The sequence below is a fragment of the Medicago sativa genome, chromosome 6 (assembly GCF_051527215.1).
Source record: "Medicago sativa cultivar Bolivia chromosome 6, Bolivia_mono, whole genome shotgun sequence".
Classification (NCBI taxonomy): domain Eukaryota; kingdom Viridiplantae; phylum Streptophyta; class Magnoliopsida; order Fabales; family Fabaceae; genus Medicago; species Medicago sativa.
Window position 1 is genome coordinate 15,689,561 of NC_140754.1, and position 54,464 is coordinate 15,744,024.

Sequence of the window (54,464 nt, forward strand, 5' to 3'; positions counted from 1 at the left end):
CTTTCTTTTTGAACATTTTTATCACATGATCCATAATAATTCTTTCTTTGACAAAAAAAATACTTATGAGTTATTGCTTCTAATAAAGTATTTTTTTGGTGTGAGTGAATTTTTTTGGTTCTTTATAATTGAGTTATTGCTTAAACTAATAAAGTATTCAATCAGAACAATGAATTTTCGATCAAAGCTTATAACAAAGCAAATCAAGATTCGAACTTCAACTGAAAAAAAAAATACTTATGTATAATACCCAACACGCATAAAATATAATTACCTCCAATAGAGGGAATCCATAAATAAATAAATAAATAACTTATATATAGGACAAATTTTTCTGAACTTTGAATCTATCGTCTACTGCTCATGCTATCACAAACCAACCAAAAAAATAATCTCATTTAAACTTTACAACTTATAACAATTTTACTTCTCCATCTTTTAAAAATAATCTCATTTTCTTGAACGAAGGTTTAGACCCAAACATTAATTGCACTAACAACATTTTTTAAGAAATGTGAAAAAGGTAAAGAGAACTTATATATAGGGGGAGTACAACACAACTTTCGGTCACACATATAAATTGTCTAAAATATCAAAATAGTCATTTGTCCGCAAAAAATGGTATAAAACTAAAAATTATTTAATACCATAAAAATATATTATGTGATATTTTACCTTGTGTTGTGATGTTCTTTCCAATACTTACCGTTTAACATGCATCTTTAGGTTTTATTGGGTAAGGGCAACCATTTTATTTCAATTATTTAAAGCCAAAAATTAAAACTGAATTTAATATTATTTTTTCAACAAATTCAAAGCTAATAAATAATTTTACTACCCGTTAGAATCACTTAGTTTTTTCTAAGATATTTTGGTACAAAGCCAAAGAAAGATTTCATTAAGGTAATAGGCACTAGGGGTGCCATTAAAACGATACAATAGGTAGTTGAGTGAAGTAATGAAAAATAATAACCAAGACTACCAAACTCTAACCAAACCTAATTCAAAATCAGAACATAAACATTATATTATTTTTTTGAAGGACACATAAACATTATATATAGAGAGAGTAAAAGTAGCTTCATTATGCTTATATTTTAACCCTCTTCTTCTTTGTATACTTTGATTATTCCTCCTTTTCTCTCTTTCTCCAATTATAAATAAATAGAAGGTTGCCTTACAACTTCCTAGACTATAAAACTACATTGTATTGGTAAGTTTTCAACAAAAAAAGTATTATTTAAACTCTAACAAATTAACTTTGGTAGATGTATGTTGAACTTCTCTATTATGATTTAGTTAATTTGTTAAATTGTATTGGATGGACTAATTAAGTTTAGTTGCCTAACTTGTGTATCTGGTGACAAAACAAGATATTATTAAACATGAGGAAAAATAGAGCCAGCAAAGATTTATAAATATCTCACAAAGTTAATCCAATATTATTCCAGGCTTGATTAAATGGAGGTCATTCAACAGCTTCTCTATTATGATTTGCTCTATTGTGCATAATGTCAAACTTCGACCGTGATTTCTTTGATTAAGGTATTAACTATTATTACTTATACTATATTATTTTAGATTAATTTAATATGTTTTATAGAATATTTTCTAACTTTTATTTATAATAGTAAAATTCTGCAAATGGAATTATTGATTATAAATACTCTAAGATGATATTATGCGTGTATATTACTTTCTGTTTTACTTTATTCAATTGAATTTTTTTTAATATTATATTTGATTTTTTTATTCTGTGAATAATTTTTTTAATTATAATGCATTGTGTTTTTTTTTGTCAAAAAAAGAAATTTAACATAAAATTCCAATGACATTATTCATAATATATTTTTGGAAGATAGTGGCCCTAAGTATAACGTCTTAAAATTTTAAGCTTATATTCGAAAGTGGCTTAAAATATAAATCACTATACTTACTTTTGTAAAATATTGATATTGTTATACCGGCAAAGATGTTTCGCCAAAGGAAATCATTCATCATTTAATTGGCAACGCCATGCATAACACTCATATTTAGCACGGTTAGGATCTTCATGAGGCATATTAATGTCATAACTCTCTTTCTCTTGAAGCCTAAGATCTTAAAAATTGTTAGATAACTTATTGAAATGAGCTTTGCAGGCATATTGATTCCCAGAAGAAGGGTTTGATCAGGTACAATCCTCATCAAGAGATCAGGTACAATCCTCATCAAGATACATAGTATTTCAAGGGAAGGATGTTCGTCACCATCTTTTAGTCTAAAACTAACTGAAATGGTGGAAATGTGGGGACATCAAGCTGACAATGGGATTGATTCCGAAATGAAAAGCTGACCGGAGGAAACGATTAATTGATATCAAGTGAAGCTGGAATTCATGCCAATATTAGCAAAAATAATCAGCAAGTACGGAGATATTGCTAATAATTGTTTGACAAAATCGGTGAAAGGCCGTTCAACGTTGTTGCAAATAATTGGTGGAATTATATTCGAGTTCAAAGAGAACAATCTTAGCAATATCAAAGAATGTGTCTTAAAAGACAATATTCGTCTTGTTGGTGGAATAAAAGATATGAAAGTGGAGGTGGATTGGCTTCAGATGATTTCCAATAACTACAAACTAACAACTTCATAGAGTTAAAATTTGATTGAGAAAAATAAATATGATACAATTTGTATCAAAAGTTAAATTTTATTGGATGAAACAAAAAAAAAAAAAGCTTGGATATGTTACAGTAGAAGATACAAGATTAATCTTTTATACCGATGTTTTATAGGCTAGTCAGAATGAAGCAAATTAAAAGAATCGAAAGTTCTTTTCCATTGTATGAAATCTTCATAATTTGGCGTAACTCAAAAATTGTATTTGATGAGGATATTTGAAAGTTTATATGAATTTTTTCAAGTTCAATTTATCTTATTATAAAGGGTCTTGTTAACCAGTGCCTTCGGAGCACTAGTTAAGGAAACAAAAAAAGAAATATTTGCATTAAAAACATCATTCTTTACACTTTTTAAACTTTGACTACGCAAATTCCAAGGTACTTATATTATACTATTTGGTGTCCTTAACTAATGCCCTAGGGACACTATAGTTAACATTTTCCTATTATAAATACTACTTCAAAAAATATAAAAGATTTTTTCCATTTTTTTCCGGTATTTTCCATCCTCCGAAGGCATCCCTCAAAACTTCCAAATAAAACTTAGGCTAAAGTGCAACTTTGGCCCCCTATCTTTCAAAAAGTTGCGATTTTGGCCCCCTAAGTATGAAAACTACAATTTTGGTCCCCCATGTTTAGGGAAATATGCTCTTTTAACCCCCTAACTTAAGGGAAATATGTCTATTGACCCCTTATCTTTCCAAAATGTTGCGATTATGGCCCCTTATCTTTTCAAAATGACCCCTTTTTTGGGACACGTGTCGCCTTCTCAGCTGTTTTCAAAGTTAGGGGGCCAAAATTGTAGTTTTCAAAGTTAGGGGGCCAAAATCGCAATTTTTTGAAAGATAAGGGGCCAAAGTTGCACTTTAGCCTAAAACTTAAGTGAATGGTATTCTCATCACCCCACAATGGATGATTCATTTTATCATTTCACGCATATTGAAAAAGGTATATAAGTGAATGAGAGAGAAAAAGGGTTAAGTTCACTTATCAAGTGTTGATGCATTCACCATTATCATAAATGTAAAGTGAAAAATATTGTATTAGGAGTGATGCAATTAATATTAATAAGAGCATATAATTAAAAAAAGTGATTAATATTACAATTAAAAGTAAAATAGATCATTCATTTTGAAACATTTTTTTTTACAAATAGATCACTCGTTATGGAATGGCTAAAGCAAATAAATGGAGCACATCCTAACTACTCCTTCCGTCCTTGTATATAAACACTCTTTGTATTTTTCACATTTCTTAAGAAAAGTTGTTAGTGCAATTAATGTGTCTACTTTGTGTGTTAATATTACAAAATTATTCTTTGTTTGTATGTGTATTAAATTTGACTTTTCATATTTCAATAGTAATATTAATTAAGACATGTTTAAAAAAATAATAATAAATGCATTTAATAATTTAAAAATGGATTTACATTTAAAGACTATTTCTATATAGAGACCATGAAGTATCTTTCACCTGGTTGTGTTTTTGCTGCTTATGTGTTGTTGATTCCTCAACTTATTGATTTTTGCTTATGTTATGGTCTTACAAATTACCAACATCTTTCCAAAAAAAAAAAAAATCCATCCGGTTCTATTTATAAGAAAAAGTTGACTTTTTAGATATTGTGTAATTAATGTATCTTGTCAAGAATATAGACCAAATACATCATTTATGCAATGAATCAAAAAAGTCAAATGTTTCTTATAAATAAGACCGAAGGGAGTAGTTTATAAACCTATTAAGATGAGCATTTCAATGTATGAAAAAAAAGGCAACGTGTTAACGTCGCAAGTAAGCATATTACACGGGATATAGGGGCATCCCTAAAAATTCGGAGGCTCGGCATTGGGAATGAAAAGAGGTCAGTGATAAAATCAAAACGTATTTTTTTTAAAAAGCAATGTTCTAATTATATTTTTTAAAAGATAAATACAAGGTGCCGTATATATGCGGTACACCCAAAGGTAAAAATGACTGCCGTATACATGAGGAACCCCCACCTAACACCAAAAGCAAGAGGACCTAATTCTAATAGGCCTAAAAGACTAAAACAAGAGGACAGAAAATGGCTGGGGGTATTAAATTGGAGGGCAGCAGTACTAGTGGATATTAATTTTTTTTGAGGCCCATGGCTGGGGGAGGCCCAACTCTGTTGAGCTGTTTGCACCCCAGGGTCGGGCCTGACGTGATATATGATACATTCACATACAAGTATTTTGGTACATTTGTTATCTAAACCAAGTAAACTAACCATAATTTTTTATTATTATATCAAAGAGAAACTATTTTGAAATTAAATGAGGGTAGTAATCTTCATAGTATTGTCTATAAAGAATTTATAATCAGAGTTGAACAAGACTCGTAAAACATCAGTGTGTTTCAAAGAGGATCTTAAATTTGCAAGCGCATCAACACATTGATTTGCCTCTAGGTACGAATGAACGACCTTCACTTTACACTCTAAATCCATTAATTGATAGATATTCTTAACCAAAGCGTGTCCCATGCGTCCTTAATGTGTACACCATTTTGTATCACTCTGAAAAATTTCAGTTAACCAAAAACATGGTATGTGTGACCATATTTGATTAGTTGTGTGACCACTATTTTTTCAGAATTTATTTGGTTAACTAACTGAAAAAATAGTGGTCACGTGCATTTTAGTTGTATGACCACATTTTTCAGCTTCTAAATAGTGTCACGCAACAGAAAAAATATGGTCACAACTATATATTTAGTTAACTGAAATTTTCGAGAGGGGTACAATAGGTGTACACATTTAAGATATCTACCAATCTTTATTCTATAGTTAGTGGGAGGTCAATCATGTCTCACCATCCACATAAAGTACTATACTACTTTTATTATAATTAACTATCAATTTCATAAAAGATAATTTCATTTTTTATAAGCATTATACTAATTCTCTACCATTTTATCGTAAATCTGCATATTCAATGATAAAAAATAGTTTTAAATGATAATCACTTTTGCCGACACTTTCGGCAAATAACATTTAGCTATTAATTTAAAGAATGGATCTATCGGTACATGTCGAATGACCAACTATAATGTAGAAATTGTCATTTTGAAAAACAAGTAAAGTAAAGTTTGTTTGTGTTATGAATTCAAGGGTAATATTCTACATAAAAGGTCCAATCAAAATTGGTCGTTAATTTTAAAGTTCACGTTACATTATGGTATAACTTATGTCAATTTAGGTTGTAAATAATACACAACCTAAGAGAAGAATAAGATTCAAATTGAAATTTTGCAACTCCTTTTATATATAGCTTCAAATGGCTTTCTCCAACCATCTTAGCAATTTTAGTGAAGACTTCATTCCCATTCTAGTAAGAAAAACAAAATACAACATGTGGAGCAAGAACATGAAACATCCACCATTCAACATAACCTGATATCAAACCACTTCAAGAATGTCTCAATGCGTCAAGAAATATAAGTCAAGTCAATCTAATGACTAAAAAAAGTGTATATGTGAAGGAATTGAATTGACACCAGCAGCAGTCATCACAAATGTGAGAGAATCGTCATGAACGTTGATGGTGATCTACGATTCAGTTTCGCCCTAGTAAAACATGAAGAAAAGGAAAACAAATAGGTTAGCAGTTTGTATAAGTACAAGTTTGAATTGATGGCGAGTTTGGTAAAATCATGTTGGCAGCGTTATTTTACTTAAGTTCCAAAGTGTAGCATTTGACATGATTACGGTGCACTGTGATTCGGTCGAAGTCACCGTCAATTCAAACATGCACTAAGATGAACTAAAGTTAGGAGATAAAATTGTGGAATTCATTAGCAAAAGAAAGATGAAATCAAGACAAAGCCAACGGCATCGATCGATCGTATTTGTAAAACAAGATTAAGCTTCCATTAAGAAAAATTTGTGAAAATAAAATAAAATAAAATAGGTGTAAGTTTGAGCAATACGTGACAAACATTACAGTTGTGCACAAGAGAATTAACATGCTCCAACTGGCTTCCAACTTGATAAGATGAAAAAAACAAAGATACAAGTCAGTTACAAAATCAACTTATTTTTAATTATAATCAAATTTACAAAATAAATTAATTCAAAATCTATTTTTGTTACTTTCGAACCTAAAACACACTTGGCTTATTTTCAACTAAAAAAAGACTTAAGCAGGTTCACAATTTTTATCTTTGTAGGAATAAGGAAACATTTCAGTCTTGCAATAGAAATGTGGGTACATTTGTTGTCAAAATCCCGACTTAAATTCTAAAATCTATGATTTTGCGATTTTATTCACCTTTAACGAGTCAATTTCATAGAAGAGTCCCGAAATAGGCAAAATCCTAGTAAAATGACATAAAACTCGCACAAAATCGTGAAATCTATTCATAATGGCAGGATTTTAAAAGGGTTTGAAGGATTTTGTCCATTTTTTTAATCTTGTATTTTGTGGACTTTAAACGACTATATACAATTTATAACATATATTTAACATTATTTTTGTTTTGGTAAATCCATCGATTTTGATTGCAATTTTACAATTTCTTATATCAATTCTACAAAAGTAGTTGAGTAATATCCTTTGATTTTGATTGCGATTTTACGATTTTCGATTTTGCTCTTCCCTTTCGACCTGAATTAAAAGAAAATATATATCATGAGGAAATATATATCCCGATTTTGACAACCTTGCTACAACATACTATCAAAAGGAAATATATAGCATGATTAACATTTAATTAAAATAATTAAAATATATGTAACATGAATCATGATTAATGATTCACTGCATTATACAAAAAAAAAATGATTCACTGCATTATCCGTACAGATAGAACAATAATCTCAATTCAAGGATTTTCATTATAAGGTTCCATAGGAAGTTAATTTTGGAAACATAAACCTCTGACATAGTATCCATTGTGTAGACAACTATCCCATGCTTAAGCTGCATGAAACAAATATTCACAAATCAAGTAGCTTTTTGGAATTTTTACAACATTTAATTTTGCAATGTCACTTTTTTTTTATGGCAATGTATCTCACAACATGTTATTTATAATTTGAAATTTATTATTTTCGTTGGCATCAAAAGATCGACTTGCTCTACATATGGAGATATGCGTGGATGTGGCCTGGACGTTTTGTGACAACGGGATCTCACATAATTCTTATACCACCACCAATATTCATCTTGCTCTTTGATATTTTGTTGGTCAAATGGGTTAGTCATAACAACTCCTGTACATCCACAACATCCAAAAACATCTGTAACCGTCCATCCTCTCCTGCGTTAAATTAAATAATATCAGACAACAGTTGTAGTTTTCAATATTATAGTCACATAGAGGATTAAGAAAATTTTGAACAAGATGTAAGGGTATGTAGCCTGCCTAGTGAATAGTCAGATTCGTGCCAAAATTTATATGTATGAGGGAATACTGCTGTGTGTGGCTGAAATGATTACAAAAAACATTCAGAAATTAAGCTAACCTAGAAATAAATACAATAGTTAACTTCCGGGATTAAGCAATGCCTTGTAGGGAGAATCAACAAGCAGAGTGTTTTTAGCATTAAAACTTTTAAACTGATCCCAAACTTTATTCAAATCAATTATAAGAGTGTGTGCGCTCACCCAAATGAAAAGTAACTTCTTTCGCATATCTCCAAATAAAAAATCAACCAACTTCTCAACATTGTGCCTACAAAACAGAAATTATGGATACAAGTTTATGCAATGCAGATAAATACCAAAAGGTAAATGCAAATAAAGAATAGTGGAAAGAGCCAACCAAGAGGAAAAATGTTCGCTGAAAGAAAAATGGGGACAAACCCAACACTATAATTTAATAAAATGAAGAAACATATTATTCGAATACCTTTCTAGAAGGGGATGTCCCGATTCCCAAACCCTGAACACGACCCCGAACACAGGTCCCAACACTTTTCGTATTGCACCTATGGATTGACATAAAATGTGAGCCTAGAAGTGAAAAGTTGTGTTCGCCAAATCAAATGAAGAACAATGACATTTGTATCAATAATAGACATATCATTTTTTTTAAGAGGGTCAGAAAAAAAAATTGAATATTCGGTGGTAGACGGTGGTCGTTGCTCACTCTCTATGACTAAACTAATAATCAGTCAACAATTATAACACGAATTAAATAAAAACACACACATAGTAACATAAAATAACACTTATATAACATCGAAGCATACTAACATCCTAAGCTTCAAGCTAATAAAGATATAGAGTATCCTTATAACATATAATATACACACATAGAGGAAGAGAGGGTTATATATACCTTGGTTTATTGTTATTGTCTTTGTCAAAACATTCATAACTGCAAATTTTAAATGCAAAGATATGATCTGATTTGCTTTTTGGATCCAACTTTGTATCTGGTGATGGTTGTCCATTATCTTATGTTATAGACATCCAAGGAAGAAGAAAAGGAAGAGATGAGTTGTGCAAAAACTGTTGGATTTTTCCCTAATTAAGTTATTTATTTATTTAAATAAATAAGTGGTAATTACCCACTAAGTGCACATAGTGGTAATTACCCATTAATCAGAAAATGGTCTTTATTCTTTCCCTTAATTTTGGTAACTGCCCATTATGAGTGAGTGGAGGAGCAGTTTTTGTTTTGCACGTTCAGTAACTTCTTGATGGCAGAAGTTATATAAAGGAGTGCAGTTCATTTGTTTTGGTTCCCTAAGCCTAACATCTCTATTCAGAAGACTTACACCATCAAAGTGAGATTGTGGAAGGTTTAGAAGAGCCTCAACTTCTTCAAGCAGGAGCAATGGCTGGAGGTATGCCTTGATCCTTTAATTTACGTTTCCGCTGTTTAAGTAGTTATTTCTTTTTGTTCTTTATGAAATAACTTACATGTGGTATCAAAGCCAATTTCATCCTCTGCCTTGTGATTTTCGTTTTCTGCATTTGGGCAATTTTGTCAAAATTTTCGATTTCAAATTTGAGTGTAATTGCAGAAAATAGTTTGAAATCATAAGAGAATGTTTTGGTTCTTGATTCTGTATTAGATTCATGATTTTTGGTGTTAAATTGGTCTGAAATCGCAGTTTTAAAAATGAGTCTGTGAGTAATTTCATCCGGGTCAATGAACCCATTCAGAGGTTGAAGAAGCAAATTTGTTTTGTTTTTAATAATTATTACTTGCATAGTATGTAGCGTGTCTCATTTGTTTTGAACTGACACAACACTGTGCACGCAGACCACTTTTGTTGATTTATTCCTGTCAATTTGAAACTGCTTAGACCAATTCAATTTGCATTGTATTATTTTACTATAAAATACTCTGCTACTGTGTTTGTGGGTTAATCTGTTTGCATATGGCAATATAGCATTAATGTATGGTGATTATATAGGCATTTCATACATGGGTCTCCATAGTACAACTAAGCATTACAATTGGCATTTATTTGTATTGCATTCTGGGTACTGGAGTTTGTATGATGTTACTAGATTAACCATTCAATTGTTAAACTTATATAGGTGATTTAAATCCTGTTTCATGTTCTGGTTAATTAATGTATAAGCTAATTGCCTATAGTTTTATGCAATTGTGTATTAAGATTAATTGCCCACTGTTCGTGCAATTTTTGTTGAGATTAAATGTCATGTTGATCTATATGATTTTAATTAATTAGGGATTAGCCACAGCATCTTTAATTATGCAAAATTGTATATTAAGTTTTAAGATCATGGTTGTGACATTGATGTAATTAATTATATTGAACATAGTAAATCTTATCCCACAGGAATTTTTGTTATGTTTTGTATAATTAATTAGGATGAAATATCAATTTATATTTTCTAACTTACCCTCAGGAATTAGAAAAAGGAACATAAATTGATAGTTTTGTCATTCGGTTATATGAATCTAATTGAATAAAATTTTAGCCCACAGGTAAATTTTATGTCACTAGGTTCATAGTTTGAAACATGATTTACGTTGGTAAAACATGATATTTATTTAGTAGTCTCAATTTTAATTATAAGCATGTATGTTCAAATTTTGCAGCTATGCAGCCTATGAATTTTTCTGATTTTAAGTGTGAAATTCCCGAACTAAGGGGTGAAAACTATAAGGTGTGGAAGGAGAGAATTCTTCTTCACTTAGGGTGGATGGATATCGATTATGCTATTCGGAAAGACGAACCACCTGCAGTTACTGAAACTAGCCTTCAGGAAGACGTTGACCTTTATGAAATGTGGGAGCGGTCTAACCGTCTCAGTGTGATGTTCATAAAGACCAACATCTCTGCTAGTATTCGTGGTTGTGTCGATCAGCATGATAATGTCCAAGCATTGCTTAAAGCTATTGATGAACAATTCAAAACATCAGATAAGGCACTTGCTAGCACCCTTATAATGAAGTTTTCATCCATGAAGCTTATCACTGTGAAAGGTGTGCGTGAGCACATCATGCAAATGAGGGACTTAGCAGCACAGCTAAAGACTCTTGAGGTTGATATGTCTGATTCTTTTCTTGTGCACTACATTCTGAACACTCTTCCACCTGAATATGGACCTTTCAAGATTTCTTATAACACACATAAGGACAAATGGTCAATTAATGAACTCCTGACCATGTGTGTTCAAGAAGAAGGAAGGTTAACTATGGAAAAGAGCGAGAGTGTTTTTGTTGCAACTGAAAGAAAGAACATGAATCAAGCGAAACATAAGGGGAAAGGCAAAATACCACCTCAAGGTGGAATTAAGAAAGAATCCAAGTGTTTCTTTTGTAAAAAGAAGGGACACATGAAGAAGGATTGCCCCAAGTTTCAGAAATGGCTTGAAAACAAAGGTAAATCAATCTCACTTGTCTGTTATGAGTCTAATATGGTTAATGTTATTTATAACACATGGTGGATTGATTCTGGTTCTACAATCCATGTTTCGAATACCTTGCAGGGTATGACAAGCCTAAGGAAACCACTTCCAAGTGAGCAAGGCATCTATTCAGGAAGCAAGATGCGTTCTCATGTGGAGGCTGTTGGAACATGCAATTTAGTTTTAAGTAGTGGCTTTGTTTTAAATTTGGAAAAGACTTTCTATGTTCCTAGTTTTTCTAGAAATTTAATTTCCATTTCAAGACTTGTACCTTTGGGATACTCTTTCAATTTTTATGAAACATCTTTCAATTTGTTTTATAAATCTAATTTTGTTGGAAATGGTGTATTATCCGATGGTCTTTTCTCAATTAATTTGCAAAATAATGCCACTAATAATGTTATGCATGTTCATGCTGGAACTAAACGTTGTGTTATAAATGAGGAATCCTCTATTTTGTGGCACCGGAGATTAGGACATATCTCCATTCAGAGAATCAAAAGACTAGTGAATGATGGAGTACTTGGTACTTTAGATTTCACAGATTTTGAAACTTGTGTAAACTGCATTAAGGGAAAGCAGACTAACAAGTATAAGAAAGGTGCAAAGAGGAGTTCTGAAATATTAGAAATCATACATTCAGATATATGTTGTCCAGATATGGACATACCAGGTCCGAAATACTTCATCTCTTTCATTGATGATTACTCACGATATATGCATGTCTACTTGCTTCATAATAAGTATGAAGCATTGGATGCCTTTAAAGTTTTTAAGGCTGAAGTAGAAAAGCAATGCGAAAAGCAAATTAAGATCGTGAGAACAGATAGAGGTGGAGAATATTATGGTAGATATACTGAGGATGGACAAGCCATGGGTCCATTTGCGAAGTTTCTTCAAGATAATGGGATAGTTGCCCAATATACCATGCCTGGTTCTCCGGACCAGAATGGGGTGTCAGAAAGAAGAAACCGAACTTTAATGGACATGGTTAGGAGTATGCGTAGCAACTCCAAACTTCCAAAGTCCTTGTGGACTGAAGCTCTTAAAACGGCAGCGTATATATTGAACCGTGTTCCAACCAAGGCTGTCCCAAAGACACCGTTTGAATTATTTAAAGGTTGGAAACCGAGTTTGCGTCATATACGCGTTTGGGGATGCCCGTATGAAGTAAGAGTTTACAGTCCACAAGAAAAGAAACTAGACCCTAGAACTATAAGTGGGTATTTCATTGGATATGCCGAAAATTCTAAAGGGTATAGGTTCTATTGTCCATCTCATAGCACTAGGATTGTGGAATCAAGAAATGCAAAGTTTCTTGAAAATGACTTGATTAGTGGGAGCAATCAATTTCAGGACACTGGTTCTGATAAAAGTCAAATTGATGCTGAACCGTCCACTTCAAGTGACAGATTGATTGTCATTCAGAGTGCCCCTCAAGATCAAATGGGTATTAGACAATCAGTTGTTGAAGTTCCACAAGCGGCCAATAACAATCTAGTAAATAAAGATGTTCAAAAATTTCCAGAAATTGTTGAACAAATGGTTGAGCAACATGATCCTCCGAAAAATGTTGAACCAACATTAAGGAAATCTACTAGAGAGAGAAGGTCAGCTATACCTAGTAACTATGTTGTATATTTACAAGAATCGGACTATAATATTGGTGCTGAAAATGATCCTGAAACGTTTTCACAAGCCATGAGTTCTAGAGAGTCAAATTTATGGTATGATGCTATGATAGATGAGATGAATTCAATGGCATCTAATAGAGTTTGGGATCTTGTCGAGTTGCCTAATGGTTTAAAAGCCATTGGTTGTAAATGGGTCTTTAAGACAAAGAAAGACTCATTAGGCAACATTGAGAGATATAAAGCTAGACTCGTTGCCAAAGGATTCACTCAAAAGGAAGGAATAGATTACAAGGAGACTTTTTCCCCTGTATCTAAGAAGGATTCTCTTCGCATCATCTTAGCATTAGTTGCTTATTTTGACTTAGAACTACATCAAATGGATGTGAAAACTGCATTTTTGAATGGAGATCTAGAAGAAGAGGTTTACATGAAACAACCAGAAGGATTTTCTTCTAGTGGTGATGAGCATTTGGTATGCAAGCTTAAGAAATCCATTTATGGACTCAAACAAGCTTCCCGTCAATGGTATTTAAAATTTCATGATGTCATCTCTTCTTTTGGATTTGTAGAGAACATTATGGATCAATGTATATACCAGAAGGTCAGTGGGAGTAACATTTGTTTCCTTATTTTGTATGTGGATGATATTTTACTTGCTGCCAATGATAAAGGTTTGCTTTATGAGGTGAAACAATTTCTCTCTAAGAGTTTTGATATGAAGGATATGGGTGACGCTTCTTATGTCATTGGCATTAAGATTCAAAGAGACAGAGTTCGTAGAATTCTGGGCTTGTCACAAGAGGCTTATATCAATAAGGTCTTAGAGAGGTTTCGGATGAAAGATTGTTCACCAAGTGTAGCACCTATTGTGAAGGGTGATAGGTTCCATTTGGAACAATGCCCGAAGAACGACTTTGAAAGGGAACAAATGCTTAATATTCCATATGCTTCCGCTATTGGAAGCCTAATGTATGCTCAGGTTTGCACACGGCCTGACATTGCATTTGCTATTGGAATGTTAGGCAGATATCAGAGTAATCCAGGTATGGAACACTGGAAAGCTGCAAAGAAAGTAATGAGGTACCTTAAAGGAACCAAAGACTACATGCTTATGTATAGGCGAACTGAAGATTTAGAGGTCAAAGGTTACTCTGATTCAGACTTTGCTGGTTGCGTTGATTCAAGAAAATCAACATCCGGTTACATTTTCATGTTAGCCGGCGGGGCTGTTTCTTGGAAAAGCGCAAAGCAAACCTTGATCGCCACTTCCACAATGGAAGCTGAGTTCGTATCTTGTTTTGAGGCTACATCACATGGTGTATGGATGAAGAGTTTCATTTCTGGGTTGAAAATTGTGGATTCAATTTCTAGACCACTAAAGATGTACTGTGACAATTCAGCTGCTGTTTTTATGGCTAAGAATAATAAAAGTGGAAGTCGAAGTAAGCATATCGACATTAAGTACTTAGCCATAAGAGAACGCGTTAAAGATCAAACAATTGTTATTGAGCATATTAGCACTGAATTGATGATTGCTGATCCGTTGACTAAAGGCATGCCACCGTCAAAATTTAAGGATCATGTAGAAAGTATGGGACTTGGTTCCCATATCTGATTTTCGTTGTAAGAACGATTTTAGTTTTTTGAAACTCTATGTATGATATTTTCTCATATTTGATCTCTAAAGTGTATACATTTGCTTTTGAGAAATATCAATTAAGTTTGGAACTAGAATAAACATAAATGATATGAGTTTATTCATTAAGTTATATGATTTGGTTAGAGACATAATACATCGTGATACATAGAAGATAATATTCAATTAAAGAGGACTTGTCGCTATGATCCGTGTGTTTTTGTTTCTTATTATTGTAAGTGAAAGAATATGTCGACCAAGTGGGAGAATGTTGGATTTTTCCCTAATTAAGTTATTTATTTATTTAAATAAATAAGTGGTAATTACCCACTAAGTGCACATAGTGGTAATTACCCATTAATCAGAAAATGGTCTTTATTCTTTCCCTTAATTTTGGTAACTGCCCATTATGAGTGAGTGGAGGAGCAGTTTTTGTTTTGCACGTTCAGTAACTTCTTGATGGCAGAAGTTATATAAAGGAGTGCAGTTCATTTGTTTTGGTTCCCTAAGCCTAACATCTCTATTCAGAAGACTTACACCATCAAAGTGAGATTGTGGAAGGTTTAGAAGAGCCTCAACTTCTTCAAGCAGGAGCAATGGCTGGAGGTATGCCTTGATCCTTTAATTTACGTTTCCGCTGTTTAAGTAGTTATTTCTTTTTGTTCTTTATGAAATAACTTACAAAAACAACACTTATAGTGAAAGAACGATCTTGCAAATATAAAGGTGTTTGTTGGAATGAGGTAACAAGAAACTTCAAAAGGTTATGAAGCTAACTTGAATTTGAATAAGAAGGGTCATTGTAATGAGAAAAAGAACAAATATGGTTTTAACAATGCTGTTTCTATTGAGACTACGGTTCAACTCTCTTTGGCAATAACCTCTCATTATAATTTATACTCAGTATACCTACCTTATTAAAATAAACAACTACTTTATTAAATTGAAAAGCAGAAATAAAAAAACAAATATTCGTAACTACACTTTTTTTATTTTACTAATGTAATGTAACTACTCTTTCTAAATTTATATACTTGCGGTTTTTTAATATGGACAAATTAAAGTATAGTCATAAATTCAAACCAAATGAATTAAGTACAATGGCAGTGTGGTGGGTGGGTGGTAGTAGTGATGCTTTGCTCTCTTGTTTGACACATCCTTCATTGTTCTTTGACTATTTAGTAGTAATAAATTCAAACCAATGAATGCTAGAATTTAATGTTGGTGGGTACTTCTACATTGGTAACTAAGGCCATAATACTTGAACCTAAATCAAGATCAACAAGTTGAGGTGTCAACGACACATGAGCTGCAAAACATAAGAGTTAAGAGTTAAGACGTCCTACTTTGTTTAAAAGTTTTGAAGGAGGCTTACAAATATATTTTCTATTTTTTCTTACCAGTTTAATGTTAAAAGTATTATAATAACATAAATTGAACTTGATAGTATTCAAAATTTTCCTCCAATACAATTTGTTAGTTCCTCTAAATTACGAGGATTTTGTATTATACAAAAAACTAAACCCCTCTGTTTTGTGCGCATAGAGACGTGATATGATTAAAAGTTGGATAAAGATATGATATGATAGTGACGTGATAGACACTTACCTATATCATGTATGTGTTTGGTGCACATTATAGGATAATAAATTATAGTGACGGCTAAATCCTAATTGAAAAAAGTCGATTGAGATACTTTGAGAAAGAAAAAAGATTAAACACAAAAAATAGAATCGATTGAAAATTAAGCACAAGATAATAAACGATTCGAATAGAAACAAAAAATGAAACACGAAGCCCAAAATAAGAAGCTAAGGCAGTGTGGTGTGATTTGGTGTTTGAAAAATTGGTGGTAAGCTATAAATTAGACGTTGGTCAGCAATATGATATTGTTGTGCCTATACCTTTGCAAATGGTAAGCTAAGTTTTATCAATTGGAAATTAAGAAGCACCAAATAGAAAATCGATTGGGAAGAGAATAAAAAAATGAGAAACGAAACAACATGAAGAAAGGTATAAGCAGAACAAAAAAATTAGGAGAAAGAAAGAACTGAAACATGATTTTGGAAGAGAACCGTTATAGAGGGTGGGAGTTGAAGAAGGTTTTCATAAACAGGAGAAGCGCGTGTGATAGCTTTGTGCTATTAGGTTGTTAACCTACCAAAAACTATGGATAAAAATAACAAAGGGTGAGTATGATAGGAATGTAAAATAGGTTTAAATTATCATTTCATATTGGTGCACCAAACAACGTATTTAATCAAGATATGATAGTTTTATCATACCTTGTCTTCTTATCCTGTGCACCCAACGGACCCCTCCTCCCCGCTCAAAACTCTCAAGGCTTTCCATTTGCTCTTTCCTTTTTTACCAAAGTTTTCTCTTCCCCTCAAAACTCGCAAACAAAGCCTTAATATTCATTTATGAAAGAAATAAACACAACTGAAAAATATGTGTGGCCTATTAATAGAGTTCACTTATTAAAATGGACTCTACTAATCTATCATTTGTGTCTAGATCTCTTATGGTGTACTTTCGTGAGATTATAGCAACATTCTTTAAATATTTCCTATTTAGCTCATGCCGTTTTCGAAATAAAATTCCAACATAAATTTTCTTTTGGTTGACCAAATGGTGGATATATAATAGTTCAATAAGGTAGAGGAAGATTAAGAAAAACTATATACCAAACAATTAAAAGAAGTTCAAAGATAAATGCTTTATCTTTGAGGGTCCCTTTAGCTTGGACCAGTTTATGTTTTGGTCCAACTTGGACCAGTGAAATTACCTGCTATCACAGGTTCTCTTTAGGTTGTCCCATACCATACACCCTATAACCCAACAACAAGCTAGTAAACCCTTTATCTCATTTAATTTATATAAAGTTATTTTTTTCAGATCTAATTTACAGATCCAATCAATCGTGAATCAAACAAAGATAGTTCAAAGAAAATTTTCTTCACTCCATTAACTTACAACCAATATACAGAAGCAACTACATCGCCAAAGTGAAGTCATGAATCTTTTGTGTCTCTACCCTCCATGATAAACACGTTGAACTCCACTTCCCCCCAATCTTCACATCCGATTTTCCAACAAAACAAAGAAATCATGGGTTTTCAATGCAAATCAATAATCTAAGCTGTGTTCTACGAATCGGTGGCTGCTGTACTGTGTTCGTAATATCACGGGTATGTCGCAATTTCATTTTTTTTCCCCAATTAATTAACTGTATGTTTAGAAGTTGTATTGTGTTGTGTTTGTAATACCCGTGTTCGTAATACCCATGAAACGGTGGCTGATGTATTGTGTTGGTTTAGAAGCTGAACTTTTTCCCAAATAATCTGAGTTGTTGAAATACTGAACTATAGTTTTTCCCAATTTAAATTTTTCCACAATTTAAACTTTGTTGTTGGTTGAAAATTAATGGAATTGAAGAAATTAGTTTCTAGTTTTTTAAGTTGCTAGCTGTAGAAAGAATCAAATGAATAAATTATATGAAAAATTTATGTCACTTTGATTAAGAGTTCATAGATTTCTTCACTTTTATGTCGTAATTTCAACTTTTATCCCAATTATTTCACTGTTATCTTTGTAAGGCACACTTTTTATGTCATTGTCTACTTCTATTATTTTCCAGAACTTCTATTAAATTTGTTTAAATGTGTGAATTTGTGTAAAACATGCAGGGTTATTTTGATAAAGTTGAAGTGTTGGTTCTTGAAAAGAGATTGAAATGGAGGATGTTGATTCTGAATCTGTTACTCACCCAGTCGATTCACCACAGGTTTGTATTGTCTCCTCCTTATATTTGACTTTTGTATGTTGTGATTAGTTGTTAAAAATATTAAAATTTCAATTGCTTATTATGTAGGATTTGGGAAATTTGTTATTGTCTGAGGATGAGAATGAGCATAGTTATGATCCTGGAACAACAGAAGAGGTTGCAGATGGCACTAATGGTAACAAATTTGAGGAGGCAACTGCCGTGAATTGCTTGGAAGACATTTCAAGTATCAATTTCGAAGAGTTGAGTATAGATGATTTATGGAGATATCATTTTGTAGATGTTGGTGTGGCGTTTCTATTTTACAATTGGTATGCGAGTTTTCATGGGTTTGCTGGCCGCAAAAGCAAAGTTGTAAGGAACAACAAAGGAGACCTAATTCAGCAGACCTTTGTATGTTATAGGCAAGGGATTAGTAAAGAGAAAAGTGGCCCATCCACAAGCCGAAAACGTGTGCCAAGAGCTCGTGTGAGGTGCGGTTGCGAAGCAAAGTGTCGCGTGCATATTGATGTAAATAGTGGTCGGTGGTACATGAAGTTTTTTGACGATGAACATAATCATTCAATGTTGGATGACCAATTCAAGGGAATGCTTCCGGCACATAGGAAGATGACAAATTATGATATTTGGCGAATGAGCAACATGCGACAAGTTGGTATCAAGACAAACCATATTTTTGGTTTGTTTGCTAATGAAGCTGGTGGATTTCAAAAAGTTGGTTTTCGGAAGCAAGATATGTACAATGAACAAGAGAGGCAGCGATTAACTTCTTCTAAAGATGCCAAAGCCGCGTGTGAATATCTTGAAAGCTTGTGCGTTAGCGATGAAACAATGTTTTGGCGGCATAAGGTTGATGATAAAGGAAGGCTTTCACATTTGTTTTGGTGTGACGGTGCTGCACAAAGAGATTATGAGATTTTTGGTGATGTAGTTGCTTTTGATGCCACATACAAGAGGAACAAGTATTTGTGCCCATTGGTTGTATTTTCTGGAGTGAATCACCATAATCATAGTATTGTATTTTGTGCTGGTATTGTTTGTGATGAAACAGAACATACATACGTGTGGTTACTTGAACAACTATTGGAAGCAATGGGTGGGAAAAGTCCTACGTCAGTCATAACTGATGGTGACTTGGCAATGAGAAAAGCTATTGGAAAAGTTTTCCCCAAGTGTCACCACAGATTGTGTGCATGGCATCTGCTACGTAACGCTTCGACCAATGTCAACAATAATCAATTTGTGCTAAAATTCAGAAATTGTATGTTGGGTGACTACGATGTTGGGGAGTTTAAGCGTAAGTGGGATATGATGGTCACTGAGTTTGGACTGGAAAATCACAAATGGGTTAAGGAAATGTACGATAAGCGTCATATGTGGGCTACTGCCCACATCCGTGGTAAATTCTTTGCTGGATTCCGTACAACTTCTCGATGTGAAGGCCTTCACGCACAATTTGGGAGGTATGTTAACTACCAAAACAATTTGCTTGATTTCTTGAAACAATATTTTAGATGTTTGAATTACATGAGATTTAGGGAAGTAGAAGCAGATTTTGGTTCTAGTCATGGTGAACCTGTTTTAGAAACACCTTTGCCTATACTTGAGAGTGTTGCTGGTGAGCTGTATACAAGGGAGATGTTTCTCTTATTCCAACCAATTCTACGGAGAGCATGTTCATGCACTGTTATTGATTCTAGGAAAACTTTAACTTGTTATGTTTATACGGTCAGTAGATACCCAAGAGCACATGTAATATGGCAAGTTTCATTTTCTCCAACTAGTCTCACCTTCAAGTGCTCATGCGAAAGGTTTGAGTCCCTCGGCATCGCATGTGAACACGTGATAGCCGTTTTGGTGTATTTGAACATCGTAACCTTGCCGGATAGCCTTGTTTCAAAAAGATGGACCAAAAATGCAAAAGATTCAATCACTGTTTGTACACCTAAAAATGATGTTTCAAATGATCCTACCATGGTAAGTCAGTTTACACATGTGGTTGAACTATGTAAGAGGATGGCCGTGGCAGCTGTGAAGTGTGGGAAGCCTACACTTTTGCGTAGTACATTTGATTTAATTGAATCTCACACCAAGGTTCTAGAAAATGCATGCAAGGACGTTGATTCATCATATGTACCTAATATTGCCTTTGTTGAGGAGACACTGCTGAATCCAAATAGGGTTAGAACTAAAGGATGTGGTGCAACACCGTCAACCGCAAAAACCAAACAAAGGGACCATGGTAAAAAAACACAAACTTGTGGTATATGTAGGATTGTAGGTCATAATCGCAAGTCTTGTCCGGTTCTATCTCAAAATCCATTTGGTAATCAAGCTGAATCCAATGCCATTGATAATGGACACATTGATGAGAACGAGGAGTTTGGCGATATCGGAAATGTTGATATGGTTAGTTCTTTTTCACAAACGTACAAGATATTTATGATGCATTATTTTGTAGTTGTTAAAAATGGTTGACACTCTGTTTGTGTTTGTAAATTTGCAGGGTATGTATTGAAGATGCAAATGTGTTGGTGATTCTGTTTAACTACAATGCTATGGAACATCTATTTTATCATTAGTTGTCAGTTTTTTATTCAGTTTAATTGTAGTAGTACCTTGGTTGGTAAGCATTAAATTAAGGCATAGTGCCATAAACCATTTATTTTATCTTTGTTTGTGTACACTTGATGCAAGCATTAAATTAAGGCATGGTGCCATAAACCGTTTATTTTATGATTATTCGTGTGCTTGTGATTATAATTGGTCAACAACATTGTTCTTAAAACTGTATCAGTACATCATTCTTTATTGAACAGCTCAATGAAGTTGATATGGGACTGACTTGAAGAACTATTATCAACATAGGTTTCATGAAGCACAACCCTCGTATCTTCAATCTCAGCAGCATGAATCATGATCATGTCGTTGACATCCTCTTCGATTTTACCAAATCTGCTATCAAAATCAGACTCAAGGGGTATCTCAAGAGATGAATCTTCTTTCATTGGTTCACACCACTTGTAGAACTTGCATCTGTTGAGTTTGCAAGCATAGTGGAGTCTGTTCAGATTTGGAATTGTATCTGATACCAAGATCTCACAAGGTCTGCCACAAAAACAATCCTTGTTTGCATATCTCAGAGATTCTGGATGGGTTGAGATGTTAGCTGAGGTTGCACCCAAAGGATGGGTTGAACTGTTAACTGAGGTTGAGGTTGCCATTGAAAGAAAAATGTTTCTGAGGTAGTTTGGGGATAAGGAGAAGTTCTGTGAAGTAGTTGGATAAAGGATTGGTTCATTTAGCTATGAGAAAGCCTTATAAATAGGTGAGAAAGCCTTTGATGGTTTGTAGACAAATTTAACCCTAACCATAATATATTATAAAATATTGGTTCATATTTAACTAAATAATAATTGTTTAAACAAAATGAAAGAATAAAATAGTAAATTCTTCAATATAGTCCAGGAAATTAAATTAATATTCCAATCTACATCCCCTAACTAAGAAATTTAAGCTGAATTAGGGAACTCACCTCAAATTAGCTTCTTTTGATGTCTATGGCCTTCAACTTCGATTTTACCACCTTGCCTTTTCCAATTCCTTCTATATTGATCCCTGTCATCACAATTTTCAATTAATACAACAAACATTAAACACAAATCATGAGATTTTGAGGGAAAAGTTGAGACAGATATGGGAGGAAAGTGGCTCGGCCACTTAAGAGAAGAAAGGGAGAAAGAAATCCTAGCTTCTACCATCAAAGGCTCTTACCATTTTTAAAACATGAGAGAGAGAGGGAGGGAGAGATGACGCCATTGATACCATCTTCTTCCACTCTAAGAATCCGTAAGGACCCGTTAACCATTGCCGCATACTCGTTTGCAACGAATTTTCCAAGGTTGCGATTGGCTTCGTGAGGATGGGTTCGTTGGGAAGGAATGGTGCGATTTGGGAAGGAATTGTTTGGGTGCCATATTCCCTCGTCAAATTTATTTAGCTGCAAGGATTTGGGTGCTTGATTGGTTGACACTTGTGGATGGGTGTTGTTAAGGACGTTTGATAATTTATATTTACATATGTAAAAGCAATTTAGATCTTAATTATCCAAACATCATTTTTTTTATATGAATCACTTTTACAAATCTGTTTAGTTGTATTTGTTTATTTCTATGAAGCCCCGATACGGATACAGATACGGGTACGATACGATACGGGTACGCGAATACGTCAAAAATTTCAAATTTAGGATACGATACGGCTTGGATACGTTTACAATTTTTTTAATATATATATATTAGACATAATTGCACAAAAAATAAATAGCGTGAAATCTTAAAACTAATTACACCAAGTCAAAATACAATGGACCATTCACCAACTAAGATATCCTTTAAACCAAAACATACCATATAAACAACCTGCACTATGATGATACCAAGGTAGTATGAAGATAGTCACCCTTTTCAAGTAATGGCCAATATAATGATCCCAATTTACAAAAATTAATACTTGTGATCAAAATACAAATAAAAATTTTAAATAAAAATTAAATTAAATCATTCGGATACTTCTGGGATACGTATCCGGGAGTATCCTTAACGTATCCTTAAGGTATCCAATATATTTTTAAATAAAAATTAAATTAAATCATTCGGATACTTCTGGGATACGTATCCGGGAGTATCCGCGGAGTATCGGTATCCGATACGTATCCGACACGGGTACGACACCATTTTGGAGTATCCGGGCTTCATAGGTTTATTTACATATGTATTTTTTAATGTATTTTTTGGTCCCTATTTTTGGTCACCCTAATTTTTAATAAAATGTGTAAAATATTCTAAAAAAAAATTCTTAAAAAAAAATTTTGAACGGTCAAGTTTCTATATCCTTTTAGGTATAAGAAGGTCATTTTGAACGGTCGGATTGATCGTACTTGTTGCCGTTCAGATGATAGGCACGTTTAGGTCCCCGAAGTAAACTAGTTCCTAAGTTGACTAGTTTCTGAGGGGATAGTTTGTCCGATCGACTTACCTCCGGCAACCCGATCTAAAAAATTCAAGTTTCTATATCCTTTTAGGTATAAGAAGGTCATTTTGAACGGTCGGATTGATTGTACTTGTTGCCGTTCAGATGATAGGCACGTTTAGGTCCCCGAAGTAAACTAGTTCCTAAGTTGACTAGTTTCTGAGGGGATAGTTTGTCCGATCGACTTACCTCCGGCAACCCGATCTGAAAAATTCAAGTTTCTATATCCTTTTAGGTATAAGAAGGTCATTTTGAACGGTCGGATTGATCGTACTTGTTGCCGTTCAGATGATAGGCACGTTTAGGTCCCCGAAGTAAACTAGTTCCTAAGTTGACTAGTTTATGAGGGGATAGTTTGTCCGATCGACTTACCTCCGGCAACCCGATCTGAAAAATTCAAGTTTCTATATCCTTTTAGGTATAAGAAGGTCATTTTGAACGGTCGGATTGATCGTACTTGTTGCCGTTCAGATGATAGGCACGTTTAGGTCCCCGAAGTAAACTAGTTCCTAAGTTGACTAGTTTCTGAGGGGATAGTTTGTCCGATCGACTTACCTCCGGCAACCCGATCTAAAAAATTCAAGTTTCTATATCCTTTTAGGTATAAGAAGGTCATTTTGAACGGTCGGATTGATTGTACTTGTTGCCGTTCAGATGATAGGCACGTTTAGGTCCCCGAAGTAAACTAGTTCCTAAGTTGACTAGTTTCTGAGGGGATAGTTTGTCCGATCGACTTACCTCCGGCAACCCGATCTGAAAAATTCAAGTTTCTATATCCTTTTAGGTATAAGAAGGTCATTTTGAACGGTCGGATTGATTGTACTTGTTGCCGTTCAGATGATAGGCACGTTTAGGTCCCCGAAGTAAACTAGTTCCTAAGTTGACTAGTTTCTGAGGGGATAGTTTGTCCGATCGACTTACCTCCGGCAACCCGATCTAAAAAATTCAAGTTTCTATATCCTTTTAGGTATAAGAAGGTCATTTTGAACGGTCGGATTGATTGTACTTGTTGCCGTTCAGATGATAGGCACGTTTAGGTCCCCGAAGTAAACTAGTTCCTAAGTTGACTAGTTTCTGAGGGGATAGTTTGTCCGATCGACTTACCTCCGGAAACCCGATCTGAAAAATTCAAGTTTCTATATCCTTTTAGGTATAAGAAGGTCATTTTGAACGGTCGGATTGATTGTACTTGTTGCCGTTCAGATGATAGGCACGTTTAGGTCCCCGAAGTAAACTAGTTCCTAAGTTGACTAGTTTCTGAGGGGATAGTTTGTCCGATCGACTTACCTCCGGCAACCCGATCTGAAAAATTCAAGTTTCTATATCCTTTTAGGTATAAGAAGGTCATTTTGAACGGTCGGATTGATCGTACTTGTTGCCGTTCAGATGATAGGCACGTTTAGGTCCCCGAAGTAAACTAGTTCCTAAGTTGACTAGTTTATGAGGGGATAGTTTGTCCGATCGACTTACCTCCGGCAACCCGATCTGAAAAATTCAAGTTTCTATATCCTTTTAGGTATAAGAAGGTCATTTTGAACGGTCGGATTGATCGTACTTGTTGCCGTTCAGATGATAGGCACGTTTAGGTCCCCGAAGTAAACTAGTTCCTAAGTTGACTAGTTTCTGAGGGGATAGTTTGTCCGATCGACTTACCTCCGGCAACCCGATCTGAAAAATTCAAGTTTCTATATCCTTTTAGGTATAAGAAGGTCATTTTGAACGGTCGGATTGATCGTACTTGTTGCCGTTCAGATGATAGGCACGTTTAGGTCCCCGAAGTAAACTAGTTCCTAAGTTGACTAGTTTCTGAGGGGATAGTTTGTCCGATCGACTTACCTCCAGCAACCCGATCTGAAAAATTCAAGTTTCTATAAAACATCACATTTTATTTTCTTTTTTTAGGGATTGAATTATTTACCCATGTACATTACTAGATTCTTTAATTACATTGTCAAAAAATCTTTCTATGTTCAACGTAATTTAAAAAGTCTAGGAAAGAGATAATTTTTACTAATTCAACGTAATTTAACGTAATTTACCCATGAATTATTTACCCATGCAACAGTAATTTATTTGTCTAAACGTAATTTACTAGAGACAATGTAATTATGCTTCAACGTAATTTATTTGTTTCTTTTCAAAATAAACAAATAAATTATTTGTTTCTTATGAATGTACTCCCTCCGGTCTCAAATGTAAGAAACTTTTCACTTTTTTAGTTCATTCAGTAAATGATGTATGTGGTCTATAATAAAGACCACATACATCATTTATTGAATGAATCTACAAAGTGTAAAGTTTCTTACATTTGAGACCGGAGGGAATACAATTTATTTATTCCATGCTTCAACGTAATTATTTGTTTCTTTTCAAAATAATAGTACAAAAGCCAATGCAACAATCCATAAATAAGAGAGCCCAAAAATTGAAGCTTGGAATTGGAGTTGGAGTTGGAGATAATCCGCTGTAGCATGATCTATGTAAACTTGGAATTGGAGTAAACTTGCTTGAAGGGTTGCCAACCATAAATCTGGTCCATTCCAATATTTTAGTATTAAATCCATGGCCAATATTGAATTGGTCCAAGTTGGACCCAAAGAGTTGGTGGTCCAAACTAAAATTTACCTATCTTTGAATTCAATACATGAGATAAACTTACGTTGTCTCTGATCCATGTAATTGACACTACCAACAGGACAAAGCTTTGTTATTAAATGAGCAGAGATGGCTTTGTGGGTTGGAAGGAGGGGTGGCAACATAGAGCACCATTTATTTAGGGGTATTGAAATTATTATTTTTATTTAGTAGTTAGACTATATAGATATATTTCTTTTCAACTCGCTTTGATTAATTCTATTTAAAATATATTTTTAGAGAATATTGATTACAAATGAATCTTTAACAAAATAAATGCAAGAAATTGAAAGACATTTGAGTAATTAAAAGGGCGCAACTTTATTGGTTCGTCCAAGAAATCGAAAATCTTAGGACCGACCCTGTTTGTGAGTATATAATGAAGTATTTACAGGTACATCTTAATTTTTTTTGGAAGGAAAAGACAATACTATATCTTAAAATTTGAGTTAATTCTAACTAAACCTCAACACAATTGGTTTGTAGACGATGGAAGCCTTCCATTTATAAACATATTTCCAGTCAATATTTAGTATTTACAAGCATATCCCTACTATAATTTGTGAGCGAATCACTAGTTTAGTCCTTGATATTGTAGGCATCAGATCACACATTCAATGAAACGTTAAAACGATCCATGAAATTGAAATCATCGATAACATTTATTCTTTTGGGCTGATTAGTTTTTTCTTCGATATCATCCAAGAGGGACTATTGTGATTGATGTTTTCTGATTTCAATGTTTTTTTTGGAATTTAATTGTCTGACCCCTTTAATTTGAAGGATTAATTGATGGTTCACTAACACATTGGAGTTATATTTAGGTTTAGGTTTACAATTTAAATGGATTGCTTGTTTAGTTTATCATATAACTTCTGTTTCTCTTGATCTACAAGTCAGTTTTGCCCCCGTAAAGCACCACGAAGAAAAGGAAAAAAAAATAAACAGGTTGGCGTTGCCATTTGTGGTATGAGTACATGTTTGAATCGATGGTGAGTTTAGAAAAATCATGTTGGCACCCTGGTTTGCCTTAAAAAAATAGTTAGACTGCTTTTTCAATACTTGGATTTGATACAACAATTGCCTCTTTATAACTTGGATGGGCTATTGACTATTGTCATCTCTTCTCTTTACCGCGTAATTACAGACAATAATTTCATATCCCGTTTAAAAAGGGACCAAAGTGAAGAATGAAACTTTTCTTTCATAATCACAGCCGATAAAGAACAAAAACGATTCTTCGATTGGAGTAAAAATGAGTGATTTGTTCTTAAATTCTATATTGCACCTATGGATTCTAATGTGGTCATTACTAATTTTGAGCTTCTTAATCAATGTATGGAAAAAGTATCCTTCTTCAAAATAAACAAATAATTCGCCATCCTCCACTTCATCGTCAGTTACGTATATAAGATTATCCATGTCACCCAAATTGTAACCTCTTAGGAGGACCAAGGTATCTGATCACTTCTCCCAACCTATTGTACACCCTTATAAGAAATATGTTATATTGGACATAAGTTAAATTTATCCAAGCACCTAAAAGCAAGCCCTGGTGTTGTCCAATCTTAGCCAAACCTTGAATGAAGTAAACCTTTTCATCTTCATTCTTAACATCAACCTCAAACTCATTTCCACAATGACATGATTTGGTACGCACGAATAATAATCAACGGTAATGAGTCTAGGCAATTCAGCTTTCACATACAAATATTTGTTCCTGACAAATTTTCAAAATCATCCCATGTAATGTTTCTGTCAGATGCGACCGACAAACCATCAACTTTTAAACCAAATATCATATGAATGTGCTCCAACGTTATTGTACATACACCTGTTGGAAGAATAAATGTGTGCATCTCAAGTCGCCACCATTTAAGTAATGCACAACGGGAGACGTGTGTGTAGTGGATGTGGCTTGGACATTTTGTGACAACGGGGTCTCACATAATTTATTTATTCTTCCTACACAAAATAACATTAGTTAGTAAATTAAAAGTAATAGATAAAATAAAATAAAATAAACATAAATTGTTATTAAGCAAATAAATAAATACATTGGGTTGCTAGATACATGACAGGAAATTAAAGAGAAAGTTACTGAACTGTGCTGAGTTTGAAAGTTGCGAGTTTGCAAGACAAAAAAATGCATGGAACAAAAAATGTGCCTTATTTTCACGACTTAAACTTTGTCACTGTCTTTTAATTTTTTTTCAGCTTTTTCTTTCTCTCCCAACAAAAAAGTAAGAAAAAAAGAGTGGCATATGAGTTACAATAAAATATGCATGCATTCAGTAGCACTAACTACAAAAATTCACAATCCAAAACAAATAAATTTTGATATGTAACTCGAATGGCTTCGGAGGGTTATTTTTTGAAAGTTTTTTCTATATATTTGAGGCAATATTTTGATTCGGAGGGCAGTGACCGGTGATGATCGAGAATTGCATGAGTTATTGATATCTCAGTGTTTGATATTTGTTAACAGGTGTGAACAGAATTGTGTGGAGCAAGCTTATATAGCAGGAGAGTTAGAACCTGAAATAGAGAGACGGAACGCAACAACAGAGTAACCAAACCAAATGCCAAAGCTAACTCTATAGAAAAAGACTCTTTCAAACAACCAAACCAGGACAGAAGAACCACAAAACCATACTTCAAACAAGCAACTTAAAACCACGACAGTAAGACAGCAGAAACGCAACAACAAACAGACCGCAGTAAACTGCCAACAAAACGATACCATCCCGAGCCACCTAAGAAATTGCATTACCACACACTGCAACTACAGCCCTGAACTCGAAACAACGTCGACACTGCAGCTGCAATTCTGCATCCGCACCTGCAAAACCATTAATCAATCTCTGCTCCCCTTTTACTCAGTAGGAATTATTCCTATTAATGTTGTACCAATGCCACAATCCTCAGCCATCATTAGGTCGCAAAGAATTAGGCCTTTTGCTTTATTGATACTAATTGCTATTCATTGATGTTCTCAACATATATCGACTTTCGATTTTTCCTTTCCTTTCCTTTTCATCATTGGAAGTTACTTCCAAGGTGATGGTCTATGAATATCACTCATAGTAACTATTAATTACTGCAAGTCAAAATAGTCATAATATAACTATAGTACAAACAAAATATTTGATTAACTACTGCCAATCAAACTGATAATAATTGTACGCACATAATATTTGAATAGACATACATGAAGGCACTCATAATTGAAATTACAAATAACATAATCATTCTAAGCATTATAACATACACATATAGACTATGAGTTAGATGGATGACCACCTCTTCAATCTTCTGCTCTCAACTCGTGCTTCAGATCTCCAAAATTTCGAACCCTTGTTTATGAAATAGGTTAAGCTTAAATAGGAAAATTCTGTGACCAAAATCGTGTTATGATTTTCAGTAATCGTGCCACGATTTCAAATCTAAAATCCTTCTTCAACCATCTTCAAAATCCTCACTGAATATAGATCTCAAGATATCCCAAGCTTCTTTAGCAATTTTGCACAACTTAATTCTATCAAGTGCGTCATATCTACATAGAAGTCGAATCGCATGCAATGCCTTATCATTATTTTTTTTCCATATTTGATTGTTGATGTCAGGATCACCCTCAATTGTGTTGTCCCATAAACCTTCTTCATTCAAATAGTCTATCACTTGGATGCTCCAAGTTTGATAGTTGTCTCATCTTACAGCTTCAAGAGCAATTCTAGTAGATGCAATGTTAGCAGCTGCCATGATGACCTGTTGCCATTGTCGGTTTTGGAAAGAGATAAAAAAAACATCAGATATACTGTGGAATAATTAAAAACAGAACACAGGCAAACATATCATGAACTAGCCAATACTCGAATGACCATTCACTATACTATACACATTTTCAAGGTCTAGGGATTCATGTATTTTCTTGTCCTCAACAAAACGAACGCATTAGAAAATGATATACGACCCTGATTCTAACCGCAACATCATCTTTTCTGGTATCTCTACGACCATGATTAGGATTCCATCATACATATTTAACCATGATTCTATATTAACAAGGATATGTTAATGCTCATCATCTCAATATATTTTATTCTTGCGTTAATTGGTTTAAAAAGTTTGTTGAAAAATGAATCAAACCAAAATTCATTATAAAAAAGGGTAAAAGTGGAGTTGGGATTATAAAACAAAAAATTGAAAAAGTGAGAATATATCTCACAAACAATTCAAGGACTACAAGATTAGCGAGCAGTTTCATTTTAGTGTGAGCAAGCAGTAACACAAACAAGGACAAATTTATTAGAATAATACTGTCATGTTCAAATTTATGCAACAAGGACAACACACATACACATGTTAGCAAGCAATTTCTCAACTACCAAAAATAATAGTTGATACAAACTAACAGCAGTAACACAAACAAAACAATATGACAGAAATTACGAACTAGTACACAACAAAATCCAAAAATACAAATTATAGAATAGGAAAGCGATTGTGTTGGAAAGCTTTACAACTTTAGAATAAAAGTGATGACTTAAGAAAAAGGTCATTGGAGTCTTTATATTCATCTTAAATAGAAGGGGAAAAAAAACAATGAAATAGATTTCAAATTTTTATTCACACAAAATAAAAATCAAATATAGTAGTATTACAAAAGGACTTTGTGAAAGGAAAAAAAAAAGCATTCAATTAAATTAAATAAAACATAAAGTAATATCACACATAGTAACATCAAACAACAGTTTTTTACCAACAACAAAAAAAATAAAAAACCACATAAAACAACCTAACTGTAATATCGAAGCATAAACTAACATCCTAACTATATATAAACAAATTAATATACACATAGATGGAGAGATGATTATTCATACCTGTCAAAATATTTCAGGTCATGATGTTTTGTTGTTCCTTGCTGTCTTTATCACAACATTCACAATTGAAACTCTCAATTGCATATACATGAACGGATTTGCATTTTGGATCCAATTTTGTGTCTTGTGATGGTTGTCCATTATCTTGTGTTATAGACCTAGATAGAGTTGTGTAGAAGAAATGATGATTGGTAAGAATAAGAGTTGCGCAAAATTGAAAAAAAATCTTACATATATAAAGGAGTTTGTTTGGGGAACATTGAACACTTGATAAGAGGCTTCATAAGCTTATGAAGCTTAAAAAACTTGAATTTGAAGAAGAAGGGTATGTGTAATTAATGGGAAGAGAAACAAATATATATAGTTCATCTCTCTTTGGCGAATGAAGGGTCTATGTATTTTTTTTTTTTTTTTGAGGGAAGAAGGGTCTATGTATATGAAACACTTATTTATATTGGATTGGATATTGTTAGTGTTGATGGCAATAACTCCTCACAACTAACTTAGTACATCTACCTTATTATTGAAAAGCAAAGAACATGAGTTTGACTCACTTTCATTGAAGAATACTATGTAAGGACCTTATTCATTCATTCCTCGGACAAAGCAGTTAATAAAAATTAGGTTTAATTACACTTTTGGTCCTCGCATTTTGATCAGCTCACGAAAATGGTCCTGCCTCTTTCAAATCGAACAAAACCGTCCCTAAACTATCATATTTTTGCAGTTTTTGTCCTACCTTCTATTTTCAACTCCAGAAACTCAGAGAAATGATAGTTTTAGACCTACCCCCTATGTTCAACTATGAAATAAACAAGGAATAAAGCATGTGGGTACAAGGAATCCACTTTATTCAGCACACTAACCAAAAAAACCTTAATTTGAAACATATCTTAGAAATTAGGGTTTTTTGAGGAAATGTTGCCGTGGGTTCGAATCCTTACAATAAAAAATTTGTCAAAAAAAAAATTAAGGAAATGTTAACGAGTGTTCTTGGGACACTCTGTAAGGACCTTTAATAGTAAGTTTTTATAAAAATTTGTGTATTCAAGGCATTGAATTTATAATATTTGATTTTTTTAAAAGAATAATATCTAAATTTAGGATCCTTAAAGTGTGAACCGGAGACACTCGTTAGTAAGACCTACAAAATTAATCTAACAACTAATTAATAACATTTGTCATTAAAAAAAACGTTGATCCTTTAATTTTTCTAAATAGAAGTTTTGATTTCCATATTTTAAAAACGAATCTCGGATCTCTAATTTAACTTTTATAGAAATTTTGGTTCATCGTTTCATGTTTGGGTCATTTTTTTTGACAATGTGCCATATTCATTTATGATCTGCCATGATATGAATATTTAGTATAACCTAATAAACATTGCTACATCATAAATAAATATGTCACATCATAAAATAAAGGATCAAAAAGTTTATTTAAAAAAATAAAAAATAAAAGATTAAAAGTGCATTTAAACTTTTATAATGAGAGTGAATAAGTGATATTTTGAACTTTAATTTTTCTGAAACTCGAAGGTAGATTCATGAATCGTGATACATTTGCTTGTCGTAAAAGTACGAGTTTCTAATATCGCTTTTGATTCTTTAAATTTGACAAAAATACTTCATTTAAGTTTTTTATGTTTTAAATAGGTCATTCTTATCTTTTTAAGGACATATTTGAAATTGAAAAACGTAAAAAACTTTAAATAAGTGCATTCAATTTACAACTTAAAAGACATATTTAAAACATGAAAAAATTTAAAGGATATATTTAAAACTTATAAAACTTTAAGGACTAACATGATATTTTTTTTTGTCGAACTTAAAGACCAAAATAGAGATATTTCACCTTTGTAGTAACACCAACTGAATTTTTAACTTTATTTAAATTAGTACTAATATTACATTTACATCTAGTGCACATTCCAACTACCAGTCTCTTTTTCATCTATTATTAGTCTTCAACTACCGGTCATAGTCATAAATTCAAACTAAATGAAATAAGTGCAATGGCAGTGTAGTGGGTGGTAGCAGTAATGCTTGCTCTCTTGTTTGTAAATTCAAATCAAATCAGGTACTGATAACTTAGAAGTCTACATGATTATGAACTACTGGTAAGGTTTTTGGTCGATACTAATTTAACTGCATGGAATTTGAGTTGAGATCCTATTGATTCTTAGATATATAGGCTAGGAGATTTATTTGTGGAAACTTGACATTTCCACCACTATGATATCCATGTTAGCTATAGTATCTTAGACACAATTTATTTTCAATTCAAATAATGATGTTTTTTTTGTTTGTTGATATTCCTTTTTAAAAAAATAATCCATTGTAATTAATTATTTTGTATAGCCAGTTTTCACCTACTTTTGTTTCCTATACCAATTCCACTAACTAGCAAAGGCCCAAAGCTGATGATATAAAAAAAATTGTTTCTCTCAGCCACTAAAAAAAACCAAAATACCATTAGCGGTAGTAAATAACTGTTTACGAGTAAACGGCAATTAACTGTCGTTTCAAACCTGTCATACACGAAACTAAAACATATTCATGTTGAAAATGGTAGTTAACTGTCATTGATTCAATAGTAGTTAACTATCGTTGACATCTATTTTAATTTCCACCTTGATAGGTAGCTTTAAATTCACAATGATGATTATCCATATATATGTAAACGCGCAAATAAATTTTTTATTGCTTGCTTCATATAGTTCATGTGCTAATTAACTCCTTTACAACACTTTACGCCAGCAGAATTTGAGACCACTCATCACTATGCAGAACTAGAACAAACTTCCTAATATAAATAACCAATGCAATTTATTATACACTATAAATCTCTGCAAATTAAGAGATTAAGGACCATATATGTTTCTTACTACCACGTTTAGTTATATTGTTACATTTATTATCTACAATCTGCATAAACTTAAAAGGAGTCTTTTTGATAGAAAAACATAAAGGAGTTAAATTAAGTTATTATAACAATTACACACAAAAAAGTAAACATGATCAAATAAACAATTAAATCTTCAATACTTGGATGTAATACTAAGCTTTTTTAATACTTATATGTGATAAGTTATTATCATCTATGCACTTTCTCCAAACAACATAGTATAGGCTCAAACAAATAATAATATTACCAAATAAATAGTAGACAAGAATTTCATATCTCATTTAAAAATGGACCAAAGTGAAGAATGAAGCTTTTCTTTGACAATCAGAGTCCACTATTGCGCCTTCGATTGTGTCCAATATGCATATTAGTGAAGTTATAAGTTATATAGAGTGTAGATGAGTAGGACTCAAGAGTAAGGCTATTATTTTTCCCACTTTAATGGTTTCTCACGCGCACTATTTTTTCTCCCAAAATACTCTGTGTAGATTATATAATATGAACCATGTTTTAGATTATATAATTTAAACTGCCCTAGAGTTCAGCAAACCGTTTTAGATTCAACAAATTTTCATTATATAAAATAACATAAAAGACACGAGCTTATAAATATATCAAAAAATAATTATATGTATCATTATATCCAAAAAAATCATTATAGTTATTGATGATATACATTTCAACTAATTTGCCTCAAGGTATATGCGATATTTATCAAGTCCAAGACTTTCATCATTTTCAATATTATTGACTCCATCTCCAACCTTCTCTTCAGGGTCAAATTTTTCAACAAAGTACAAATCTTCACCTCTTTCTATCTCATAACCGATGGATATATTGCATCAAGTCCGATATTGCATCAATAACAAATAACCCTCAATGTCCCCTAGACAAATATCCAAGTTAGAAAATCTTCTATAAAAAGTGAGAAAAAATAATCGAAAACAAGTCATATATACACACAAAAGTTATGTATCAGTTGTAACTATACGCGAGCCCGGCCCTGTATAGTCTACGCTCTAAACATATCAGCTGTAACTATACGCGAGCCCGGCCCTGTATAGTCTACGCGCTAAACAGGTTGACCATATATATAGGCTTTTTGGGTATTGTAATAGCAAAAACTAGTCTCAGATATGATAAGATGTGTATATGAAAATGTATGCAGTACATGACCATGGCAGGTTATTGTTATCAGTATGAAGTTTCTGAACTAGATGTAACAATGTTGTTGGGTTTGATTATCTTCTTTTATTGTTACTTCAAACATGGATTCGAGCTCGTTACCAAGTATGTTATCTAGCATTGAAAGTTTTATAATGTGATTGTGATATAACTTTATTGTGCTTAACTTAGTTGTCAGACTGGAATGAACTTTTCAACTAGTGCTGATAGAAAAGAAAAATTGAAATATTATGAAGGGTTAAATATGTTTTTAGTCCTTACATTTTGCACCCCTTTGAAGAATAGTCCCTACATTTCATTAAATGTTTTGAAAATCCTCACACTTTATCTCTGTTATCAAAATTAATCACTGTTGTTAATTCTCTAACAGAATGCTGATGTGGCAGTTAGTGAGTCCCAATTATTTTAGGGTTAAATATGTTTTGGGTCCATACATTTTGCGTGACTTTGAAGAATAGTCCTTATTATTTTAGGGATGTAAGTACCATTTCTAAACTAGATGTAACAATGTTGATGAGCTTGATTATCTTCTTTTATTATTACTTTTGCAGACTACATGCTCTGCACCAAGCTCCTAATTACATATTCATGTGAAAAGATATCTTGAAAATGAGGTGAAATTTGGGTTGCAGGATATTATTGAATTGGATGATTCATGGTGCATGAAAATGTATATGACAACATCATAGTATAACCTTAACAAGAGTCTCAAACCTTAATAAACACTCAATAAACATCACAATTGCGCGATTGTATTCTCGAAAACATTACAAAACATTGTAGTCGAATGAATAAAACATTCAGAAGGTGTGGTTTTTTCTGAAAAACCAGAACGAATAAAACATTACAAATCAAGTAGGCAATTCAAACCTACACAAAGGGCAAGAATTGTCAATCACCAACCAATCACGGACACAAGTCATATGAAACATGTGTGAACATGGTATTCTAACACCAACATTGAAATCTTCAAAACAAATAGCACATTTTTCTACTTCTTCAACCTTTACCATCTTCAATCCCTCCTCAATAAATGACTTAGCCGCCGGACTCGAACCGATTATCTACTTCTTCAACCTCCATTTTCTCTTCATCTTCTTCCAAACTATCGTTCCATTGATATCCTCCGTAATCATCTTCATCATTAACTTCATAATCATCTTCATAACTTTCACTTTCAATAGCACTTGTAATAGGGGTTAAAAAGCCATTGTCTTCCTCTTCAACCTCAATTTCCTCTTCAACCTCCATTTCCTCTTCATCTTCTTCCAAATCATTGTTCCCCTGATATCCTTCGAAATAATCTTCATAATCATCTTCATAACTTTCACTTTCAACAACCCTTGTACTAATAGGGGGAACCAACACATTACTACTGCCACCCGCCACACTGCATAGTAACATAAAACATATTTATGGTTAATAAAACAGAAAGTAAGATACACACTTAGTAACATAAAACAACATTGATATCATATAACATTGATGCATACTAACGTCCTAAACTTTACACTAAAAAAAGACCGAGTATCCTTATAGCATATAAACATTGTTTACCGATATCCAAACAAAAAGGTTATTTGAAGTTGCAACAAATAATATACACACATAGAAGCTGAGAGGATTATGTATATACCTCATAAGATATGGAGAAAATTGTGTAATACGAGTGAATGCATGTAGTATTCATTGTTGCCACGAACATAGTTGCTGTCTTTGTCACAACATTCATAACTGCAAATCCCAACTGAAAGATATGAACATATTTGCTTTTTTGTATACAACTTTGTGTCATGGTGATGACTGACCATTATTTTGTGTTATAAATGTTGTTTCTACTAAGACTATGGACACGAGAATAAATGAAATAAAACCAACACAAGTTCAACTCTCTTTGCCACATGAAGAGCCTATGTATGAAGCTCTTATCTGTATTGGAAGTTGTTGGTGTCGATAGCATTCATTGATTTGAATTTACTGCCAAACAAGAGAGTAAAACATTAATACTACCACCCACCACACTGCCAAAACATTGAACACTAATACATGTGAAAAAGGTTGGTAGTTGGGAATTTGAATGTAAACTAGATGCAATACATACTTAAAATAAAGTTAAAATACATATGGGAAATTATATAGTTGCAATGTCTGTGTGTGTGATGGGTGGTGGTAGTAATGTTTTGCAATGGCAATGGGGGTTTCTACGATATAATCACAAATTGAAGGATTTATGGAAATTTGTTTTCTAAACCAACAAAATTAACTGTCCTTTTTAAGAAAGATCGTTTCATTGTTTATAAGCATTATACTATTATTTTACATTTTATCGTAAAATTTATTCAATATTCACTGTTATTATGAGTAATAAAATTCATAAAAAATTAAAATTTAGCCGACACTTTTGGCAAATAACCTTTAGTTATTATAATTTTTTAAACGATAGAAAATAGTTTCTTTAAAAAAAACATTTAGTTATTAATTTAAAGACTGGATCTATCGATACATGTCGAATTGCCGAATATACAATAGAAATTCTCATTTTGATAACAAGAAAGTTAAGTTTGTTTATGTTATGTATTCAAGGGCTAAAAATGTTAAAAGAACAGCATTGTAATCAAGGGTAAAATTGTACATAAAAGGTCCCAATCAAAATTGGTAGTTAATTTTAGAGTTCACTTTACATTATGGTATAAACTATGTCAATTTAGGTTGTGAATGATACACAACTAATAGAAAAATGAGATTCAAATTGAATATGGCTTCAAATAGCTTTCTCTAACCATCTTGGCAATTTTAGTGAAGACTTCATCCCCATTCTAGTAAGAAAAACAGAATACAACATGTGGAGCAAGAACATGAAACATCCACCATTCAACACAACCTGAAACAAAAAAGCAAATCAAGAATGTTTCAATACCTCAAGAAATATAAGCTATGAAGCATGGATACGGATACAGACACCGGACACGACACAGACACGCCGACACCGATAAATATTTGAGAAAATCGCATAACTCAGTGTAATTATATGTGTCGGTGTCGTGTCGGTGTCGGACACCTGTCGTGTCCGACACCGAGACACGGCTAATATGAGAATTGTTTGTGCTTCATAGAATATAAGTCAAGTCAATATAAACACTAAAAAAAATGTAACATACCAAAATCCCAAATAGGGTATATATGAAGTTCATTGAAGGAATTGAATTGACACCGGCAGCGGTCAGCACAAATGTAAGAGAAGCGTGAATGTTTATGGTGATCTACAAATCGTTTCCATGCGCAAAACATGAAAAGGAAAACAAATACGTCAGTAGGTTTGTGGTATAAGTACATGTTTGGATCGATTGTGAGTTTGGCGAAATCACTTGGCAGAGTGATTTTATTAAAGATCCAAGGTGTGGCTTTTGCCACGATCATGGTGTCACATTGTGATTATGTTAATGTCACTGACAATCCAAACATGTACTATGATGTACGAAAAATTAGGAGATAAAATTGTGGAATTCATTACCAAAGCTAGTATGTTTTCCCTTATCAAAAAGGATGAAATCAAGACAAAGCCAACGGCACCGATCGATCGTACCTGTAAAACATGAATAAGGTTCCATTATAAAAATATTGTGAAAAAGTATAATCACATCAAATGGGTATAAGATTGAGGTAAAAGGTGACAAACATTACAATTGCGCACAAGAAAACTGACAGGCTCCAACTGGTTTCCAACCTGATAAGATGCAAAAAATAAAAGAAGACAGAAAAGCAGTTAAAAAATCAACTTACTTTTAATCAAAATCAATTTTTGTCACCACAGAACCGAAGTTCCAAACACACGCTTAGCTTATTTCAACTAAAAAAGGATCAATGGTTCATAATTTCTATCTTGTAAGAATATGAAAACATTTCACAATCTTGCAATAGAAATGTTCAAACTATCAAAAGGTGTAGATAAGGGCCTAAGTATTGTGATTAACTTGAATTAAAAAATGTGTATCATGATTAATGATTCACTGCATTATACAGACAGAACAATAATCTTAATTCAAATGAAGTTCAGTTAATTTAGAAAACATATTATTCTGTGAGTGAATGACATACCTCCACAAAGTACCCATCGTGTAACCAACTATACCATGCTTAAGCTGCATGAAAGAAATATTCACAAATCAAGAAGTTTATAGAAGTTGCACTAGAGTAAACAAACTACACACAAGTATTTACCACAAAAGGAAGAAAAAAACAGAAGCAACTTTTTTTGTTGCGCGAACATTAAGTTTCTCAACAATCAAATCAGCAGTTCTTACAAAAAATGGTTTATGGTGTTAATTTTGTTAATTCATATGCAAAATATTGGCATGTCATCTAGATTGAGTCTCTAGTAAACCTCTTCATCGACAATTACTGTCTCTAGAAAGAGAGAATATAACCCAAGTCACAAGTTCAATGCATAGTAATAGGTTATTAGTATCTAGCAATACATGCGAGTCATATCTCAATCTCGATTCAATACAAAACTGAACTTAATCGGTATGAATCCTTGTAATGCCATATGCTTTTCTTTTTCATTTGATTTATGACTTGAATCTTGAATTATTTAGATGTTCATATATGATATATCAGCTTATAGTTTTGGCGTGTCACTTATTTTTACTCATAAATGTCATAATTTTATTGGTAATGTTTCTGACGATCATAAGATTCGAGTCACAAATTGGAAATTGAGTATTCCAACTCACACATTTTGAACATCGATTTGATTAAATACACTTATTATATTATGTCAAACAGGCAAAAAAGTAACAATGTTTATAAATGATTAGTATATGGTAAGCAGGTGGTCCTCATCAAATATAAATATAATCTCCAGTCTCATAAAATGTTCTTGTAACTCACAAAACTAAACAGTTTGATCCTTCATGGAAGCTTTTAATAAAATTAAAAATTACCGACAACTATAAAAAAAACATAGAGACGAGAGTCCTATTGCCTAGCTCACGAAATCAATGAAGTTAAAAGCAAGCTCACCAGATAGGTTAGAGCTTTTACTGGACCAGACAAGACAAACAAAAGTATAGTTGTTGCAACCTACAACAAGAACAACAAAAATATGTTCACGATGCATCAATAACTATTGAAGAATTATCCATTGCATTTTGTTAAGCAACTAGCAATTCTAACCATAGTTTTCCTTCCAGCATCAATACCCCATCTCATCGACGATATCACTATTGGCAACGAGAAGAAACAACTAAAGTAATTCTGCAACCAGAAAACAAAAACAAAAAACAGAAAAGTGAGGCCAAAAATAAATGAAATACCTAAAACATGAAATGAAACTTCTCTATCACCCATTTTTGTTAATACTAACCAATTCTAACCTAAAAAATAAAGAAAACAGTATCCATTACTCTACTTTCCTAACCAAACCTCGCCCACAAACAAATATTCGAGTTTGGTTAGAGCCAACCAATTTTCAACCCCAAAAAAAGAAGACCCTCAGCAAGCAATCTGTACAGTCACATATTTAGTGAAATCAACAGCATAGTTTGAAACTGCGATCCGCAGCTGCAATTGTGGTTGCAATATAAAGATTTTAAAGGCTTTTGCAACCATAATTGCAGCTGCTGCATCGGTCGCATTTTCCCACATTTTGTTGCAATATTAAGGTTCGCAACGTAACAGTGGCCGCAATTTAGAACCATGATCAACAACATTCATGTGAGATCAGACGGTTCATATGATAAACTACACAAATCCGTTTCAAACATTTAGATTTTATCAATAGTCAAGATTGCAACTTCAGAGTTCAGACAAATTTCCCCCTGAAAATCCATTTCCAAAAACTTATTATTCTACTTTCTTAGCCAATATTTGTTGCAGCTAACCAATCTTCAACCAAAAAGAATGCAAACTCATTATTCTAGTTCCTTAACAACCAATCCTATATGATAACAAAAGACCCAAATTTTGATTCACAAAGAGAATTGCTCAATAAGTAGACCAAACAAAACAAATAAAAATCCAATTTTTGATAGAGCTAACCAATTTTCAATCAAAAGTAATACAAATACATTATTCTCGTTCATTAACCAGACAAACCTACATAAAAACCAAAGTCTCAAATTCTGATTCACAATAACAAACCTCAATGGCATGAGAATTTCTTAAAAAATAGACCAACCCGACATTTTTGATTTAAGGTGTGTTTGACACCAGCACGGCACCAATACACGTGAATACATTCGATTACATCCATTTTCTCGAATTATCACCTATCAACGTGTTAGTGTCAGTGTTGTGCATGTGTCTGTGTTGGTTCTTCATATGTTAGAGTTAACCAATTTTCAACCAAAAAGAACACAAACCCATTAGACTATTTCCTAAACCAAACAAACCTATAGAAAAAAAACCTAACACCCAAATTTCAATACCCAATAACAAACCTCAATGGAATGAGAATTGCTAAGAAACAGACCAAACCACACAAACAAAGCTCCAATTATTGTTGGAGGCTAGATCCCTTGTAACACCCTAAACACAAACATAACACTAATACATTTGATTACATTCGATCACGTCAATTTTCTCAAATTATCACCAGTATCAATGTGTTAGTGTTGTGTTCGTGAATGTGTCGGTGCTTCATATATTAGAGCTAACCAATGTTCAATCAAAACGAGTACAAACCCATTATTCTGATTCCTAAACCAAACAAACCTATATAAAAAACAATACACTCAAATTTTGATTCAATACAACAAACCTCAATAGCAAGAGCAATGCTCAAGAAATAGAACAAATTTAAACACACAAACATAGATCCAATGTTTCATAAAGTTAATCAATTTCCAACCAAAGATAATACAAATTCATTATTCTAATTCCTTAACCAAACATGACCCAAATTTTGATTAACAATAACAAACCTCAATAGTAAAAGAATTGCTCAAAAAGTAGACCAAACCACGCACAAAAAATCCAATTTTTGTTAGAGCTAACCAATTTTCACAAAAAACAATGCAAACCCATTATTCTAATTCCTTAACCAAACAAACCTAATAAAACAGACGACCAAAATTTTGATTCTCAATAACAAACATACAATTTTTGTTATAACTAACCAATTTTCAACCAAAAAGAACACAAAACCATTATTCTATTTCAGTTCCATGACCAAACAAACCAATATGAAAACAAACACCCAAATTGTGATTCACAATAACAAACCTCAATGAAGTAGACCAAACCACACAAACCAAGATGCAACTTTTCTTAGAGCAAACCAATTTTAAACCAAAAATAACACAAACCCATTATTCTAATTCCTTAACCAAACAAACCTACATAAAAACCAAACACCATAACAAACCTCAATGAAGTAGACCAAACCACACAAACAAAGATGCAATTTTTCTTGGAGCTAATCAATTTTCAATCAAAAATAACACAAACCCATCATTCTAATTCCTAAACCAAACAAACCTACATAAAAACCGAACATCCAAATATTGGCTCACAATGACAAACCTCAATGAAGTAAACCAAACCACACAAACAAAAATGCAATTTTTCCAAAAGCCAACCAATTTCCAACCAAAAACAATACAAGCCCATTATTATATTTCCTTAACCAAACAAGACCCAAATTTTAATTCACAATTAAAAACCTCAATGGCAAGTGAATTGCACCAATATTTTTGATTGAAGATGCGACATTGATATATGTGATTACATTCGATTGCATCTATTTTCTCAAGTTATCACCAATATCAACAAGTTAGTGTCAGTGTCATTTTCGTGTCTGTGAACGAATTTTCAACCAAATTATTACAAACCCATTATTCTACTTCCTTATCTAAACAAGACCTAAATTTTGATTAACAGTAACAAACCTCAATAGCAAGAGAATTGCACAAAAAGTAAACCAAACCACACAAATAAAAATCCAATTTTTCCTATAGTCAATCAATTATCACCAGAAACAATACAAACCCATTATTCCATTTCCTTAACCAAACAAGACCCAAATTTTGATTAACAATAACAAACCTCAATAGCAAGAGAATTGCACAGAAAGTAAACTCAAACCACACAAATAAAAATCCAATTTTTCCCACAGCTTATCAATTTTCAACCAAAAAGAACACAAACCCATTATTGTATTCTACTTCCTTAACCAAACAAACCTATAAAAAAACCAAAAACCAAAATTTGAATTCACAAAAACAAACCTCAATAGCAAGAGCATTACTCAAGAAGTAGACCAACCCAGTAAGAGCAGCAAACATGGAACATTCAACCAACTGAAGTGTCTTCTGATACACCTCCCCTTCTGGTGACAAATCCTTAACTTCTTCATCATTGTTGAAAATTGCAACTTCAATGTTTGAAACCCTTTGAAGAGAGAATGAACGTGGTTTGAGTTTGAGAGGGAGTTTCAATGGTTGAGATGGTGGAAGAGAGAGAAAGTAAGAGTGGAGAGAGAAAGTGGGAAGTGGGTTTGGTTTGGAAATGGAGGAGAAGATGAAGGGAGAATGGTGTTGATAAGTTTTCAGTGGAATCATGGAGAAAAGATTTCAAGGTCGTGTTTGGTTCGTTGGAAAAAATTAGAGCTCAATACATATATGGACCGTTAATTTACATTTTACGACCATATTCAGGTAATTCTTTTGAGGGTCCATATTTTTGTAAGAAACGATATATCGAGCTGAATCATAAACCAAACGAATTAAATTATACGTAGTTTATACCAAAAAAAAAATTTTATATGTAGTTTAAAGAACTTAATTTTCAACTTAGGATCGGCTCACTTGGTTCATGAACCAAGTTCAACGAACTAATTACTGAATCTAGTTTCGAATTATTTTCGAGTTGATTCGGTTCATTGTTAGCCCTAGTCTGTGGTGATTTTAATGTCATTTGGTTTTCAGATGAAAGGCGGAGTGTTACCGTCGGCCCCAAGCAAGATGGTTTTCTCAATTTTAATCATTTCATTGGTTATAATTTTTTATTTGATCTTCCTCTTTGTTGATGCAGGGGCCGGAGTTCGAACCCCGGACACCCCACTTCTCCATATTTAATTGTGTGAGCTCTAGCCACCAAACAACTTGACAAAAAAAAAAAGATAAATCACACACAATTGGTTTTTTTTTCTCTCATCCTCATGGATTAAATATGACTCTAGAAGTCATTGATTTCAATGGCAAACAACAATACCAACTACATGCGCGAATCACCCGTGTATATTGCAAAGAATGTATATCTCACTCTCATTCTTCACATATTAGATATGACTTTTGAGGCATGTATGTCATGTGTAAATAAATATTATATATGTTTAGGATGCAAAGTGATTGCATCTATTATCTATTATCTATCAAATATCATATATTTCTTTTATGAATAATCTTTTATAAATAACCGCATTAAATTTTCTAGCATTTATTATTTATGAAAAAAATTATAAATTATATCATTTATTACGTTGAAATTAGATGAGCAATATCAACAATGTTAATTACTCATTTGATCTTTCATCTATTATTTTGTATTTTCTTCTTTTTTTCTTCTTTTTTAATGAATGTGTAAAATAAAATACGCTTTGACCAACTCACGAGTATCAGTTGTTACTACTATCGTACAAAATGTAGTTCCTCATTAAATATTTATAAATCCCCTAAAGAAATGATATATGATCAAAATACCCCTCTAACTAGTATGTTAGAATGAGAGATGATATTTATACATCCTAAAAAAAATACGCTTTGACCAACTCACGTGTATCAATTGTTACTACTATTGTACAAAATTTAGTTCCTCGTTAAATATTTATATATAAAAATATGTATACATACTAGCCCTCTAACTAGTATGTTAGAATGAGAAAGAGATTAAATAAGTAATTAATATTCGTTAGATTAAATAAACCGTTGTAACTTAATTATAAAATAGACAAACATCTTAAGAAAGAAAACGAAGTGGAAATTAGTAAAGCAAAGAGGAGTGCTAGCAACACCCCTTTTTAATCTTCTCTTAATACTTATTCTCTCATTAAATAAAATCAATAGGGATCCTACTCTTTGAAAATGGATCTTACATAAACAGGTGGAGTCTACGTTTATTTCACCAAATAATAAAGTGAATATTAAAAAAGTTTATTAGCAATTATTTACAACAAATTGTAACAACGAGTTTATAGATTCTGAAAACTTGGTTTGATTTTATCTTCGTAATTTATGTTAAGCTATTTTTTATGCTAAGTTCTATCATATATATGTTTGAACTAAAATGAAATCACAAATTTTATTTTTCTCTCTCTAATCGCTTCATTAAAAACTTCTCAAACTAAAATTACATGACACACAGTTTGTTTTATTTTTTGAAATGGAATATGTTTGTAAATGAAACAATTTAGGAATACGGTGAGATTGTTGTGGCTTGAAGTCAAGCAAGCGAGATAATAGGAAAAAATCAATTCTAGATTTTAATTTAATCCTCTCACTTTTTTTTAACTCGGTATCTAACTCAAGAGCCGACTAATCTGAAGGTCCAATCCCACAGTTCATTTGCGGACCCCATTTAGCTCTGTCAATCCTCTCACTTAATATGTATATGTAAGTACAAAAATTACGGGACTCTGGGCGATCACATTTGAGACCAAAATCATTGTGTTTTTTTTAACCTGTATCATATTGTATAGAGGTCAAAAAAAATTAAATTGTAATTCCTTGATAAGTACACTATCACCGGAGATATTCAAAACCAAAACTCCATCATCTGTGATCTTAAAAACCATAATAATCCCGTCATCTGAGATCCTCGAAACTTCATCACAAGCTGGTCAAAATTTGTCACCATATATATTGACGCTCCAAGAAACGCAATTATTAAACCGACAGTCAAATAAATCGGCCCAAGAAACACAGTAAATGATATAATAAGCTTTTGTTTATTATGTATTTAATTTTAAACAACACAAACACTGTGACGTGAAGTTTAGATTATAAAAGTGTATTAGTTAAAACAAACGGAAAATTGACCACAATAAAATCATATGGTTGTTTTGCTTATCTATTCCTTGTAAAGTTTGCACTCTAGTTGAAATTAATATTTGATTTTTTAGTTATTAAATTTTTAAATAAAATTTTATGTTTTAACGAAGCAGGGCCAAACAAGAAACGGTTAGGTAATTGGATTCACAAGAATAACATCTTGTTTGTGAGAGGGTAGCTTTTAAATCACCGTCCTAGTCAAGTCATGTGGTGTTACGAAATATTGTGAAAATTCGTCTAATGTGGCCAAAATTGCAATTGAAACAAAATTGCATAAGCATACAAAAAAAAAAAAAACTTGACCTTCCATAATTTAATTCATAGTCCAAAATCTAAACATTTTTTGTCGCGACAGTTTCAACAGAGACTACAATTTAAAACTTTGAGTAAAAGAGCAGAGGAATTAGCATATTAATCATGGCTATTAACAAAATTAAGATGTGTTTTCGCTGTGTTTTTTGCAAGGAAAACATCTCTGCCAATTTTCCCTTTGAATGCTAGTTATTAGAGTATAATGAATAAAACCAACTCATCCCTATAAATAATTCTCTCTGAATCATCTTTTACCAATCTAATTCATTTCTACCATCTATGGGTATCGCTCACATGAATACTCTTATGCTCTCTTTTTTGCTGATCACTATGACTTTTATCCCTCGAATTCCATGATTACTAACACTAGTAACAAGTTGAGGGTTAAACAATGATACAACTCTTTGTACTTGATCACTAGAACACAGTCAATTTCTTCCACGTTGAGCAATTTCTAAAAGAACGCAACCTTTAGGTTTTGTTCCTATCACTTGAACTCTTCGACCAGTTCTTTCTAATAACTTTTGCAATAGCTTTTTGATTATTTCAACGCAAGGTACATGAAATTAGTACTACATAAAGGAAGAAGAAAAACAAACCTTTTTAATTATTTCAACGCAAGGTACATAAAATTAGTACTTTTGATATAGCTTCCACACAAAGGATGCATCAACAAGAAGAAGAAAAAGTACAATGTAACAACATTATGGGGAGTACTACATAAAGAAAGCTTCTCTCTATTAGTGATCATGTTTCACAATCATAAAGAGCACACAATAAATCAAAGTTACAATATTGAAAAAACAATGAGCTAGAGATGTCATCATGAACTAAATATAGCATCCAATGCAAACACTTGTGCTTGGTTTTATTAATTAGGTTATACTCTATCTTCGAATTCATGTGGTAGCATCCAATGCTAAGATAGTGCTAAGATTCATTGGATTCATGTAAGCCTTAGAGCCAGACATAATATCATTCACAATAAGCTTGTTTGCCTTTTCAGATGGATGGAATGCATCCCAAAATGCATAGACGTCTCTATTTGAGCACAAGTTGGAAAGTTGTGTGCATAATCCAATACCATTGTTAGGTCCTTGTCCACAACAAGCTATTTTAGATGTTTTGAAACCTGATTAAAGCAACAACATAAATAATAAATATCATTAGTTTATATTTTAAATTTTTTATATATAGACCGGGTTAACAGTCTTGCGGTCCGACCATTGACCCACTGGTCTGACCAATGACCCAGTGACCTAGGCCTTAACCGGATCGATCACTGGTCCGAGTTTTAAAACACTGCATAAGATACATGACAACGTAGCTATAATTTCGGTCGCAGATGAAACCCTAAAACATATCTTTTGTCATGATAATTTCGACGGCAACTGCAATTTAAAACTTTGAATATAAGATTAGCGTGATTACCGTATTGACCGGGATTATTAATAAAGTTAAGATGTGTTTTCCCAGTGTTTGCAGCAATGAAAACATCCCTGCCAAGTTTCCTGTTAAGTCCTAGAAGCATGTTTTCAAGTTGAGGGTTAAACAATGATGCAGCTCTTTGTAGTTCAGTTGAACATTGTCCATTTCTACCACGTTGAGCAATTTCTGAAGGAACACAACCCATAGGTCCTGTTCCTGTCACAAGAACTCTTCTAGCTCCCAAATCATATAGTTTCTGTAACATATATATAACTATGAGAAGTAACATAGGCATATTATCCAAAAGACTTGACTTGTTTGATTGTGTTTTTATTTTTTAAGTTTTTGAAATTTTGTTTTATAAAATAGTTCAAATTTTTTTGTCAAAAAGAAACTATTTTTTGAAATAAGTATTATCTATTTTCATTTTAAAATTTTAAAAACAGAAGGAGAATAAATTACTCCTTGAGTTCCTACTTTTAAAAGCTCTTTTTGAAAAGTCAATGATTTTTTTTTTTTGGTACAAGAAAATTTGTCATTGATAAAGACATTCATTTTTTTTATATTATTTAAAACTATTTTAGTTTATTAAAATTTTAAAAATAAAGAAGTTGTTGTATTAACTTCATTTAATAAATTCTTTATTTTAAAACCTAAAAAATCCAAACAAATAATATATGTTTTAAAAAAAATTCAAAAATATTTTACTAAATGATTTGTCTTTTATAAAAAAGCACATCAAATTATTTCTTAAAATTCTTGCTAAGGTTGTTATGATGTTAACCTAAGCTTTTGATTAGTTGTACCTAAAAGATGTATATTAATCAAAGAATTATCATTAAAGGGAGTATTACCTGCAAAAGTTTTTGGTACTCAGAGATAAGATACTTGACATATTCAGGTAATTGATATTGACGAGACCTTGCAGAATAAGGCACCAAGTAGTAGTTATTCACAAAATCATTGCCACCAACGGTTATGAGAACAAGTGCTTGATTCACACGAGTCTTTGCTTGTGATGCACCAATAAGAGCACTTAACCTACTTTGGTACTCTTGAAAATACTCATATTGTCTATACATTCTTATGATATTTATCTGCAAAATTTGCATCTATATTAGTCATTTCCATGTGCATAATATAAGTCCTCAACTTTAAAATTTTGCAGTGAATTTTTTTTTTTTTTTAGGTTTAAATATATTTTTAGCACCTGAAAAACGAGAAAATTTATAGGTACTAAAGCGAAAAGTGGTATATTTGTAGGGACCTAAAATATATTTAAACCATTTTTTATTTATTTTAATTATGTATTGGTGTTTAAGGTTTTGACTTTTGAGCATGCATTATTGACGTGAATGATTAGAGTATATAAAATTGGATAATGAAATTAGAAAAAGAATCAATTTACAAATTGAATCCCAGTGTCATTGAGTATTCCAATTCCAGCTGAAGCAAAATTGGCTCCAACTAGAAGCTTTTCTCCTCTTAATTCAGGGCTTAAGTATGGCAATGTTGGCTCAGCACCAAGTTTCTGACCTGAAAAAATTCAATTAGTTAGATATAAATGCATATAAACTCCATGTGTCAATGTTCATTTGATTATACAAAAAGGGTTCAAATCAAATGTGAATGAAATTTGAAGGTTATAAAAGAAATGAATGCTTTTTTTAGGCAAAAAGAAATGGATGTTGTAACAAGAAGGCTCATTCAATATGTATAGATATGAAAATTTGAATTCAATATTTTAAAAATCTGACCGAACCAGATTCAATCAATTGAACCAAAAACAGGTCGGTTTAACCTATTGAACCATAAATCGGCAAATTTTCCGATTGGTTTGATCCTTATGTTCTCATTGAACCAGTTGAACAAGTTTCTTCAACCGGTTTTAATTTTTACTTAATATTTTTTTTATCATCCGATTTAACTGTGATTGAACTGATTGAACCAATTGCATCATTTCCCTAAAATATCACCAACTCTATTTTCATTCCGGTTTTTAAAACATTGCTAAAACTATAAAGTAAAAACAATAAAAATGCATCTTATAACTGGTTAAACCTTCAAATAAATGAATGTTGAAACAAAAGGGTAACTCAAAATATTGCAATATATATATCAAAAGATATGAAATGAAATTAAACTTAACTGATAAAATCAGGAATATTGTAGCCATTGGAGAATCTACCAGTTGGTCTATGAGATGGTTGATAATCAATACCATAAGGGGGTGCATCAGCACGTGCAGTGGTAGCCAAGTAATTGTTATTTCCATTATCAACAAGTGAATCTCCAAACACTAAGAATGTTCTTGGAGTAGCTTCAATCCCATGAAAAAATATTCCTCCAACAACTAAAATGAACAAAGCAAAAAAACTTGACAAAGATGCCATTGAAAATGAGGCTTTGAAAATTGACTATTGTTTTTAGAAATGTGTGGATGTGGAAAATTGTTCATGATTCAAGTCTTTATATAATGGAGAATTATTTATTTCATAGTTTTATTGTGATTCTACTAACATAGGAGGCTGCTTTTAGGTGCTCTTTAATAATTGTAAGATTTTTATGTATGTTTCTGTAAATGGTGGCATTGTTAGAAAAGATTAAATGTGATTGGTTGGATTCATTAAATAATTATTCAACTATTTCCCAAAAAAAATAAATAAGATTCAACTACAATGGTAGATCATTATGTTTTCCACGGTGCTTAAAGTATGTTCTACTAACAAATTTTTATGTCATTTAATTTTGCTTAATTGAATTAATTTACCTTAGAAAAAATAATATGTAGTAGGTACAGTTAAGCAGTTGTAGACCTAGCATATATGAAGCAAATTATCATTATTGAAATTAGCATGATAATTTTTTTTTTAGAAAACAAATTAAGTAATGAATGGTTATACAAACCATTTTAACAAGCTGGAAAAAGTAGCGAAATTTCATAAGCATGGCTACACAAAATTATACTCCCTTCATCTTAGGTATAAATGTTTGTGAAAATTAGTATGAATTTGGTGAGACAACGAGGAAGACACAAAAACTTTGTCATTTCAATATATGGTTGTATTACACTTGTTCACGGGTCGAGAAGAAAACGATAGGCATGCAAAAGCACCTCTTTTTTAATTTCTAATATTCCATTTTTGCACTACATGTTCAAACTTCATGTTATGATTGATTAGCATGCTATGGTTATATATATGAATGTAATCGATTACACACTAATGGGACCTCAACATTGGTCCTATGTGTCATTTTCCTTCTCAAATTATATAAACAACAAAGATATTAGTAGTACAATTTAAAATAAGAATTTAATTTATATACATTGTCGTCAGTTTAAAGTTATTTTACACACTTATCTAATTAGCGAATATGACAATTATGTGTTTTCAAACACATTTCATGATGTGTCAATACATCATTCAATGCATGTGTAAAATATCTTTACACAAAAATTGCTTTAAAATTAAATTCTTAAAATAAATAATTTTACTCTATATAATGACATTATTTTTTTATGGGTTAATACCTCTTTTAGTCCCTGTAATATGAGCGAATTTTGATTTTAGTCCCTGTAAAAAAAAAAGTTTAGATTCTATCCCTGTCATTTTAGATTCTTCCACTTTTGGTCCCTCGTTTAAACATGTCAGCAGAATCTACACATGTGGCACGCTAACTGTGTAACTTCATTATTTTTTTTTATTTTTTATTTATCCATTCACCTAACATGTGGCTTATTCATTATTTTAATTAAAAAAAATTCTGAATCATTAAATTAAACACAAAACTAAAATTAAGTTAACTTTAAAATATATGTTAGAATGTCATTTTTTTTTATATGTATATATGTTAGAATGTCATTCTTTTTGCAAGTATATATGTTAGAATGTCATTTTTTTTTAAGAAGTATGATAGAATGTCATGAAATATGCTCTCATTCTAGTAAGTTTATTGAGACTCTTCGTTTTTTTTAATTGTTACATCTTAACCATAAATCTCGATTTCCTTTTTTTTTTTTTTGCATGATTTTACCTCTTTTTTTAAAAAGGCATATGTTAATTGTTAGTTTGTTAGATTAAAAATTATTCTTTCGTTCTAGTTGAAAACCCTGGACCTCTAACTCATTTCCCTTTATTCATGACCTCTTTTTTCTCCCTATCTCATATTTAATGGTTGATATATAACAATTGAGAAAATAGAGAGAATTTTCATGGTGGGAATCCATTCTCTATGCAGACCGACAAATGATTGGAACCATGGAATAAGATTAACTATTACTTCTAGCTTAAAACACAAGGACATTAAATAACGATTTTTATAACATGTAGATACAAAAATATACTCTTTCTGATCATTATTATAAACAAAAAAAATCATTTTTTAGGTTCATTGAATAACTGATGTATTGATATATATTCATTGAATAACTTATGTATATGGTCTATATTATAGATCAGATACATTAGTTATTCAATGAATCTAATAATAATTTTTTATTATAATAGTGACCAGAGTGAGCAATAACACCTGAGTAAAGTCACGTCTGCTGGTTTTCTTCTAGGAACTTGAATGATTTATTAGGACAAAATCTCTTAAAAAATAAATCGGTATAAATTTTGTCCTGAATTTAAGTAACATTTGAGACGAAATCGATTTTGTCCAAAATTTCAATTCGAAACGCCAATTGTTTAGTAGTGAAAATAGTCTATGACTTTCTGGGATCCTAAAATGGGTATTCAAGTTTAATGGGTCAAGCTATCATGAATTGCCGGAGAATATGATTTTTTTGGTTAGTGAGACACTAATTTATCACTAGTGATAGAGTAAGCATTGTCTCGTCCATAGCTAGGCATGTGTTTCCGAAATGAAAGGAAGGAATAGGATTTGGTTTATTGTCGTAATGACGAACTCCAATGATTCCAAGGCACTCTGTGGTGTGGTGTTCGTGGGATCTAGCCCTAGAGGTTATCTGTTCTAGTTAGATGTTTTAGAGGTTATATGTTCTAGTTAGATGTTTTTATTGTCTTTTGATCATTGTTGAATCATTTGGTGCAAATCTTTCATCTAGTTTAGTGCAAATCTAAGTTATTATCGTTGATATGTGAGGCTCTCCATGGAGCTCTCATCACTATGGTGGTTTTTGCACCTTTTCTAATCCGAAACAATTATTAAGATTTTTTAAAAGAAGAATAAAGGCTACATTACCTTTTTGGTCCTCTAACTATTTAATTGATATCAGATTGGTCCTCTAACTAAAAATTGATTTATTTATGTCCCTTAAGTTTCTCACCGTTACTACATTTAGTCCTTTCTGTTAGTTTTATTCGAATAAACGTACCAGGGCTGATTTGCACTCTAACATGTTTTTTGCACTCAAAATGTTTATTCTCTCCGTGAGTTTCTGAGATTGCAAGATGATTTGTCACACACTTCACATTTGTGTAAAGAATTCTTCTTTAGCTTTCTGAAACTTGCAGTGAACAATTTTTTTGCACTCAAAAGTTTATTCTCAATAGAGCTAACAACAATCACATAAACTATTCATTCAAAGCAACAAAAATCAAAACGCAAACAAATTAGGGTTCTGAGATAGCAAGATCAGATCCTAACAACAATGAATAGGAACACCATGAGATTTAGCATCACCAGATCTACTAGCTTTGAATTCCGCTTCAATCTCAGCTTTCATATTCTCCCACTCACTCTCGTTCCCCTCAAGCTGCTCCGCCGCGGGAGCAGAAGCGGAACCACCGGCAGTCGAAGAATTCGCGACGGAGGAATTGTTAAGGATTTGAATATAAATATGGATATTTGTTTACGGTGAATTAGATCATGGTTATTTGTGTTGCAGTAGGAGGAAAGTGTTCTTGGAGGCGTGAACCATTCTTCTTCAAACTCATTCTTCCTCTTTTCACCTTTCACTGTTCTGGTGTTTTTTTTATTGTTTTTTGAATTAAGAGTTTGTTTAATGCCTCTTTGCACTAATAAATTCTAGATTTGAGTTTTGGTGGAGAAAATTCGATTGTAGAAGATGGATTATTGAAGTTGATGAAGTTAGATGATGAATTTTTCTGGGTTTATTTGAAGAAGATGATGAATGTTTATCAAGGTGATGAAGAAGATGAGAAAAAAGACACTAAAAATTCTAGAGCCAATGCTAAAACAACACGTGTACCACACCCTAACGTTTTTTTAATAAAACTAACGGAAAGGACTAAAAGTAGTAACAGGAGAGAAAGTTAAGGGACCAAAATAAATCAATTTTTAGTTAGAGGACCAATCCGATACCACTTAAATAGTTAGAGGACCAAAAAGGTAATTTAGCCAAGAATAAAATATGGGTATATACTTTTGAGATAGGAACTCTTTGATTAGCCTATGCCTATAATTTTATTTATAAAGTGTGGGACTAATGTTTTTTTTTTTTGAAGGAAGTGGGACTAATGTTT

General features: G+C 32.5%; 5 protein-coding genes and 2 long non-coding RNA genes across 11 annotated transcripts; 2 read left to right on the plus strand and 5 right to left on the minus strand.

Moving 5' to 3' along the window:
* The first annotated feature begins 1,120 nt into the window (after positions 1-1,120).
* Positions 1,121-2,915, plus strand: LOC146913188 (uncharacterized). The gene is made up of 3 exons (XR_015015284.1): positions 1,121-1,213; positions 1,452-1,545; positions 2,142-2,915. It is a non-coding gene; the product is annotated as an uncharacterized LOC146913188 (long non-coding RNA).
* Positions 2,916-5,929: 3,014 nt separating this feature from the next.
* On the minus strand, positions 5,930-43,811 carry LOC146913189 (uncharacterized). 2 transcript variants are annotated; one of them, XM_085716424.1, is made up of 8 exons: positions 43,453-43,811; positions 40,400-40,480; positions 40,247-40,306; positions 39,320-39,363; positions 38,906-38,948; positions 38,736-38,807; positions 38,383-38,484; positions 5,930-6,078 (listed from the first exon to the last, which is right to left on the minus strand). In XM_085716424.1, exons 1-8 carry the CDS (start codon positions 43,783-43,785, stop codon positions 5,959-5,961), a joined length of 855 nt encoding a protein of 284 aa, XP_085572550.1. In that variant the 5' UTR covers positions 43,786-43,811; the 3' UTR covers positions 5,930-5,958. The 2 variants fall into 2 exon arrangements, with proteins under 2 accessions (XP_085572550.1, XP_085572549.1); XM_085716423.1 differs by lacking the exon at positions 5,930-6,078 and adding an exon at positions 37,833-38,105.
* Positions 7,463-9,106, minus strand: LOC146913190 (uncharacterized). 4 transcript variants are annotated; one of them, XM_085716426.1, is made up of 4 exons: positions 8,970-9,100; positions 8,538-8,616; positions 8,294-8,360; positions 7,463-7,606 (listed from the first exon to the last, which is right to left on the minus strand). In XM_085716426.1, exons 1-4 carry the CDS (start codon positions 9,082-9,084, stop codon positions 7,478-7,480), a joined length of 390 nt encoding a protein of 129 aa, XP_085572552.1. In that variant the 5' UTR covers positions 9,085-9,100; the 3' UTR covers positions 7,463-7,477. The 4 variants fall into 4 exon arrangements, 3 of the variants coding, with proteins under 3 accessions (XP_085572552.1, XP_085572554.1, XP_085572553.1); XR_015013335.1 differs by having other exon boundaries at positions 7,480-7,946; positions 8,538-8,641; positions 8,970-9,106; XM_085716428.1 differs by having other exon boundaries at positions 7,483-7,946.
* Positions 17,702-21,321, plus strand: LOC146913191 (protein FAR1-RELATED SEQUENCE 5-like). Its single transcript, XM_085716422.1, has 4 exons — positions 17,702-17,985; positions 18,484-18,581; positions 18,669-20,990; positions 21,088-21,321. The coding sequence occupies exons 2-4, from the start codon at positions 18,531-18,533 to the stop codon at positions 21,097-21,099; spliced, it is 2,385 nt and encodes a 794-aa protein (XP_085572548.1). The 5' UTR covers positions 17,702-17,985; positions 18,484-18,530; the 3' UTR covers positions 21,100-21,321.
* On the minus strand, positions 29,371-34,200 carry LOC146913192 (uncharacterized). The gene is made up of 2 exons (XR_015013336.1): positions 31,133-34,200; positions 29,371-30,014 (listed from the first exon to the last, which is right to left on the minus strand). It is a non-coding gene; the product is annotated as an uncharacterized LOC146913192 (long non-coding RNA).
* LOC146913193 (uncharacterized) lies at positions 35,916-37,198 on the minus strand. Its single transcript, XM_085716429.1, has 2 exons — positions 36,861-37,198; positions 35,916-36,614 (listed from the first exon to the last, which is right to left on the minus strand). Exons 1-2 carry the CDS (start codon positions 36,863-36,865, stop codon positions 36,263-36,265), a joined length of 357 nt encoding a protein of 118 aa, XP_085572555.1. The 5' UTR covers positions 36,866-37,198; the 3' UTR covers positions 35,916-36,262.
* A 3,494-nt stretch (positions 43,812-47,305) lies between the features above and the next one.
* On the minus strand, positions 47,306-50,456 carry LOC146913194 (GDSL esterase/lipase At5g33370-like). Its single transcript, XM_085716434.1, has 5 exons — positions 50,162-50,456; positions 49,421-49,548; positions 48,867-49,109; positions 48,016-48,268; positions 47,306-47,716 (listed from the first exon to the last, which is right to left on the minus strand). Exons 1-5 carry the CDS (start codon positions 50,403-50,405, stop codon positions 47,484-47,486), a joined length of 1,101 nt encoding a protein of 366 aa, XP_085572560.1. The 5' UTR covers positions 50,406-50,456; the 3' UTR covers positions 47,306-47,483.
* Positions 50,457-54,464: the final 4,008 nt, after the last annotated feature.

Excerpts from the sequence above, each read along its gene's own strand:
- LOC146913190 (XM_085716426.1), bottom strand. The coding sequence starts at position 9,084 with ATGGACAACCATCACCAGATACAAAGTTGGATCCAAAAAGCAAATCAG. Across the intron at positions 8,617-8,969 it reads GACAATAACAATAAACCAAG|GTGCAATACGAAAAGTGTTG; the intron begins GTATATATAACC and ends GTCAATCCATAG. Across the intron at positions 8,361-8,537 it reads GGACATCCCCTTCTAGAAAG|GCACAATGTTGAGAAGTTGG; the intron begins GTATTCGAATAA and ends TCTGTTTTGTAG.
- LOC146913191 (XM_085716422.1), top strand. The coding sequence starts at position 18,531 with ATGGAGGATGTTGATTCTGAATCTGTTACTCACCCAGTCGATTCACCA. Across the intron at positions 18,582-18,668 it reads ACCCAGTCGATTCACCACAG|GATTTGGGAAATTTGTTATT; the intron begins GTTTGTATTGTC and ends CTTATTATGTAG.
- LOC146913189 (XM_085716424.1), bottom strand. The coding sequence starts at position 43,785 with ATGATTCCACTGAAAACTTATCAACACCATTCTCCCTTCATCTTCTCC. Across the intron at positions 38,485-38,735 it reads GGGAAAACATACTAGCTTTG|ATCACCATAAACATTCACGC; the intron begins GTAATGAATTCC and ends AACGATTTGTAG. Across the intron at positions 6,079-38,382 it reads ATACCCTATTTGGGATTTTG|GTTATGTTGAATGGTGGATG; the intron begins GTATGTTACATT and ends GTTTGATATCAG.
- LOC146913194 (XM_085716434.1), bottom strand. The coding sequence starts at position 50,405 with ATGGCATCTTTGTCAAGTTTTTTTGCTTTGTTCATTTTAGTTGTTGGA. Across the intron at positions 49,549-50,161 it reads CAATATTCCTGATTTTATCA|GTCAGAAACTTGGTGCTGAG; the intron begins GTTAAGTTTAAT and ends GAATTTTTTCAG. Across the intron at positions 47,717-48,015 it reads TAATAATCCCGGTCAATACG|GTTTCAAAACATCTAAAATA; the intron begins GTAATCACGCTA and ends TGCTTTAATCAG.